The sequence below is a fragment of the Pinus tabuliformis genome, chromosome 8, assembly GCF_031772625.1.
Source record: "Pinus tabuliformis cultivar Carrire ecotype Pingquan chromosome 8, CPIR1, whole genome shotgun sequence".
Classification (NCBI taxonomy): Eukaryota; Viridiplantae; Streptophyta; class Pinopsida; order Pinales; family Pinaceae; genus Pinus; species Pinus tabuliformis.
In genome coordinates this window covers 43,033,843-43,105,931 of record NC_142294.1, presented here as the reverse complement: position 1 = coordinate 43,105,931, position 72,089 = coordinate 43,033,843, and the positions used below count along the sequence as shown (strand labels likewise).

General features: G+C 37.4%; 1 protein-coding gene across 4 annotated transcripts; it reads right to left on the bottom strand.

The window, feature by feature from the left end:
- Positions 1 to 28,307: 28,307 nt before the first annotated feature.
- Positions 28,308 to 62,389, bottom strand: LOC149234035 (receptor homology region, transmembrane domain- and RING domain-containing protein 2-like). Of its 4 annotated transcripts, none has more exons than XM_089371724.1 (6): positions 62,006 to 62,387; positions 61,833 to 61,889; positions 43,268 to 43,538; positions 32,587 to 32,817; positions 29,223 to 29,627; positions 28,308 to 29,051 (listed from the first exon to the last, which is right to left on the bottom strand). In XM_089371724.1, exons 3-6 carry the CDS (start codon positions 43,413 to 43,415, stop codon positions 28,477 to 28,479), a joined length of 1,359 nt encoding a protein of 452 aa, XP_089227850.1. In that variant the 5' UTR covers positions 43,416 to 43,538; positions 61,833 to 61,889; positions 62,006 to 62,387; the 3' UTR covers positions 28,308 to 28,476. The 4 variants fall into 4 exon arrangements, with proteins under 4 accessions (XP_089227850.1, XP_089227851.1, XP_089227853.1 ...); XM_089371725.1 differs by having other exon boundaries at positions 61,837 to 61,889; XM_089371727.1 differs by lacking the exon at positions 43,268 to 43,538 and having other exon boundaries at positions 62,006 to 62,389.
- Positions 62,390 to 72,089: the final 9,700 nt, after the last annotated feature.

The following is a 72,089-nucleotide window of genomic DNA, read 5'->3' as shown; positions in this document are numbered from 1 at the left end:
TCCAATTATCAATCTTCTCTGCATTCACTTCACCATTATACGTGGGCAGCGCAAATTTAAAATCAAGTTTTAAAAAAGGTGATTTAATAGTTCCTTTTGACGTATGATGATGAGTATGAGTAAGGGTTGTGTTAGTGGAAGAGGGTGAAGATGCTTCTGAAGAAGAAGATGAAGAATATGGTAGAGAGGGTGGAGGTTTGTCTCAATTTCCATTACCTCCTCCTGAAGAGCCTTCTCCTTTGGGAGGTTTGTAACTTTCCCCTTGCAACTTGGTATTCCTCTCTTCATATAGGACCTTCACCATCTTTGTCATATCAAAGAAAGCCTTTCTGAAGATCTTCTCATCTTTTTTCATGTTTGTAGGTTCTCCTTCATGAGACATGATCTCTGGAGTCTCAACTGCAACTCGAGGCTGGACTAGTGTTGGAGATTGTGGCAACCTTGCTCTCTTTCCCCTTGACCCAACTTCAGGTCTTCCAACCAGCTTCGCTTCTCCTCTTATGAGTTTTAACCTTGTAAGCATGACATAAACTTGCAAAAAGTTAAATCCTTCTTTCAAAAAGCAAACCTAGTGCTCTGATACCAAAATGATCTTATTTAGAATATTAGATTGTTGTGCTACGATCCTCCTCAGATTAGAAACAAAATGCTTTCATTGTGCTTAAGGATTCATGACTTTTTGCAAGTGAAATGATGAGTTTTTATGTTAATTTTATAAGAAATTTAACATAAATAAGAGACTAAACATCATCATAAACATGTACAGAACAACATCAAAAACACATTACAACAGGAACATGATAAAGGAGTTCACCCCTCATGGGCTACGTCTCTTTGGTCCAGCTTCCAATGGCTTGGGCCTCTCTATTATGCTTAAAAGTGTAAAAATATGTGTTTACAATGCTCAAATGCTTCTGCAACCTACTCCAATGAGTCCAGAATCCTCAAAAGTGTTACCCCGACCTCTTTTTCCTCCTCATTTGGTCGAAAACTGAAGAAGTTATGACCTCTCCTAGTTAGCCCACTATTCGCTCCACAAATTGCTCCAAATCCAGCATGATCCTACAATTTCACCGTGCGGTAGGTAAATTTGTAGGACAGTTAATTTAGCCCATAACCCCATCGGTGGTTATAAAAAATGTCAACCCCACTGGTCACATGACGCGGTTAGGGTCTGGCGGTTAAGGCTGATGGTGACCGTAACTATTTGCGATAATGGTTTGTGTGTTCACATGGGAGCGTCGTCAGCAGTTACGCTAGTAGTCTCCCCCAAACCTTGCAGTCAACAAATGTTAAATGTAACCCACAACCGTTACATGGTAAGAACCATTGTGCGGGTGCAACAGTAGGCCTCGGTGCTGTGATACAAAAGGTCACAAGATCGAGCCCGATCTCTGCCCTGCCTTGCCAACCATTATTTTAACTTGCCTTTCAGAGGACACATCGCAGCTTGTTGTAGCGACTACAACCACCCTCCAAAATTTTTCCTTAGCATGTTTTGGAGCCTCCCTACCAACCTTACATAGCACTTTGTCTTGCTTCGTCAAGTACTCAAGCTTCATGTGTTTTCCTCGCACAAAGGAAGCCTGTTGATCCATTCCCCTCATAGGCTTCTCACCCAGAATTGGTCCACTTGCAGGCTGAGCAGCTTCCCCTTGAAAATTGCTCATTTCTCGAGGGCAATTAGCCTTCCCTCTGGGAATTGAGAAATCCTCTCTAACAGCCTGTTGGGATCCAAGATTGCATAATCCTACCAACCAACCCTCCCAGCAAGATTTGCACAAATTTTCCCAGCATTAGGCTGTTCAGTCCAAGATTTGTGCAAATTTGGGTAGCAGTCAGCTGCTCTGCCTAGAAATTGTGCAAATATCTTGGGCAGTCAGCCCAGCACCCAGCCAGAAATGTGCATTTTTCTCCGGCAGTCGTGTTGGAAATACTGAGGGGGGGGTGAATCAGTATTTCTTTTCAATTATTATTTTTATCAGTTAAAAACATTTATATTTAGTACACAGAAATAGATAACAAGAATAGATGCTTTTATTAATGTGATCTTTGCAATAAATCAAGTACAATAGATATATATATATATGGTTTCAATCAGTTGCCAAGCACCAACTTGGACTCTTTGTGAGGCTCCAACCTCCAGAGCACCAACTCTGTCTTGTCAAGGCACCAACCTTGAATTTAGGAGCACCAACTCCCAAGACACCAATCCTTTCAGTTCTGAGGCACCAACCTCAAGGGCTCCAACCCTCTGTTGTAACTGTCTGGATCTATTTGGTTGTAATTCTCTGCTCCCAACCCTGCTGGACCTATGACTTACTTCTGTCCTCCTATTCCTTCCACTTCTTCCAAAACTTCGGCTTCCTTTGTTTCTTACAGTTCACCAGCAACATTAAACTTTCCTTGTTCTCTGTTTTATATGCCTGATACGCCTGACCTTTGGCTTCCTCCTTGCTCGCTTGAGCTTCGGCTTCCTCAACGCTCGCTTGATCTTTCAGCTTCCTCTACGCTCACTCTTCGGCTTCCTCTGTCTCTTCGAATTCATCAATACTCACAGGACACGTTAATTAGGAAGAGAGGCCATCTTTATTATTATTCAAACAATAGACTTATTCTTTACGGCAATCGCAACATTCATGAACAATCGGAGTTATTCCTTTAAACCCACAATCGCAATCGCAACATTCTGGAGGTCTTTATAAGTCGTGCCCATAGTACAATCGATGGTCGATAGCCGATTCCTCTGCTAGATGTGATATGATTATAAATTATTTTTAATGAATCCATCAAGTCCACAGTGATATCACAATCACAGTTTATAGTGGGCCATTCCTTTATAACTTGTGATACATATCTTTTGATGCGGCGGACGTGATATTACAATAGGGCGTATTACAATGGAGCAGCGGGTCCGCGGTATTATCGCAATCAGAGTTTTAACGTGACAAGGCCTTAAACACTGTGATCTATAACTCCCGATACGGCGGACGCGATATACCATTAGGGCGCGATATAATAGGAGTCCTCATTCCACACTGTCGATTTCTTATGTATTAGTTCCGACAATCAATACTCGGTCCAATCAACACAATCTACCAAAAGCTTGTTGCGCCACATATCTCTTCTCTCCAGATCTAACGGTGCTGACTTAACCCGATCAACCCAACACCATCCGTTGATCCTTCGTCGTTGATCAACCAACGCTAGATCCAATGGCCTACATGCATTTAGGGTGGACTTCTTGCACGAGAGTTACCCACCCGAAATGAGCGGTTTTTCTCTCTCCTCTAGTTGCTACATGTCAACCATTGAATGGAATCGGGCGCTCTCCTTTAATTACCACTTACCATTTTGCATCTGCCCGAAAACCACTGCCACTATTACAAACCCGCTTTTTGGAATATAAACATGTGCATTAATCAATCACTTAAATTAAGTGCTTAATCATTTAACCATGAGATTAACTGTTAACTTCTTCGTATCTTACTCTTGGCATATGCGATACTTCCGATAGTTTTTCCTTTGGCTTCTAATAGCTCTACTCCTCTGAATTCCTTTTCCACTAGAACGAAAACTCATCTCTGTCGTTCATCTCTTAATGCCATCCAATATGACTCCACGGCCCTCCTCCATACCTTGTCTCCAATATAACACTCCTAGTCTGACAACTTCCAATATTCTCTGCTCTGATATGTTCCTCTTTGCTTCTTTTGATGATTTCTTCCTCTCGGTTCTTCTTGGGCATACATTACACACGATACTCCCGATATGGCTACTCCGATGTGGCTCCTCCTCAATCTTCCGCTCTTATGCTTGCTTCTCTTCTCTGCTTTGATATCTCTGCTCTGATAGCTCCTCGACTTCATATTGCCATTAATGACAATCTAGATCAACAATCTCCCCCTTTGTCATTGATGGAAATATTCTTCTTCTCTCCCCCTTTGACATCAATGGCAAAGGAGTGCACAAGGACTCCCCCTGTCAAACTGCTCCCCCTGTCCTGCAACATCTTTATGAATCAACTTAAGTGATGCTAAAGAGATAACCCCCATCTTTTGACGAAGATGTTCAAATGCTTCTCGAGGAAGAGGTTTTGTGAAGATATCAGCTATCTACTCCTTAGTATCGATCTATTCCAAGATGATGTTTTATTCAGTTACTTGTTCACGAAGGAAATGATACTTGATTGGTATATGTTTGGTCTTTGAGTGCATCACTAGATTTTTGCTAAGGCTGATCGCACTTGTGTTATCACAATAGATGGTAATTGGTTGATTTGTACCTATGTTGACATCTTTTAGAGCTTCCTTCATCCATAATATTTGAGTACAACAATCTGCGGCAACTATATACTCGGCTTTATCTATAGGTAGTGATATGGATGTCTGTTTTTTGCTGAGCCAAGATACTAAACAGTCTCCCAGAAAGAATGCATTTCCACTAGTACTTTTTCGATCATCGACACTTCCGGCCCAATCAGCATCGATGTATGCAGTCATAGTAAGAGTTGAGCTCTTAGGGTACCAAAGGCCGAAATCAGGAGTTCCTTTCAAGTATCTGAGAATTCTTTTTACAGCCATCAAATGGGATTGTTTAGGGGCTGATTGAAATCTTCCCACCATTCCTACTACCTGCATAATGTCGGGTCTTGTAGCAGTTAAGTATAGAAGGGCTCCAATTGTTGATCTGTAATGAGTTGCATCTACCGGAGGGGAATCGTCATTTTTGCTCCATTTGCAACTTGTGGTCATAAGTGTACTCATGGGTGCACAGTCTTCCATTCCATATCTTTTAAGCATGTCTTTAAGATATTTGGCTTGAGATATAAACATGCCTGTCGTGGTTTGAGATACTTCTAGTCCAAGGAAGTGAGATAACTCTCCTATCATTGACATCTCGAACTCTTTTGACATATTTTTAGAAAACTCATGGCACATCTCATCATTATTACTAGCAAAAATCAGATCATCAACATAAACAAGTGTCACTAGTAACTGATCCTCATCCGTCTTTATGTAGAGATTACTTCCTGCCATCCCCTTCTTGAAGCCTTGTTGTTGTATACAGCGATCCAATCTTGAATACCAAACACTAGGAGCTTGTTTCAACCCATATAATGCCTTTTTCAACTTACAAACAAAGTCTTTTCCCTTTGTTAGAATAAACCCTTCTGGTTGCTCCATGTAGACTTCTTCCTTGATTTCCCCATTCAGAAATGCTGATTTTACGTCCATTTGATAGATTTTGAATCCTTTTGAGCAAGCAAACGCCAGGAACATTCTGATAGCTTCCACATGAGCTACTGGCGCAAATGTTTCTTCAAATTCAATTCCTTCAATTTGTGAATAGCCTTTACAAACAAGCCTTGCCTTGTTTCCGATGATTTATCCATCTTCATTCATTTTGTTTTTAAACACCCACTTGGTTCCTATTATGTTTTTGTCCTTTGGACGAGGTACCAGCTCCCATGTCTCATTCTTCTCGATTTGAGACATTTCTTCTTTCATGGCTGTAACCCAATGAGGATCCTTACTTGCTTAAGTAAATGTTTCTGGTTCTATCATGGATAGAAGAGCAATATCATTTTTCTTTGGTGCATTTGTCATCCTTCTTCGGTTTGCATCCCTTCATCTATATTTCCAGTAATCTGCTCTTCCGGGTGATATTTTTCGAGAAGTTTCATCTTTGGAGGAGTTTGAGATGGTTCTTTTTCCTTGGGTATTTCTTGATTTTTTTCTTCTTCTTCAGGTTCTTCTTCTTCAATGAGAGGATCAACTTCATGTTCTTCAATTTATTTCTCTCAAAGGTCTTCATCAATCTTCACATCAATGCTTTCCACTATTTTCCATAGTCTGTTATTGTAGCACTTGTAGGCTTTGCTCCATGTAGAATATCCAAGGAAGATCCCTTCGTCAACCCGAGATTCAAACTTTCCTGGCGAGCCATCATTGATTTTTATGAAGCACTTGCTTCCAAAAATCTTGAAGTATTTTACTAAAGTAGGTCTTCCTTTCCATAATTCATAAGGAGTGTTTTCATTATTTGGTCTTAATTGAGTTCGATTGAAGGTATAGACAGTTGTCCCGACTGCTTCTCTCCAGAATTTTAGCTGCAAGTCAGCTGCTATTAACATTGTTCTTGCCATTTCTTGAACTATTCAGTTTCTTCTTTCAACTACCCCATTTTGCTTGGGTGTTCTGGCAGCAGAGAGTTCTCTTTTAATTCCATGTATTTTATAGAATTCATTAAATTTTTTTGATGTGAATTCTCCCCCTCTATCTGTCCTGAGGCACTTAATCTTTGAGTCCTTTTCATTTTCTAAAAGAGCTTTAAGATTCTTAAAACACTCAAATGCTTTGGATTTATATTTTATAAAATATATCCACATCATTCTAGTATAGTCATCAACAAATAAAGAAAAGTACCTTTCTCCTTGGAGTGTCAGAGTTCTAGTTGGTCCACATAAATCAGCATGGATGATCTCCAAAGGCTTTGATGTAGAAAACTCCTTGGTCTTGTGGCTAGTTCTGGTTTGCTTTCCATGTTGACATGGACCACATATTCCTTGATTTGGTTTGAATAACTTTGGAATGTGTCTTACTGCTTTAATCTTGTTGATATTGATCAAGTTATTGAAGCTTGTATGTCCAAGTTGCTTGTGCCACAACCAACTTTCATCTGTTTGACTTAAGTAGCATTTATCTTCTTGAATCTTGTTCCGAATATAGATGTTGTCTGGTGTTCTAACCCCTTTCACCACAAGTTCCCCTGAGGAAGAGTTCCTTATTTCATAGTCTTTGGTGCTAAAGACAACATTATGTCCTCACAGATTTGGCTAACACTCAGGAGGTTGTGTTTGAGCCTGCTTACTAGCAAAGCATTTTGATCTTTTCCTTTTCCATTAATAAGAGTAACAGTTCCTTTTCCAGCAATTTTGGCAAATCCACTTCCAAAAGATACATTTCCTTCCTTTTTATTCAATGAGACAAACTTCCCTTTGTCCCCTGTCATGTGTCTGGAGCACCCACTATCCACAAACCAATGATTTTCATTATTTTGACCACATAGATCTAGGCCACATTTATCCGTGTTGGGATTCTCACTTCTTGATTTTCCTCTTTTGAGTGGGAAATTTTGTTCATTGTGTCCATTATTATTACATAATGAGAAAATCAGATCAAATTTGGCCAAGGGATCAAAAGAATTATAGGTCTTGATTTGTCCTTGCCCTTTGGGGCCATATGGTTTGTTTATTTGATCCTTCAGTTTTGGTGTGTCATTCTTACGAGCCATGTAATGTCTAGCTTGATGACCAAAATTTTTACAATGGAAACAATGCCCAAAAAAGATAGTTTTTTACCTATTGTAATAGCCATGATTTGAATCAACATTCTTCCTTGGAGTTACTCCCGCTTCATTCTTTGGATTTGAGATGGGCCTTTGATGAAACATTATTTTGTATCTGTTGTAGCATCCATGATTCGAATCAACATTCTTCCTTGGAGTTACTCTCTCTTCATTCTTTGGATTTGAGATGGGCCTTTGATGAAACATTATTTTTTATCTGTTGTAGCATCCATGATTCGAATCAACATTCTTCCTTGGAGTTACTCTCTCTTCATATAATATTTCTTCTTTTGGGTTGTTGGAAAGTACGTCGGCATAGCTTTTCACATTATTCTTATCACTTGATTATTCTCCTTTAAAACCTATTCCAGATTTGTCATGTTGAGATTTTTTATTATCTAGGATAGTGTCAAGTATTTTAGAGCTTTTCCAACCCTTTTTAACTTGCTCCAATTCCTTCCTCAGAGATACTATTTCGGCTTCACATTCTTCGCAAGATTCTTCTTTTTCTTTTAGCTTAGTTTTCAAGAGATCTTCCCTTCTTTTTGTTTCCTCGTTTTCTACCTTGAGAGAAATGATTTTATTCTGTAATTTCTCATTTTCTTCAATGGAACTTATTAACAAATCATCTACATTTACATCTAGCCCTAAGTCATCATCATTTGTGAATGCCATGAATAATACTTCTTGGCTTCTAGCATGGTCATTTTCTTCATCTGATTCTTCATTACCTCCTTTGCGGTGAGGGAACTGGTTAGTTGATTTCTTTCTGATGACTACAAATTCATCTTCATCAGACTCATCTTGCTTAGAAAGGAAAGTCTTCTTATTGAACCCTTTCTTTTTGTATACCATCCTTTTATAATTTTCTTCATCATCACTATCATGCTTATGAGAACCTTTTGCAGCATAATGACCTATTTTTCCACATTTGAAACAAATAAGAGGGTATTTACCTTTTAGCTTAGATCCTTTCTTCAACCTTCATACAAATTGCGCCAATTCGGATTCAACATCGGAGTCATCACTACTGACATTCCTTTCTTTCCCCTTTTTTTATTTTGAGGCCTTGAATGCTGCATCTTCGGAAGTTGGGCAACCTTTTCTCATCTCATAGGCAATGAGGATTCCATGGATTTCATCCATCATGAGAGTATCTAGATCCTTCATTTCTTCTATGGCACTTACTTTGGAGTCAAATCTATTTGGGAGAGATCTTAAGACCTTTTGAACAATGGTGCTTTCTTCAATGTTTTCTTCCAATCCTTTAAGAGAGTTGACCACTTCAGCTACTCGGAGAAAGTATGATGCAATATCTTCTTCATCATCCATTTTCATACTTTCAAATTTCCTTCTATGAGTTTGAAGCTTTGCCTTCTTGACTTTGGAGTCCCCGTTGTATAAGCCAATTAGCTTATCCCATACTTCTTTGGCAGAGTTACAATTCATGACTTTTTTAAATTCAGAATCAGTGATTCCACTAGTGATGGAGTTTAAGGCTTTTGCAGTTGCAACGTAGACTTTCCTCTCATCTTGATATGTTGGAAGAGTGGAAGGAGCTATGTACTCATTTAATATCGAATGCCAAACTTCAGGTCCAAGGACATTAAGTAGTAGGACATTCTCTTTTTCCAGAAACGAAAATTTTGCCATCGAATAGAGGAGATCTTCCTGACACTTCTTGATTTCTCATCATGACTAAGAATCCTTCTTCAAGCTGTTAGGCTGATATGAAGAAGCCCAATCTGATACCAATTGTTGGAAATACTGAGAAGGGGGTGAATCAGTGTTTCTTTTCAATTATTATTTTTATCAGTTAAAAACATTTATATTTGGAACACAAAAATAGATAACAAGAATAGATGCTTTCATTAATGTGATCTTTGCAATAAATCAAGTACAATATATATATATATATATATATATATATATATATATATATATATATATATATATATATATATATATATATATATATATATATATATATATATGGTTTCAATCAGTTGCCAAGCACCAACTTGGACTCTTTGTGAGGCTCCAACCTCCAGAGCACCAACTCTGTCTTACCAAGGCACCAACCTTGAATTTAGGAGCACCAACTCCCAGGACACCAATCCGTTCAGTTCTGAGGCACCAACCTCAAGGGCTCCAACCCTCTGCTGTAACTATCTAGATTTGTTTGGTTGTAATTCTCTGCTCCCAACCCTGTTGGACCTATGACTTACTTCTGCCCTCTTGTTCCTTCCACTTTTTCCAGAACTTCGGCTTCCTTTGTTTCTTATAGTTCGCCAGCAACATTAAACTTTCCTTGTCCTCTGTTTTATATCCCTGATACGCCTGACCTTTGGCTTCCTCGTTGCTCGCTTGAGCTTCGGCTTCCTCAACGCTCGCTTGATCTTTCAGCTTCCTCTGCGCTCACTCTTTGGCTTCCTCTGCGCTCACTCTTTGGCTTCCTCTGTCTCTTCGAATTCATCAATACTCACAGGACATGTTAATTAGGAAGAGAGGCCATCTTTATTATTATTCAAACAATAGAATTATTCTTTATGGCAATCGCAACATTCATGAAAAATCGGAGTTATTCCTTTAAACCCACAATCAAAATCACAACATTTTGGAGGTCTTTATAAGTCGTGCCCATAGTATCTTTATAAGTCGTGCCCATAGTACAGCCGATGGTCGATAGCCGATTCCCATGCTAGATGCGATATGATTATAAATTGTTTTTAATGAATCCATTGGGTCCACAGTAATATCACAATCGCAGTTTATAGTGTGCCATCACTTTATAACTTGTGATACATATCTTCTGACGTGGCAGACGCGATATTACAACAGGGCGTATTACAATGGAGCAGCGGGTCCACAATATTATCGCAATCAGAGTTTTAACGTGACAAGGCCTTAAACACTGTGATACATAACTCCCGATACGGCGGACGCGATATACCATTAGGGCGCAATATAATAGGAGTCCTCGTTTCACACTGTCAATTTCTTTTGTATTAGTTCTGACGATCAACACTCGATCCGATCAACACAATCCATCGGAAACTTGTTGCACCATAAATCTCTTCTCTCCAGATCTAACGGTCTCGACTTAACCTGATCAACCCAAAACCATCATTGATCCTTCGTCGTCGATCAACCCACGCTAGATCCAATAACCTACATGCATTTTGGGTGGACTACTTGCACGAGAGTTACCCGCCCGAAATAAGCGGTTTTTCTCTCTCTTCTAGTTGCTACGTGTCAACCATTGAATGGAATCAGGCGCTCTTCTCTAAATACCACATACCATTTTGCATCCATCCAAAACCACTGCCACTGTTACAAACCCGCTTTTTGGACTATAACCATGTGCATTAATCAATCACTTAAATAAAGTGCTTAATCGTTTAACCACGAGATTAACTGTTAACTCCTCCGTTATGGCTCTTACTCTTGGCATATGCGATACTTCCGATAGTTTTTCCTTTGGCTTCCAATAGCTCTACTCCTCTGGATTCCTTTTCTGCTAGAACGAAAACTCATCTCCGTTGTTCATCTCTTAACGCCATCCAATACGACTCCACGGCCCTCCTCCATACCTTGGCTCCAATATAACGCTCCTGGTCTGACAACTTCCAATATTCTCTGCTCTGATATATTCCTCTTTACTTCTTTTGATGAATTTTTCCTCTCAGTTCTTCTTGGGCATACATTACACGCGATACTCCCGATATGGCTCCTCTAATGTGGCTCCCCCTCAATCTTCTGCTCTTACACTTGCTTCTCTTCTCTGCTTTGATAGCTCTACTCTGATAGCTCCTCGACTTCATATTGCCATTAATGACAATCTAGATCAACAGTCGAGCAGTCTCTTACATGTGCAACTGAGTTGACTGGTTCCCTCCGGGACTAAGTAAAACAGACTTGCATGCATGGTTCGCTTCTCCCAAGGCAGCGTGCAAAGGCATCCCTTGTTTCAGGGATATATGTTTAGCAATTGGAGGTTACATGCAAGGAGAATTCTGAAACCTCCCACCAAGTGTCGCTTCCTTAGATTCGTGGCATGCGCGTCACAACCTTGATGTTATCAAAACTCATCAACCAGACATTGTGGATCTCATTCCTTACATCAACTTTGCAGCGCTGACATCCCACATCACATCTAGGAGCAGTCGCCACATTCAGCTCAGTTTTTTTGGGGTAATCCCACTTCCCATGCCTTGTCCTGCATTTCTATCACTTTTTGTGTTTTCTCTTGTGGGAGTATTGTTTGCTTGATTTCTTTGAACGCTTGTTTTCATTTAGATATATACTAGCTTGTCCTAGCTCTGTTTCAGTTTCATTTCTATCTCACTATTGTCGCATGCATGAAACTATTTTTCACGGACGTTCGCCCAACAAACAAACTGCCCAACCACATGCATGTTGATCTATTTGTTGAATCTTTCATTCATGGTTTGCATGCACTATTAATCACTTCTGCTATCACTTAGCGTCAACATGCATTCACTGACTTACTTGCTTTCAGTTGCGCATCGACGAGTCGAGCCAACCTTGGCCCGGGCTCTGCCTTCACCAAGGCTGCATTGCGCAATCTGGGAAAGGAAGGCTCACATTCCTCTCTAGATTTGTGCATTCCTTCCCAACACTGGCCTCTAGGACTGTTTTGTGCATTTCTGGAGGATAGTGGTTGCTTGGCCCAAGAAATTGCGCAAATTTGTCCCTGTGCTAGCAGTCCTTCCCAACTGGAATTGCACATTGCGCAATCCCAGCAGTCAGCAGCTAGACTGGACTATGCATTACACAGTTCCAGCAGTCAGTCAGTCTCTCAGCAGCTCAGACTATGCCTTGTGCAGTCTTAGCAGTCGGTCTCCCGACCTCCCGGCCGAAATTACGCAACCTTCATGATCATGCACCCAGGTATGTTGCAAGTCAGTTCTCATGTTCATTTTGGTTTTCAACTGACAGATTGCTTGCCATGAGTGTTGCCATGTCTCTAGGTATCCCAGGTGTTCATCTACCTCTCAACAATATAGGTACAATGGTTTCCAGGAAAGCAGAGATGAAAACACCGTTCAGAGCACACATGGGAATGCAGTCAATCAAGTGTCCATGGACTTGCCTACCCACGAAGATGTCAAGTTGTTCTTAGACAAGGACATCAAGATATGACAACAACAACATCACAATGAGAAACATCATGAATAGCAGTTGAAGACAGCATACCAAATGCAACGAATGCAAGAGGAGTGTTGTTGACAACACGGAGGCGGAACAAGTTTGCAAGCTCAAGCAGGTCCATTGATGATGAAAGAAACTTTGGAGACTCTGGCTATGAAGTGACAGCGTGACATGAAGATCACGCGAAGGCAGAAGATGGAAAAAAGGAGTTTCATGTGCTAAAGCAGCAACTCAGGAAGAACATGAAGCTGCACAGACAGACGAATGAGTTACAACAGGAATAGGAACATCAGCAGGCGCAACATGCACTCACGGATGAAACTGCGCCTGTACAAGTTAAAGATCCATCCCAGCAGCTAACATGGAGCGGACATGGTGAGCAGTGTTGTTGATCGCATGCAAGGGATTCAACAGCATCCATGTCATTGTGCGCACACATGCAACCCAACCCATTCAGCACACTCACCAAGGTGAAGACAAGAAGTAATTCCAACTGGAGCTAAACAAGTACTCCGACAATTTGATGCGCATGACCACCATCGCACCCTTGAAGATCAACATGGATTTGCAGTTTTAACGATACCTCTAAAGCTCGGGCTTGAACAGTCATCTCGAATCTATGATTAAATATTTTGTGGAAATCTCAGTACAAACACAGGTCTAGAACTCAGAGAAGATTGCACTTACATATTCATATATCTGTAATAACTTGAAGCTGCCTAAGCTCGGATTACATAGGCACGGAAAAGAACATGTGGACTTTTACCATAATTGAAGCTCAAAACAAGAGAACGGTCACCTGGGCTCAGATTTGTTGGTTACTAGCACCTCGCATAGTAAGAACAGTCACTGAATTGTAGACCAATGAAGGGTGATTAGACTACGCTTTTTTTTGTAGCTACAAAAGCTCGTTTGAAGGAGTGAAGTATTTGGACAATGAAGTGTTAGCGCAGTCTCATAACATCATTTAGAGCAGTCTTGAGGACAATTTGAAAGTGAAAGTGAAGATCTTTTGGAACTAAGTTGAATCTTAACTAAAGAATTGAAGTTATCTATCTGAAGTGGACCTGAAGTTTTTGTAGAGACATATTGTAAAAGACGTTGTAGATATATCTTGGATATATCTTGCAGAAGACCTATTGTGCAGTTGTTAGAGTATTCTTGAAGACTATTTTGGAAACCTTTGGAACCTTGGAGATATTGAAGAGCAGTTGGAGCTGATATTGAGCATACCTTGAAGAGTCATCTAGAAGCTCACTGAAGACATATTATAGAGAAGCTTTAGTTGATCCTGAAGATTCTTGGAGATAATGATGCATTACTAAAGTCATCATGAGGTAAATTTGAAGGTTGTGTTTGGGTATGAATGAAGTGCAGTAGCGATACCTTCTAATTGCCAAGTTTTTCATTGATCATGTTGCGTCGAGACTACAATGAAGTTGAAGATTGGCAGGGCTCGGTGAAGAAGACTTTGGGAGTCGGGGAGTACAACCAAACATATCTTGACAAAGTGAAGCTATAGGATTGGTGTCCTTGGATTTGGTGCTCCTAAACTCAAGGTTGGTGCCTTGGATAAGATAGGGTTGATGCCCTAGATGTCGGAGCCTCATTAAAGTCCAAATAGGTGCTTGGCACATTGGAGCCTGTTATCACCCCAAGAAACTCTCCTAGGTTGTATCTCAGATATGCTCGGGAACATTACAAACTCAACAAAAAAATGTTGGAAATGGGTGGATGAATGGAAGGAATGATGCATATTCAAGCCAGATAACCACTTCTACTATGCTTAACCCCAGACATGGGTGAACACCCCCAGACTACAAGGCTTTAGACCACTAGTTACTCAGTTTGAGGATTAGGTGAATCATGGAGAATACTGACCACACCAGCAAATGCACAGGACCCTGTGATGGCTGGCTGCAACCAGTAAAATGTCTGCAAATCTATTTCCTAATGCACAGATAGGATGACAACTCTCTGGCACTAAGTAAATAGAAACCTACATAACACATTCAATGATACATACTAGACTTCAACACAAAGGTGGGATGATAGCCCCTCTAATGCTAAATATCAAGAGCACATGAAATAATGCATAACATGCACGACCTAGAACAGAGTAGAAATGGAAAGTGAGAAATTAACAGCGAAAGAAGCTTGTATTAGCTGAAAATGAAGACCAGACGTTGCAGGTATCACAGTAGTTACAGTATCCAGAAGTTGAACCTTACATCAAAACTACAACCATCAACCTCATTACATCTGTGTTCTGGGTATATATAGAGTTTGTTTACAATGATATTTTGTTGTTCTATGCGTGGAGGGGTCATAATTGACCACCAACCACATTAACTATCTAAAATGGGCCTCTGTTATGATCTGCTGCTTCAATGAATGAATTTGACATTCTCTAGTACTTTGTTGTGCTCCTCGAGCAGGTGGAGTGTTGTATGAATAAATTTCCATAACTGATAAAGGCGTTTAACTGCTCGAGGATTGTCCTTTCTCTCTCGGCCATGCTGCTCTTGAATGCGGTTGCTAAGGATTAAAGGCGCAGGGTACTGGATTCTGGCCTCGTTCTTCCTTCGAGAACATGGTACGGGTCAGGGACACGAAGATTGCATGGCGGATGCATGGGCGGGACGGGAATAAACATCAGCCGTTAGATCAAACAAACGAACGGCGGAGATCTCCTGGCGGGGGTATCGGACGAGAACGGGAGGCGGACAGACCAGGGCCGTTGGATCGCGGGCAGGCAGATCCAACGATGATCGGGGGAGGAAGCTATGCGGGGTTTAATCGGCGAGGACAGGCAAGACAGCGGTAAATGGTATTCCTACACCACCTTTGGAGCTGTGGCGGTATTCGTACAGACCCGCGCGATCCCATTCATCGGTTGACGCGTGGCCGATGGGACAGGTGGAAAACCGCTTTCCCCGCGGGTTAACAAGTGGGCATCTTGCGCGATCGGGAGGTGCGAATGTCGTCCGATCACGGCGGGAGTGGATCGGACGGTGCGGAGTTAAATGCACGTGTTTACAGCTGATGTGACAGGGAAGGACTTCGCGGGTAGCGCTTTTTGCGAAGGCGCACGGTTATATGACAGCGGTTATATGACAATTTAAACTCGACACCCGGGAGTTAAACAAAAATGGGATTATGCCAAAATTTGGAGTAAAACAGGGATTGCGGGGGGTTATGGAGTTATAAGGAAAATGAAGGAGAAGAGGAAACAAGCTACTGCGAGCCCCTTGCAAGCATAACTAGCACTGCCCAACCTGTTTTTTATCCATCAAATGTTGAAGAATATAGCAGAGCTAACACTGGCTCCTTCTAGCGATGAGATCCTCCCTGTGAGGTCTCAAGAACCTGCAGATCAATGCATTTCTGATGAAAAACAAATTAACAAAATTCCTAGTGTTCCATTGGGTATGGAGTCTGACTGATCCTACACTAAAACTGATAAAACAAAATATTTACAACTTTTAGGCCCAAAAACCTTAAACAACATAAATTTTCAAAAAATGCCCATTAACTGGGCCATCAAAAACTGCCTCTCCTCCCATACTTTTCAGTATGAAGGTGTTGTTCCCTTGAATCTGTGAAATAATAAAAGGGCCTGTCCAGAAAGCGTCAAACTTCCCATGGTTGCCTTTCTTTTCCTTTAGTGCATCCCACTTCAGAACCAAGTCTCCAACCTGAAAATTATTTGTTTTTGCCTTCTTGTCAAAGGCTTCCTTGATCTTTTTCTGATGTGTTGCAGCCTTTTCAACCAGTTTTTCTCTGATTTGATGTACCTCTGCTAAATCAGTGACCCTTCTTGCCATGTCTTCTTCCTCATTATATTCATCTTGCAGGAACTTTGCCACAGGGAGAGCTAATTGAATTGAGAATACAGCTTCAGTACCATATACCAGCCTGAATGGAGAATCTCTTGTGGATTTCTTAATGGTCACTTTGTCAGCCCACAGTACATACTTGAGCTTAGAATCCCAATTCTTTTTATTGTCCTCCAGCAGCTTCTTAATTATCCTTATCAGGCTTTTATTAGAGGATTCTGCTAGACCATTTCCTTGAGGATAATATGAGGTGGAATGAACCAGTTTAATACCCATTGAATCACACATATCCACCAATTCTTTTGCCCTGAAGGTTGCTGCATTGTCTGTGACTAATTTATGTGGACAACCAAATCTGGTATAGATATTCTCAGTCAAAAATTTCATGACCACATTATGATCAGCCTTTCTGGTAGGGATTACTTCAATCCACTTAGTGAAATAATCAGTAGCTACTAATACCCATCTGTGCTGACCACTGGAATGTGGATTGATCTCTCCAATGAGATCCAAGCCCCACTGCTGAAAAGGTCCTTTTGCATGTATTGGTTTTAAGGGCAGGGACTTCAACTGCTGCTTTCGTTCAAATCTTTGGCACCTGTCACAAGATTTAACAAATGAAATTACATCAGAAAACAAGGAGAGCCAGTAATATCCAGCTCTAAGGATTTTATGGGCTGTAGTCTTCCAATAATGGTGCCCTCCACACATGCTGGAATGAAACTGCTGCATGACTTCTATTGACTGTTCTTTGTCTAGATACCTCAAAATCACTCCAGATGGATCCCTCCAGTAGAGAAGATTTTCATTAATGCAATATTTCGCTGCCCTAAGCTTTATTGTTCTAGCTTGACTTTGAGTAATGCCTGGAGGGATTTCTAACTTCAGCAAGAATTTAACTATTGCAGAATACCAATCACAAGAAGCTAGATTTTCGGTCACTGGCTACTTTCTCCCTGGTTCAGTTGCTTCCTCTTCTTCATCTGTCGGACCGATTTGTGCAATTGTGCATAGGAAATCTATATCCAATGATCTGCAATTTTCTTCAGCTAACATTCTGGCAAGACCCTGACCTCTGACAAGTTTGGTGGGCTTTAATTCTATATTAAATTCAATCAAATTTGCAATCCATTTAGCCCTTCTTCCATCAGCATCAGGTTGTGTTAATACATCCTTTATTGCAGCAGAGGGTACATATGCAATTATCTTGGAATGCAGAATGTAAACTTGGAAAGCTTTCAAAGACTTGATAAGAGCATATGCTTGTTTCTCAATCATGTCATATCTCAGTTCAACATCCCTTAATGTTTTGATGAAAAATGCCACTGGATGCTCTAAACCCTCCTCTCTGCTTGCAATAAAACTGTTGCAAGTGTATCTTCAGAGGCAAATGAAAATATATGGAACTCCTTGCTGTAATCCGGACTTATCAAAGTGGGAGCTTCCATAATGGATTTTTTAATAGACTCAAATGATTTTCTCGTTGCATCAGTCCATCTGACCTCTGACCCTTTCTTTAACATGGAGGTAATATGCTTCAACAGTTTTGAAAAATTTGGTATAAACCTCCTTACAAAATTAATTTTGCCCAGAAATGACTGGATATCCTTCTTTGATCTCGAGACAGACAAAGTCTGTATTGCTTTTACTCTTTCTGGGTCAATTCAGACACCTACAGCAGAAACAACATGTCCTAACAGCTTGCTTTCTTCTAAAGCAAATTGTGATTTTTTAGGATTAATTGAAATCCCAAACCTTCTGCAATTCAGAAACACTTTTTTCAAATGTTGCAAATGGTTTTGATGGCTGCTGGAGTATATTGTTATGTTATCAAGGTAGATAAGGACAAACTTATCCTTCTCTCCCACAAATGCTATATCCATAGCTCTCTGAGAGGTTTCTCCAGGATTCATCAACCCAAAAGGCATCTTGGCATACATAAAAGTGCCCCAAGGAGTGGTGAATGCAGTCTTCTCTTGGTCATCTGGATGCACAGCAATTTGATTATACCCTGAAAATCCATCCAAGAAAGACATTACCTTGGCTCCTGAGACTTTCTGCAGCAAATGCTCCATCTTGGGAAGAGGGTAATTGTCTTTTTTAAAGCACTTGTTCAAGTTTCTGAAATCAACACAGAGTCTGATTTCTCCACTCTTCTTCATCACCACCACCAGGTTGGCTACGCATTTTGAATATCTAAGAGGGACTATGATTTTGGCAACCAGCAACTTTTTAATTTCCTTTTCAATCAGAGGAAGAAGCATAGGATTTATTGGTCTCAGCTTCTGCTTGAAAGGTATGGTATCTTTCTCAAGAGGGATTTTACGTTGAATAATCTTTTTATCATAGGTTTTCAGGTCACTATACTCCCAGGCAAAGACATCAGCAAATTGCTTCATTAAATTGCGGTATTCAAAACTTTGGTCAGCAGACAGATGGGAAGACAGATTTATGTATCTAGGCTGACCTGGACTCCCTATATTACGCTTACAGACTACAGATTGGTCTTCTTTTTGGGCAGCCTTGTAAGGAACATCATTTTGGTCAAACAGTGTTTCTAGAGGAATTAAACCCTTAGGAATATGATTGTTGGGAAGCTGGACAATGCTATCTTTGCCAATTTTATTTCTAAGCTGGGATTTGGGGCTTTCTTCCAAGGCTTCATTTTCTTGGTCAATTTGCATTTCGGAAAATTCATCAATGACTTGCAAAAACCTATTTATCTCATCATCATCATAAAAAACTTTCCAATGCTGGACATTATCAGGCAAGGATGGCCTATACTTCATTTGGACTTCATACACTAGTCTGGGAGGCATGGGAGGAATAAACAGAGCAGACACAGCAAGGGAATCAGCAATTTGATTTTGGGCTCTAGGAATATATGAAATACAGAAATAATCAAAGGAATCTTTGAGTCTCCATACCTCATCTCTGTATGCTTTCAGCCTTGGGTGTTTTGCCTAAAATGTTCTGTTCACTTGCTGAATGATCAAGTCAGCATCTCCAAACACCTTTATGTTCCTAATTTCTCTGTCTTTTGCTGCATTAAAGCCCAATAGGAGAGCCTCATACTCTGCTATATTATTTGTGACTTGAAAAGCCAGCTTGAACGACAGATGGGTGCTTTCTTGTTTTGGAGATATCAGCACCACCCCTGCTCCTGCAGTCTCCTTGGAACATGCTCCATCAAAAAACATCTCCCAAACCTGACTTCCTTGTACTTTCTCGACCTGAACAATTGGTTTCCTGAGCTGCATTGAGGCCCTCTGAGACTCTTCCATTTGGAGGATAAATGCTCCAAAATCAGTGTCCACAGCATATATAGAATGATTGGATGGATTCTTTTCATCACTGATGATGTATGCCAACTGTGCTTCTCTGTACAATCTACTACTTTCTCCTCCAAAAACTGGGACAGTGGCATAAGATAGATTATTCTGTAATGTCCCACCTAGTCTCTTAATCCATCCCCTGGACAGCAACATGCCAAACTTAGGAGGGACATCTACTACCACAATATCCATCATCATACTCTTCATGGGCAGCTGAGTTAGGGTAATGGCTAGGTCTTTAATCAATCCTAGGCATTTCACTTTCCTTGAATCAAAAGAGAATAAATCATGATATTGGCTAGTGATATCAAAGCCTAACTCTTCCCTGACAGCTTTAGGCATTAGATTGTGGTTGGCCCTTGTATCTAGCAGGCAGTTGTGGAGGATTTTGTCATGAATGGTCAAGGAGACATAAAATGATAGACAATTATTATCAGTAGGTTCAATCATGGGGCTAAGCACAACTTCAGTTTATCATCTTGCAAATTGACAGAGTCGGTGGGGGTTTGTGGGGTTTCCAACTCAAGAGCTTCAAGGATAGGCTTTCTAAACATTTCACTCTTTACCAACTCTACCAGAGGCACAGATATTTTTAATTTATGGACTTCTGACTCAACGCTGAAAGAGGAAGGTAACTTATCAGAACCTCTTACCTCCTGAACTGGAGCTTTGAGGATCACTAGATCAGCTGCTGGTCTTCTCTGTCTAATATTTTGTGACTCTGTTTGGATAGCAGCTCTTTGGGCAGGATTCTCTTTGACACTTTTTGCATTTGACCTCAAACTGTATCTTTATTGTTCACCAGTCTACAGAACAGCCTCTCTGTCCCATTCTTGACTTATTTGGTCCTGCAGCAAAGATTCTTCATATGCGGCCAATGTTAAAAATGCAGCACTGCCTTTATCTTCCATACAATGGATTTCATCCTCATCTTCAATCTTCTCCTCCTCCATGACTACATTTTGAAAATAATCTTTAACTTTCTGTTCTTCATTTGGTTCTTTTCCCCTCTGAATTATTTGCAACTGTTCATTTGCTCTTCTAAATGGATTTGGATTTCTTGGAGCAAATGTGTTCGGTTGCCTTGTCTTTCCTGATTTCTGCTCAACCTTCAGCTTAAATATTTCAACAGCCAATGACTCTATCATCTTAGTCATTTTGTCTAATTTGGGTTCTGAAGATGAAGCGGAGGAAGAAGAAGCATCACCTCTTTGCCTCCTTCTTTCAGCATGACTCTTTAGCCTTTCTACAGCCATGATATTAGACTCTACTTCTAGGGCTGCATCCTGCATGTCTGCCAGAGTAGCACATCTTCTTTCTCTTAATAATAGGCAGAAATCAGAGTCAAAAGCATTGGCATAAGTGAGTTTAACTGAGGTAGGGTTTGGCTTTACCTCAGCTGGTATCTTACTATACATACGGTTAAATATTTTATTGAAATCAGGCAAAGATTCCCCATTTTCCCTCTTCAGGTTACCAAACTCAGTATGGTAATATAGCAAATCTTTTTTATCTCCCCAGTGCTTCAAAAATGCTTCATCTAATGCTTCAATATCAGCAATAGATCTAGGGGCTAGTTCTCTGAACCATTTTCTAGCCTCTCCATCAAGGCTCTGAACAAAACTCTCATCCACCCATCATTTTCACTTATATCTAAGTTATCGGCATAACTATAAAAAGCCTCAAGTTGCTCTTCAGCTGTTACTCCCTCTGTACCAGTGAACTTGGGCATATATTTCTGATATTCTCCAGCAGGCATGGCATTCAAAGGAACGGGCAAGACCAGAGGTCCATACCTGGCAGCTACAATTCTTTCTATCTTCGTAAGGGCTTGCTGTCCTGCCATGACTAGGATATGTGGAAGGATACTAGCAGATTGAGCAGTATGAAACAATGAAATGGACGACAGAGACACAGGGATATTATGGACTGTATGGGAAACTTTCTTTGGACTGAGATTCAAAGGGGAACTAGATGGATAAGGAGCTCTATTAATCTCTGAAAGAATTTCTTTACTAACAGTGTTGGGCTCTAAATCTTCAAATTGTATATTCTCAGCTATAACCCTATCTTTCAGAAATGCATGAGTTTTCTTAGGCTTACCTGATCCTGATGCCCCTTTCTGTGATGTTTTCTTCAACTTGACAATCTTCTCAAGGTCAGGCACTAGAACAGCAGGTGATTTCTGAGGATTTCTCCATGTATGCCTCACAAACTGAGCCAGAACTGCAATGTGGAGTCTCCACCACGTAGGTTCTCCAGTAGAGTCGTCAGATAGATGATTACAACCAGAAATGTGTCCAGACCTTGTTTATCATCAAAATCTGGAACTGTGTCATTCTCTCAGGGAAGTTGAGCTTCAATCTCTTCTCCCTGGCAACGGCGCCAATTAATGTTATCACCCCAAGAAACTCTCCTAGGTTGTATCTCAGAGATGCTCGGGAATATTACAAACTCAACAAAAAAATGTTGGAAATTGGTGGATGAATGGAAGGAATGATGCATATTCAAGCTAGATAACCACTTCTACTATGCTTAACCCCAGACATGGGTGAACACCCCCAGACTACAAGGCTTTAGACCACCAATTACTCAGTTTGAGGACTAGGTGAATCATGGAGAATACTGACCACACCAGCAGATGCACAGGACCCTGTGATGGCCGGCTACAACCAGTAAAAGGTCTGCAAATCTATTTCCTAATACACAGACAGGATGACAACTCTCTGTCACTAAGTAAACAGAAACCTGCATAACACATTCAATGATACATACTAGACTTCAACACAGAGGTGGGACGACATCCCCTCTAATGCTAAATATCAATAACACATGAAATAATGCATAACAGGCACAGCCTAGAACATAGTAGAAATGTGAAGTGAGCAATCAACAGCAAAAGAAGCTTGTATTAGCTTAAAATGAAGACCATACGCTGCAGGTATCACAGTAGTTACAGTCTCTAGAAGTTGAACCTTACATCAAAACTACAACCATCAACCTCATTACATCTGTGTTCTGGGTATATATAGAGTTTGTTTACAAATATATTCTGTTGTTCTATGCGTGGAGGGGTCATAATTGACCACCAACCAAATTAACTGTCTAAAATGGGCCTCTGCTATGATCTGCTGCTTCAATGAATGAATTTGACATTCTCTGGTACTTTATTGTACTCCTCGAGCAGGTGGAGTGTTGTATGAATAAATTTCCTTAACTGCTGAAGGCGTTTAACTACTTGAGGATTGTCCTTTCTCTCTTGGCCATGCTGCTCTTGAACGCGGTTGTTGGGGAGTAATGGCGTAGGTTACTGGATTATGGCCTCCTTCTTCCTTCGGGAACATGGTACAGGTCGGGGACACGAAGATTGCGTGGCGGATGCATGGGCGGGACGGGAATAAACATCAGCCGTTAGATCAAACAAACGAATGGCGGAGATCTCCCAGTGGGGGTATTGGACAAGAACGGGAGGCGGATAGACGAGGGTCGTTGGATCGTGGGCGGGCAGATCCAACGATGATCGGGGGAGGAAGCTGCGCGGGGTTTAATCGGCGGGGACAGGCGGGACAGCGGTAAATGGTATTCCCCGCACCGCCTTTGGAGCTGCAGCGGTATTCGTACAGACCTGCGCGATCCCATTCATGGTTGACGCGTGGCCGATGGGACAGGCGGAAAACCGCTTTCCCCGCGGGTTAACAAGTGGGCAACTTGCGCGATCGGGAGGTGCGAACACCGTCCGATCGCGATAGGAATTGATCAGACGGTGTGGAGTTAAATACACGTGTTTACAACTGATGTGACAGGGAAGGACTTCGCGGGTAGCGCTTTTTGCGAAGGCGCGCGGTTATATGACAGCGGTTATATGACAATTTAAACTCGGCGCCCGAGAGTTAAACAAAAATGGGATTATGCCAAAATTTGGAGTAAAACAGGGATTGCAGGGGGTTATGGAGTTATAAGGAAAATGAAGGAGAAGAGGAAACAAGCTGCTGCGAGCCCCTTGCAAGCATAACCAACATTGCCCGACCTGTTTTTTATCCATCAAATGTTGAAGAATATAGCAGAGCTAACAGAGCCCAATCTATATTATACTTGATTCATTGTAAAGATTATATTAATAAAAGAATTTATTCCTATTGTGATCTAACTGATAAAAGTAACAATTGAAAAGAAATATTGATTCACCCCCTCTTAGTATTCCCAACAAATTTATGATTTACCCCAAGTTAATGAACTTGTGGCTGTGACTTATTGTCTGATGAATCCTTATTCCTCCTTCGCTTGTTTGATCCATGGTCTAAAGACGTATTACTCTTTCTCCAAATTCAATGTTTTCAGTTTGAGTTGTCTCATGAAGAATGTTAGTGTATATGCTACTAATATTAGAATTATGTTATTATCATTAATACTCTTTATCATCACGGAGTTGATTCAACATTGCGTCAAAGTCTCACTCATGAGGAGGTCGAACAAGTCTTAAATGATTTCCATGTTGGAGAATGTGGCAATCATTTATTTGGGTTTGTCATTGCACAAAAAATTGCATGTCAGATATGTTTGGCTTTTGATCTTTAAAGATTTTATCATGGTAGCCCATCAGTGTCACCCTTGTCAAATCTTATTTTAATGTTCTAATATCTAACTCTATTAACTTCATTCTTATACACCTTATTTTAGGTCATAATTGTAGATTAGCCCAAACTGTCATCTAAAACATAAAGTTCTATAATAATATCATTATTTTTCTCATAATTAATATATACATGTTAGTTATATCAAAACTCTTTCTATTAAATATAAAATGCCAACATTATCTTTTATCTTTTACTTAATATCTTTTATAATCCATGAAATTATTTATATCCTTATAAATAAATAAATCAGTCTATTGCAAACCTTATATAATCTAAAGCAATCATCCAAAAATTTATAAACTTTATTTTATCAGTTATTAAAAAAAAAAAGGCAATTATGTGATGAAGGATATATTATAATAAATGGCCTTTTATAAACTTCCTGGTGGGCATGCTTTATATGAGAGTTCACTTTCAAAAAATAAAGAGATAGCATAATTTCACAAAAGTAATAATGAAAAAACATCCAAACCTATAAATCAAAGTTACATCCATAATTCGAAACCTCCACCACTTGCATATCAAAATTAAATTGTATCGTCTCCAATTTGTGTTTCAAGCAATATATTACAATGAAACTCTATCTCACGATTTATGAGATGTTAACATATGATTTGAACTAATTCATTCAGAGATATATCTTTAGGAAAAAATCTTCATAGTATTATATTAAGTCAATATAAAAAGTACATAAGATACAACAAGTATCAAAAACTAGCCACCTTACCAGCACATGAAATCAAAACCTTGCAGACATGATGTTTAGATCTCCTTTAAAGCCAAAAAATTATACACACGAATATCTCAAAATTTTGGTATGGTCATATAAGAAGATCAATAACTAGCTAATAAAATTAAGATAATTGGATGTGGCATTGTTGAAAGTTTTGGCTAAGGGTTCTTTTTGTTACTGGTTTGCACCAAAATTGGAAAAACATATTAAATCCAAAAGGAATATATTCTAATTGGTAGGGTTTTGTCATATAGGGATTAATTGGAAAAAAAAAATTAATGAATATTTACTACAAAATAATAATAATAATCTTACATGAGAGGCACCTAAAATATATTTTTATTTCTAATAATTTTATTTCAAGTCATTTCAGAAAAATAGTGTTATAACGAGGTTGGAAAATATATTTAGTTCATTTCATTTCCAAATCATTATGTAACTGCTAATAAACTAATTGTCATTTTTATGTGACGTAGGAAGGAGATGGGTTAAAATTTGAAGGCCAAAATATTTTAACTTATATGGAATAAATTATAATAGAATAATAATTTGTTTACTAAATTGCCACAAATTCAAAGTGATGCCAATTAATCTAAATTAGCATTGACCCTAAAGTTGATATTAAAGCAACAATTATAAAAATGAAAAAGTTAACCAACTTTCTGTGAAATAAAAAGGCTTAAAGCCATCAAAGCAAGAGAGTTTTTTTATGCAAGGGTAGGAGAGTACACTCAAAAAAGCCTAGTGGGGCAAATTTTTAGGCAATAAATTGAAGATCAACTCGTAGATCTGTCTCCTACGATGCAAATTCAGTCCATCTTTTCTTATTGTGAATGTAAAAATTTGCTTATGTAAATTCCAAACCATTTATTTCCATTCAATTATACAACTTTGTAAGATCGCAATTTAGTCACTGAAATCATTATTCATATACCGTGATCGTGTATTAATCACTGAAATCATTATTCATATACCGTGATCGTGTATTAATGTTTCCTTGACGCCTTAATCAATGATTAAATTATTACATAGAAATATACAATATTTCCTAGGTATTCTTAACATTTAAGTTTTGACTTATGTGCCTTCTTGCAACTTCTAAATTACTCTGATATACGCTATAACTAATCTGTCATGTTGGATATATTGTCAAAAATTAAATCTGGAAGAGTTTATAATTATTTTGTAAGTTATTAAATTTACATGAAGGATTAATTGTTTTCATGCATACAATGAATTGTTTGGTTTAAATGCAGTATACTTTCCACTATTAAATGTATGTGAGAATACTAATGTTATGACCAGTTATGTTTAATATGTCTTCTTATATGTCTGTGAATACCAACATTGTTGACTTGAGCATATCCTTCTTCTTAACCTACCGTCTATTAACTTTCAGAAATGTGTTATGGAAATGATGATGCTTATTGGGCATTGTTCGATCAGCATGTTTTAATTTAGAGCGTATTTTTTCCACTCTATTATTGACTCGTCACTTTTTTTTATCTTGCATGCCATCATTAAGCTGGCAATCTAACACTTTAAATATTGTTCTAAAGTAATTTCAGGCAATTATCATTTGTGATATGTCAAGGATTACCCCCTCTGGTCCAAGCAGCCAGCCTAGGACCTAAAGCGGGGAAGTTCTGTAAACTTCCATTGGATACCTTGGGCATCGACCCTTAACAAAATCAATCCGGGAAACAACCCCACCATTTGATTACCAATCCAACTTATCATATTAAAACAAAACATATTGATATTAAATACCATTTTGTAAAACATGTTATTGATGTTGTTGTAATAGCTCTTAAAAAAAGCCCATAATCAAGAAAATGTACAAACATGTCTACAAAATCATTATTGTCAGAGAAGTTGCGTGGTGTTTAACTTCTCTAACTTACGAAAGATATGATGAATGCGCATGGGCAAAGTATGAGGTAAGTTGTTATCAAAGTGGAGATTGTTGAAATCACGACGGTTAATAAAAAATCGTATTGTAGAAACTAAATTCACTTCAAGTAAATGTTGGTAGTTTGTATTAAAATACGAGAGTTCATATAACAGTGCCAAGTTAGACATATCTATGCAACCTAAAGGGTGGAATGTAATGTGGTTGTAAGCTTAATTGTGATCTTATTCTATGCAACCTAAGGGGTGGAATATAATGTGGTTGTAAGCTTAATTGTGATCTTATTTCTTGAAGAATAAGTGTTAAACATTTCCCTGCATATTTCCTTACATATTGTTAATGTTTTATCACGTAAATATTTTCCTTGTCCAAGTGTTTCTATGTTATCTTATTTCATTTTTCTCTGCAATTAATATCTAATTGAGACTCTAAAATACCAACAAACATTAATAATGTCAGACTTGAGAGTATTCGTACTGCAGCAGCGGCCACAGCAAGCATTTGGAGAGCAGATTTGGCACCAGAACAGTCATTTGGCAAGTTTGAAAGGTAACAACCTTAAAAATCTACTTTTCATGCATAAAAATGTCCTTGACATTTGGAGAGGGGGCTTGGCATTGGCAACACTCATTTGGCAAATTTGGAATCGAATGTCTTGAGAAATATTTTCTTTAACGCAAAACACTCTTTTTTTATGATTAAAAAAATTAAATCTAAAACTTTATTTACTCAAGAATCTAAGCTTTTATTAGAAATTCAACCATTTATTAGTCAATAATTATAACATTTAATTCTTGTTTTTATTTATGTATGTTGTTATGAATGATTAATCCAAATCTCAAATATGAATAATATGATATGAATAAAACAGTGTAAATCTTTAATTATGTTTCTTGAAAGAAATTCTTCATGTTTTTTGAACAAGTTAAACAAAGATTTATTTTAAAGAAATTCTCCTTGTTTCAAGATACAAGTTGGAGTGTCGACTTTCCAAGTCTTCTGTTGTGTCCAATTGAGCCACAATTCGTGTACCTTTGAAAATTAACGATCTGGAAATTATTTTTTAATTTTTTAATTACAAAGCGCTCTGGAGAATCTCTGTACTTTTCTAATTATCTGATATAAAAGATGCTCTAGCAGAATATCCAATCAACTGTTCTAACTTCACCGATAATGTACAATTCTCCTAGGAAGCAACCTATATTACAAGCCTTGCCCTATACATAACACTAATTTCACAATTTAACCAGCAGCATAGCCAACCTCACTTTTAAGCCATAAGTTACAAATAGTTTTTGCAAGGACCATGAACACAACGCAATTGAGATATAAATTTGAAAACAAAATTTTATATAGCTATATTACATGAGCGGCCTTCGAGAATAATAGGAAGTTCAGATGTCCTCTTAGTGTCCCACCAGGAAAAAGACTAGTTAGCACAGATCACTTTTCAGAGCTCAGTGCACAAACGAGATCACCTATGCTAATGCCCATATGGTTATACATAACACTCCTGATAACCTGGTAAGGAGTGTGTTGAATTGAAAGGAGACATTACTGCCAATGACCCGCCACAGGATTGAATGTATGGTGGAAGAGGGAATGAAGCATCGAATTGCGGAGATGCATTATAACAGTCTGGCCCAAGATCTACAAGTGATGTCATATGTGGAGACGAAGAGAGAGAATTTCGGGATGAAAACAGTGAAGACTGACTACCCATGGACAATAGAGAAGTATGTGCAATGTTAGCAGAGTTTCTACTCAGAAGCGACGAAACACTACAAGGATCTAATGTTCGCGGCATGTACAATGAGACATTCAAAGAATAATGAGAACATGCTGATTCGGCACGAGGCAGCAATGAACTTGGAGATGCATGCACAGATGGAGATCCTATAAAGGATGACTGTGCCGATGGAATAGGAGAAGACAATAAAGAAGTTGCAGACAAAAGTGGGGTGCTTTCTGTCGCTGGAGGCTCTCCATTTATAATCCTTGCATCACGTTTGCATACAGGGCAAAAAGTCCGCCACATTGTGAGCCAAGAATCTATACAAAAGACATGAAATCCTGCCAAGAAAAGAACCAACCAATATCATCATAATTATAGGAAAAATGGTTGCTGCACTTTAAGCGGAAGATCTTTGTTAAAAAGGGCATTTCCAGAAACAAACAAAATAACTAACTGCACAGCCATCACTATCAAAAAGGCGCCAAAGGGCTTGTGTAGAAACAACATACTATGGCAGCAAGGAAGGACACGTAATTTTTCTCCAGCTGTATAGTCTTCAAGACATATAGCACAGGTTTCTGATGTACAGTTGTTGCCAATAACAGAATTGAATATCAGGCTTGGTAATGCTTTCACTTGCCGAAAACTCATACCATTTAACTCGTCAAGACGCGGTAGTCCTTGTCTAACTCGTTGGAGCCGATACTTATGTACAAAGACGCACATTGCAAACACAGCAGCCATGGCAACCAGTGAGGCAAAAGAAATTACCATTGCTGACCATGATGTGTTCTTGAGGGAAGGAATAATCCAACATTCCATACTTGAATCTCCAGCATATTTTAAAAGGACATGACCTGCTGCCTTAGAGACAAACACTGCATATATTGCAATTCCATTGGAATCTCCAGTCACTGCATAACAATGCAATTATAAATGCATACAAGTTAAGCACATTAGACTGCCTCGACTCTTGAAAGCATCAATACCATAAAAATTTCTCAAACCTGTGCATGTTGCCTTTACAAATAAAGATGCAAAGCTATTATGTCTGCTTGTATGTTGCAGAAGAATAAATAAGTATAAGGAATCCAGAATGCATCTCTAAGCTACGATGTCTTGCAGAATATAGAGCATGAAAAGAAAATAAAAAAGCAAGTTTGATTGTGGAAATGATTCCTCCAATAATGTCCTTGAATAACCTTTCAAGAAATAGAAAAGTAAGTAGTAGACATCATGTATGGAAAACGAATATATTTAAACCTATAGCATTGAGAAGTCAATAACAAGAATAGTAAACGGCTTTAGTACGAAAAAAAAGCACTACAATTAACCATAGTAGTCAAATTAACTGGCTATTCCAGACCATTTTGGGCAAATTCTGGTCTAGCTCAGACCAAGAACCAATTTTGGACCAGTTAACCAAACTAGCTGATTCAGCACCCAAGCTGACCTATAGTGCTTCAAAAAAATAAATGAAAACCTGTAAAAGAGCAATCCCTACCCTCTCTTTGTCTCACACTCTCCTCATTGAACATTTGGGAGCATTTGAAGATTTCAGAACCATAGCAAAGACAGTTGACTCAGAGCAAGAATGGGCCTGTCTGTGGGCTGGTTTTGGTGAAATATGATCTACAAACTTGAACATCATTTGAGACCGGAATCTTGTGCCCATTTCAAGGTATGTAAACATAAATTCAAACCTTACTGTCTCTGTATAAATTTGTTGATTTATTTTTTAGCAAATAAAGGTAGTTTTCAATTTACATCACAGTATGTAGTTTTATACAGTAGATACCAAAAAAAACGTACATCATCAGCTAGGCTCAAATAGCATGTGCTCTGTTACCATTCAAATCCACACCAAAGGATCCAAAGTCCAAAGTCAAAAGAGAGTTGACTCGGAGCAAGAATGGGCCTGTCTGTGGGCTGGTTTCAGTGAAATATTATCTACAAACTTGAAGGTGATTTGAGACTGGAATCTTGTGTCAATTTGAAGGTATGTGAAAATTAATTCAAACCTTATTGTTTCCATAAATTTGTTGATTTATTTTTTAGCAAGTAAAGGTAGTTTTTAATTTACATCACAGTATATAGTTTTATACAGCAGATAACAAAAAAAAGTACACCGTCAACTAGGCTCAAACAGAATGTGCTCTGTTACCATTCAAATCCACACCAAAGGAGCCAAAGTCCAAAGTCACTAAGTGTGGACCTCAAGGCAATTTGGAGGGGTCACCTCAATGACCCACTCCCACACTTTGTTCAGCACATCATCAACAAAGGGGGCTTCCCTAAACTACTAAATCTTTGAAAAGGAAAGAGATTTGAAAAAATTGGAGTACTTAGCATTAATCTGGCTTCTTGTAAAGCAATGGTTACCAGATTTTATGTGAGCTGGTAGAACCTATGGGTATGTGATTGTTGAGTCTCTTAGTTCTAGGGGGTTCTGCACATAGGAGTGAAAGGCTGTTACGTATAACCAGATTTGACTACTCAATGAAAAGTCTGAAAATGTGCAAGATATTCAAGCAAGGGAACAGATTTATACTTCCAAAGAGTTAGCTATAATATGAAGATTTTTATATGCTCATATAAATAGAAAAGGCAAGGGTTTTTCATCATATATGTTCATCCACTCACCTGTATTCACTATTGTGATGAGGCATGGCCTTCATAAGAGTGTGCATTAGCCTCTCTCCCTCTCTCTCTCTCAAGTCTCTAGGGTTTCTTGGTCTGCTTGGGTATCTTGGAGGTCAAGGGTTAGGGCTTATCCCTTGGAAATTGGAGTTTATGGTTTTGTGATTAATCACTAGCGTGGAATTGCGAAGAAGAGGAGAAGATGTCTTGCCTTGGAGGATATGTTGGAATGATTCTTTCATATTGGATTTTCTTGGATTCCTAGCATTTAGTTGATTTGTCATAGCTAAGGCTTGGAGAGCTAGGGGGATTTGTGCTAGGCTCTAGCCTTGAAAGAAAGCTATGATATGCCCATGTACTTCATCTTGAGCATATGAATGAAGTTTCCAACTGTCCAAAACTTGTGCAATCTCCAGGCTTGATTTTGCATTGTTATTTACACCTATATATGTATTTCTGATTTGCCATAGCTAGAAGGACAAATGTTAAGTGATTTGATATCTAAGTGAAGAAAACAAAGGGCTCATTTTCCTGCTTGTCATAATGCTGATGTACTCTTATTATTGCCGTAAAACAGTATTTTTAGATCTGGTTATTGGCTGATAAGTTGCCCTAAAACGGATGAAACTTATACCTCTTTCCTTGGAAAACTAGGAAGTTTGGGCTGTTTGGAAGTGAAACACTGTACTCTTTCCACTGCTACTTTGTACCTTGTTTTACAGCAGACCTAACACCAAAACTTCACATGGCTAAAATCCAAGAAACCTTCTAAGATGCAGGCAAAATCTCTGTTTTCCCTTGAATCTGTATTCTGAGAAATTTCCACAGAAATGCATTTTTTTGGAGATTTTTTGTTGGAAAAGGAAGGAAAAAGAGGAGTTTACAATTTTTTTTTCTAAAGAAAGCAAGCTCCTACATTATAAGATGCATATATGTCCCATGCGCCACAGCAAATTCAACTTAGAGACCATTATTATTTTTTCATTCACCATCAGAAACTATTCATCCTATTCTTAGGAAAACAATTTATTCTTTGCAATTCCTAATATTTCCTTGAATGTAAGACACTTTGGGGATCAACATTTGCCATTGAAAAAATGCTAATGAAAAAACAACGTTTTCAAGCCTACAAATTGTATTAGATAGCTTGACAGATATTTGCCAGTAAAAGACTAAGGGCAAAATTAACTAATATCAATTGTGAAAAAAAATGGCTTCTGTCTGATAACTTACTTGTAACCAAGTCACGGCTATCTTCATTATTGTAGATAATAGCTGCCTTGAAGCCAGCATCTTGTGCAATTTGAACTTTTGTCTCAAAGCTGCAATTACCTCTTTGAATCAATACAAATGGCGAGTTTGCACCTTCTCCTGACACATCTTTGTTTGAAAGCTGTGAACATGCATCAGATGGTTCTGCTACTTGGAGTATCCCACAGATTCCTGATCCTTTCATTGCTAGAACTGATAAAAAATTATCAAAGTTATTAGAACTTGTGCAATAACACGCTGAAAAAATGCACCAGATAAATGAAGCTATAATTGCAACTAAAGAATGAAATTTCATTCCATCGGAAAGCAAATGTGAGCCATATAACTCAAAAGACTTTGATAGGGTGCATGTGTGCCCACTGCCAATGAAATAACATGGAGCATGTCATTAACAGATTCCGTCAAACCTTCAAAACATTCATAAACTTCCCTCAATTTTGATATGTAAATAACTGAAAACATCAGGAAAGTAAATAAATATATTTAAACAAATTTGAAAATTTATTCAGTTTAAAATTTCTCTCTAAAAAATGTAATAATATTTCCCTTTTTTGAAGTGTAACGATTGATTGAATAAAATAGAAAACTTGAAAGGGGACTTGCAGGGGAAAATGGGAGCAGTGAAATCATGAACATTGGCATTGGCAAGGAAAAGATATAATAATATATAACTAAAAAAACCAATTTATTCTCAACTGTTTGGCCTAAAAAACAATGCTACAGATCTGCCCACTAAAACAATATAATCGTGAATGAGGAATAGTGATACTGTGTTTCACTCTCTAATGACCACCCTAAGCAAAATTTACCTTGCCCATTCAAAGTTTTCCCTGCAACTTAACCAAATGGTGGATGTCCCACATCGAAAGGCGTTTTCCAACCAACACACGGGCTCTGCCCAGGTTCGAAACTTGGTTTACCTGTCTAGTGAGGCTTGTGGGCAGTTGCGCTAGGTTCAGGAGTATAATGGCAGTCCCACTGACTCAATCTCACGTCTCCTCGGTGACAGGCAGATATACCAATTCTCCTGATAAACTACAAGAATAGAAAAAAAATAAAAAGTTTTCCATGCAGCTTGAAATCTAAAAGTTGTTCTCAGTATAATGTAGATTTTGAACTGCTTTCAATTTCCTTTTCTTAAATGCCCCAACCATTTGATTCAAGACAGTATCATCACATAGCATGTACTTTTACAAAATACACCATATGGTATAATAGTAATAGTTTTTTTCAATGAAGTATAATAGTAATAGTTACAGAAGAAAAAGAAAAAGCATGAGGGCATATACAATCAGCATATTCTATTCCTCAGACCTACTAATGCCAAAATAAAATCAGAATAAGTTGTAGCATGTAATTCCTTGGCATTCAGCAGAGCATTTAGCCAACAATTGCATGCATACCCCTTCCCTCCTACTACAATAAAAAGACTTTAGTGAACCGATCTCATTGGCAGAAACAGGTTTGCACCTTATCTTCCAGAGGGTGAGCAGTGAAAAAACTTTCAAGCAGCTCTAAATCCCTGTAAAGGCTGAAACCACAATATACCTAGAGGTACCAAAGACTGCAGCTCTCCAATGTATTTTATCCAGAAAGTAAACTGAGTGCTGATCCTAAATGTGCTGCCAACAGCCCCTAGCAAATAGGCAGTCCCAAAAATGTGCTTCACTGTCTCCAGCTTAACACAATCTACACCAAGTCCATCAAGCAACTCAATCTTAGCCAGGTAAGCCTCAGATGGCAATCCTTGATAAAAAGCTAGCCACGAAAATGCCTGCAGCTTATAGGATCAGACACTATAAAGCCTATGAATCCAACTATCCTCAAGAACAGAAGAAGCCCATTGAGCATTAGCAACAGGTGCCTACACAGGCTCCTAGTGGAAAAAGGAGTATCCTTCCAGGAATCATACTACGAATCTGTTTGCCTAATACTCACCCCCAATCTCTTCAGCAAGGACACCACAAACCAATATTCAGCTTGAATAAGTCCTTGGGGGGAGCAGCCCAATAACATCGTCGATGACAATCCTGTCAGAAGAAAGGAAGGACTTCTAATAGGCTAAATCCCTCCAATCTTTCCAAGATCAAGCCTCCAAAGTACCAAAGATCTCCAAGATAAAAATGTTTTCTACTCAGCTTGTGTGCTTGGAATCTCAAGAGTTTAATAATGCTGGTTCTAATGATTCCAACTTCGAATTGGGTACCAGACAAGATCTCACCCTGACTGACTCCCCATGTAGTTCCCCTTAACCCTTCTTGAAACAAATTTTCAGGCCTTCGAAATGATTTTGCATATAATGAAGTATGAACCCCTAAATCCAAAACAAGTGAGGCATCAAGATTATATCACATAGTGCAAAAGAACCTCACACTTGAGCACATGCTGAGCTCAAGTAAGTTGTGTCATAAGAAGCCTCACCGAGGCCCAAACCCTTCGAGACATCTCTACACCTAGAAAGTAACTAGAATACACCCCTGTATAGCAACATCAATACAACCCAAAAATCCCTCCTCCTTGCTGGAGTTTTAGTATTTCAAAAAGTGCATGGCAAGTGCCATTAATGTCAGTGCCAAGCAGAGGAGACCTGGTTGCACACAGAGGAAGCTTGTGTGATAGATGTGCAAGTCTGCACTGCAGCAAGGCAACCCTCCTCTAGCAAAGTTTGGTACAGTAGAGCAGTTCCATACAACCACCACTAAGCAACTATCTATTGCAGTAACAAAGGCACAAGAGCATTTAGGGACAACAAAGAGATAGAGGGTGCATGCATGCCTTAAGCATGCATCCTCAATTTAGGTCCAGTTTAGATGACTTTTATTTTTAGAAATTCAGATCTATTTATGGTTTTTGTATAGTGAGAACTTGCATGCATTAAATTTCCAATTTAAGTTTGCCTGCATCAATTAGGTAAGACGCATGCAGCTTAGCTCAGTTTAGTGAAGTGCATGCAGCCCACTAGTTAAAGCACAAATCTCAAGGAGGATGCATGCTTGCATGCCCCATATCATCTCCAATTGAGGTATTTTTGTGCAAGTGTCCAGATTCATTGTACCTACTTTTCTTCTCAATCTATAAATGAAAAGGCAGAGAAACAAGTTTATTCATTCAGTTTTCAACTTTTCATTTCGGCAGTTGGCATTTTTCCTGTAACAAATTTTCATCTTCAGAGGAAATGAAAAGCAATAATAGGATTTGACTATCCACTTATTGTGTTTCAGTTACATATTTATTAAAATGTGCGTTTGTAGATTCTAGCATTAATCACAAAGTACAGTTTTTATTAGCTTTAATTTTCCCGTTGTTTAGTTTCCTATAGAAATTCTTTTAAATTGCAGAATCTTCTACCATGGTATGAGAAAATTTAACATGGTGTCTAAGCTCAGTTTTTGAAATCTTCCAGATTCTATGGATGGAAAGACAAGCTGTCTGGGTAGAGAGTTATCAGAGGGTTTCAGTGGGCAGCATGTCCAAGCTTCAATGAGTGGAGCAGTTTTGTGACAATGGTCAGCACGTAAACCTAAGTATGGTTGTAGGGTGCAAAACCCTAGGTGATCCACTAGGTGGATACTGAAGCTGGTTCAGTGGAGTTGCAATCTATGATGTGGGAGAGCACAAACACCCCACCCCCCACGTAAACCACTAAAGCACTTCACTCTTAGAGGGAGCATTCAAGAAGCATTCTTCGTGAATGCTCCCTTCAAGGAGTGTATCTTGGGAGCTCGCTCCCTCAATAAAAATCTTGCTCCTTGCCAATTTAGGGAGCGCTCAAGGAGGAGCATTTAAAATGCTCCTTGAGTGTTGAGAAATCTAGGGGGCAACAAGTGTAGGTGATTTCTCTTACTTTGATAATTGTTTGTGATGTATTTTTACTTTACTTGATTAACTTCTTCTTTCCTTTATTATTATTACTATTCTCTATCATCAAACAGCTACCAAATCATAAAGAACAATGAGATGATAGGACACAAGAAATAGGCAATCAGCCAGGGCCAAAACCTCTCCAACTGAGAGGAAAACCCACCAAAAACCTTCTCTTCTTATAGAACTTGACGAATTCCAAGACCTGTGACCCTTGACCAAGATCTCCAAGACCAAGTCATCCTTCCTTCTTGATGAGTTTTCCAAACTCCGACCTTCCAGCGACTTCAACCCCAGCAACAATTTTTGCAACTTCAACCTAACAGCTTCAGTAACTTCGACCTAGCAGCTTCACAGCTTCAACCTTGAAGCAGCTTCAGCAGCTTCGACCTAGCAGCTTCAGCAGCTTCGACCTAGCAGCTTCACAGCTTCGATCTTATAGCTTCACAACTTTGACCTTGCAACTTCACCCAAATGAAAGAGAGAGAGAGAGAGGCCCAAAAACTTTGATCTTGATCTTCTTCTTCTTCGTCGTCCTTTTTTAGCTTCTACCTTGAGGAGATCAAACTTGCTCAAGTGAGTGTGCAAATGAGGTTGAATTCCTTCTTATTTATAGACTTGAAAGGGGGGTACGAATTGCTATCTTGAAGCTGACTTGTCCCTTCATGTAGGTCGACTTGATCTTTGTGCCATGACGAGGTCTTGGAGGGTCTTTTAACTCTATTTTGACTCAATAAAATTTTCTTTACAATATGTAACATGTTAGAAAATGTAACTAGGTTCGGTCTTCATTAATGTATTTGAGTCATCATGTAATGTACTTGTCAAAAGAATAAAAAAAAGAATTTTTATTATTGTAACAATGACTTATTAAAGCATGGGTTTCATGCTTGGGTAATCATTATATTAGTCAAAGTCCCCATTATGGACTCCTAGGATTAATATTGAGTTTATAGTCATTGTACATTCCAAGAGGCCCTTCTTAGACTTTTGAATCATGTAAAAAGGTTTTGTATCGAGTCCAATATAATTTATGTATCCTCTACACCAAGTCGGCCTAGAAGAAGATCAAGTCGACCTAAGGACACTAACATTGTTGCCTTCGAGACAAAGTATTATAGGGACAAAGCACCAAGATCATTTTTGCGTGGAGACTGCTATACTCATCGAGGAATAACATTGTGACCTCATCCGAGACTCTGAGCTGCCTGCATCCTTCTGAGATTTTCACACAAACCCGAGTTCTGTATCACTCTCGATTGCGTATACCTGTTGTAGGAGACAGGTCGAAGACTTGCCTCCCTTTACCCGAGACCTAGTTTATCTGCCCTTTAACCCATACTTGCTTGATCTTTAGATCAATCAAATTTGACATAACTGATCTGAAGCTAGCCAATTTCTTCATGAGTGAGATGATCTTCTTTACACCCTTTGTTGAACTTGCTCCAATACCATGTTGAGAAATGGAGGGCAATTAAAGCTATTCGATTTCTCTTAACTGTGATAACTGCTTGTGATATTATTTCTTTAAATTTTGCTCTTTATGTTTACATGAATTATTATCATCAACCAGCTATCAAAACAAGAAGATCAAATTGCACAAGTACACAAGATATTGGCACCATGCCAAGGCAAAAACCTCTCTAAATCTTGAGAGGAAAAACCCTTGAACTCTTTCTTATAGAATCTTTATTGATGAATTCCAAGACCCTTAACAAAAGATACAATGTAGCCTTCAACATCAAGATGACAAACCTACCGAGATGTACCCAATCACTGAACCTTCTTCTGCAACTTCACACTAAATAGTAAGTTTGCACCAAGGTGATGACAGTAAGCAAAATAATGTCGAGAACAACTCCTTCTAGCTTCCTTGCACCTTCGCTTTCCAAGTATATTAGTCACACATGAGATAGCTCCTTGACTTGAGCTTGATCCACTATATTAGATGTCGAAATAGTGATTGTTCAAGAACAACGAGATCATGACTGTCTCCTTCTGATCATGGGCACTCGTGCGAGAAGAATTAAGGCTCTTCTAGCCCTTCCACCACTTCGATCTCCTTGATAATGGATCCTCCCTTCAGACTGTAGCTTGATCGAACTTGTAACCCAATCAATAGTCAATATGCATGGATGCCCTAGCTCGGATCTGATCTCCGCACGTGTGAACAGACTTGAAGATATTCTCGGTTGAGGGAACAGACTTCCTCATTGCTTGCGGCTGCCACTCCTTCGTCTCCTTCTCTTCGTCCTTGAAGCGTGAATGAGAGTGAGTGAATTGCTCTCTAAGGGAGTGCCATCGTTGCCTATTTATAGGCTTGCTCATCCATCCATAAGACAACTTGATCCTCTCTATTAGGCCGACGGCCTGACATCATGAAATGCTTACAAGCGGATTCCTTTCTTTAATTTCGGTGGGTACATTTCGGTGGTTTTCATTAATGATCTGGAAGGACTCTTTTGACCAACATTGAATTTAGGACTCTAAATAAACCTTCCTTGAGCATGAAACCCATTCTCAAGTAATTATACAAAAAAAGATCTTGATACAAAAAATACATTGTTACAATATTTTACATGATGAAGACCGAACCTAGTTACACTATTTTCAACAGAAACAAGAATTGGAAGAAAGTAAAGTCTAGAAGGAAGGTCAAGATAAGAAGAAGGTAAAGTCTAGGCCAAAGGTTTGAAGCTAAAAAAGGTCGAAGTGGAAGAGGAATCGAGAAAAGGAAAGGAACGAAAGGTTGATTGCCATTGTCAAAGGATCTCATCAAGAGAACTTGTGTCTTGGTCTTGGAGTGGCAAATAGGTCAACGGTCGTGGTCTTGGTATTCGTCAATTGGAATCTCTATAAGAAGAATTTGTGCGGGTTTTCCTCCCAAAGAGAGAGGTTTTGGCCCTCGCTGATAGCCTATATTTTGTGTCTCTTGTCTCTTTATGGTTTATGCATTGGTAGCTGTTCGATGAAGAATAACACTAATAACCAAAGTAAAAGAAGATCCTAATCTAAAGAAGTAAAAATCACTTACAAGCAATTACTAATAGAAGAGAAATCACTTGATCTCTATGCCCTAGATTTCTCAACAATAACATCATTCTTATTCATACATTTAACATATATTCATGTATCCTCAATGGAGATCTACATATTCCAAGTATTCTGGAGTGTTTGACTTAAAAATGAGCTTTGTTCGTTCCACTGCATATCAACGTAACTTGAAGAAGCATCATGGAAATAATAACATAATGAAGCAAGTAGAAATATAAGAGCAAGAATATCAAGAAGTTACCATACACAAGGAGAAGAACACCTCAAATGTAACCCCAAAGTCTTTTGTATTAATTTCCAAAGAGTGTACAATCCAGGAGAGTATCCTTGAGCACAATAGCTTGTATTCCAGATTACAATATGAGAGCCCAATGGGTCTCTTTATACAAATTTGGGAGGAAATCCCAATAAAAAATGGATCAACAAGTGGAAAAAATGATAATCCCAAAGCTGGTCAAACTCCTCCAAGTATAAACAAGACTGGCTATATAAACTGTCAAGTGGCAGCATAAATCTCTTAGACAGGGCAGCGTATCAGTTTGAATGGCACAAGTGTACAACTGTGTGGGAATGAAGGGAAACATATCCCACAATTTACTATTGAAAAGTGCCACCAAACAAATCTATTAACTGTTGAATGATCCCCTGTTTTAGGCCTGCATATATAGTGAAAAATCTGTCAGCGTTGATGCTTGAGGACTGATGTGTAACTGTGCGTATGGGCTGCCAGACATGCTATGCATATCTTCTTGTGATTGGTTGTTATTGGAATATGGGGAGACAAGCATAAGTTAGTGGGAGACAAGAACTGTCCCATGTGGCAGTGTTGTCCCCACTCATCCTTTAACAATTCCGTGGAACACTTTGAGACTGATTTCAACTGCTCCTTTGATCAACTTTGACCTAGCACAAAGGATTCTTGATGATTGCACCGCTGGACTCAACATGCCCCCAAGCTAGCCTTGACACTACATGATTCAGAGCCAGATGAGGATGGTCTTCCATGCGATGATTAGGGAGGGCTTGTTGCACCTGATGGAGCCATAATGCTGGAAGAGGAGGCCTTGTGTTGACCATTGGAGACCCATGGAGATGGCGTCGTGACATCCCAAATTGGATTTGGGACCCCTAAGGCTGCTTTGAGGTAGATTTAAGGGACACTCCTCAAATGAGGGATGATCTTGGCACCCAGACACATTTTCAGCCTTCGTCTCACCATGAAATGACATTTGGAGCCCAAAAAGGGCATGACATCAACATTTTGAGGCTTATGGCTAACATGTGTGGGTCATTTATGGCATAATTTTGCATTAAGCTAGTGGGTTTGCTTGTAACCCAAGGATTATTTGTCAAACTTGTTTTAGGGGCCTCTTAAGCTAATATTAGGTTAGGTAGACCTCATATAAATAGAGGTCACCTCACATCTCATTCTCATCATCACTTGTGGACTACTTCAACCTACTTAGAGGATTTCGCCCTAGTTATGGTAGCCTTTTATTCTTGTGGAGATGTGATCTTTATGGATAAGTTTTCTATTGGAGGCTAGCTCTTGTTGTGGGGATAATGAAGAGGATTTGTTCATGCATATCTTTATATTTATTGTTGACTATCTTTTATTGGTTATTGCATGCAATCATTTTTGCTAGGGTTTCTATGTTCTTGTTAAATCTTTCTATGGAATGTTGGTAAAATATTGTAACTAAAGAATGTTGGACATCCCTTGAGGACCTCCTAGTGAGCTTTCCTCTTGATTTTATCCCCTCATAAAGTGACAACTAGGGTTTTTTATCCCCTTATTCCCTTCTAGGGTTTGATATCTCCATACTAGGTTTCCCTTAGACTCCACCACCCATGAAACAGGCACTGGCTCCCACATAGGTGATCAAACCTTCTCAGATTCTCTCTCCTTCTTCTCACATTTTCAAACCTTCAAGGCAAGCTGCTAGGCTAGGGCATAGGGCTGAATTCAACTAAGGGGAGGGTGTTGGCTTGTTATGAGGATTTTCACATGGATTGAGTCTAGTTGCATCAAAATCTAGCCTTCTCCACTGTTAACTCTCCCTCTTTAGGGCAAACGTCACAAGCCCTAGGTAATTTTGCCCTAGGAAACCCTAAACTAGCACCAAAGCTTTAACTTAGGGCGTGTTGAAGGCTTGTGGCTCCTTTTGTTGATCATATCAATTTTTTCACAAGCCTTTTCTTGGTCTTATGTTCCTTTGTAAGTCATTACCATTGCTTATTCCTTAAAGAGCACAATATATCTCTTGAATAGCACGTTATTCCTTGCCTTATTGGATTGTACCTTGTTCTTAGTTTGAGTGCCCTTCTTGAGCTTATCCCATCTGTCACCTTTGAACCTCTGCCTTAAAATACCTATTAGGTGACCTATACTGGGAAGCCTCCCTTGTGGTGAAAATCCACTAAAGATCATGAGGTGGTGTGTTGTAGTGACAGTGGGCCTCCACCTCAGTGTTGTCCCTTGGTCTAGTTCTTGTCTTGTGAGGCCTCTCACAAGACCTACTAGGTTTTGAGACAACAGAGGCTATTTGCTGAATTTTGATGCTAATTTTATGATATCAAAGCTTGTTCATGAGGCCAAGGGGAGTGATTGATCAACCACATTGGAATTAAGTAGAAGTGAAAATCCATCTCTCTAGTTTCTTTAATATTTCATTAATGGAAATAACCTGATTTGCATTTAACATCTTAAATAGATGGTGTGTTAGTTTATTTGCTTAGCAAAATTCACACTTGAATCAAGCTTGAAGGTGGATCTCTTAGTGGCCCCTTCCTTCATAAATTTCTGTATTTAGTTTCCAGCCATTTAAGGACTGCTATTGCATGTATTTTGCAATTTGGTTTTCCCCTAAAATATTGTTTAAAGTTTAAATACCCCACTAAGTTTTCTCTATTGACCTCATTTCCCCAATCTGGAATCTGGGCACTTGTCCTCTCTTTCAAGCACCTCAAAATATAACAAATACATCATTTTATTTCTGTTTTGCAAATCCTGAAATTAAAGCTGAGATAAATAGAAATCGGATCTGTTAAAAGTCTTGAAACCCCTCATTTCATCACCTTTCAGACTTAATTTTCTATATTGTAAAATTGACAACCAGATTTACCCAAAGTCGCAGATCTCATTTCCATTCCCTATGTGCTTTGCTTGACTTAGTTTGCTCAGGGAAGCCCCCTCCTGCCGGAGGAGAGCCCACTTAAAGAGAAGGGAAGCACTACCAAGGTGACAGCGGGCAGTCTGAGTTGCCCTTAGTATCTCACTTGGTGATTGGTACTTTTACACCTCAAGTGACAACTTAGGAGGTAACAGGGAGCATTCATTTGGATGTTCCCATGAATATATGGAACAAATTCTGCCATTGTTATTATTTCAGTAAGTTTTTCATATCCAGCTTTTATTTGAATGTCATTTGAGAAATATGTAAATGCTGACAGATAGAAAACAGTATCTAGTTAGAATAACATTATCATGTTTAGATCTGAAATAAGGAATTCAGCAATTAAGCAAATAGCAGAAAAAAACTTAGCTATTCAATGCAAGAGAAAGCCAAAAAAACAAAGAAAGAAATGTAAATCCAGAAATAATTAAGCACTCTTTTATACCTAACTGCAACGCTGCAAATTTTAGAATTATCTAGACAAATTTGGAAGCAAAATCAACTTGGCATGAACCCAAACTATAAAAGAGCATCGATAAGTGGAATCTTACCAAAGCTTGCCTCTTTGTCATCAAACGAAAAGGACATGTTGTTCCCGATCAAGATAACATTTGCACATGACATCTTTGGAAGAATGACAAGAAGAGCGCACAAAAAGCCCAAACCAACTAGGGCCTTCCTAGTACTTCTTTGTGCCATATTAAGATGAATTGGCCCAGTTTATAATATGAATATTCTTATCTAACAACAATCATACATCCACCAAGCTGAATATTTGAATATGAAGTCCCAAGTGGGTTAAAACTCGATGACCATTATAGTCTGTCACACAGCAAACATAAGAAAGTTAGCAAGACTAGATTGTGGCCAGAAAATGACATGACAACCAGATTGAATATTCAAAAATTTAAGTGAAACAAGAAAGTTTTCCTAAAAGTATTGCCTAACTATATTAGATATTGTAATGATAATTTCATTAATGTATTGATTAATAATATAATAAAGTGGAAATAAATCATCTGTAATAAATAACATTTATGTTATATGTAATTAAGAAATTAAGTGAGCAGTTCCTAATGGGAATACTGGAACCTACTAGATATATATACAAACCACTTTATGTAATCATACACACATTTCATATAATACATGTCTTTCATTTACACTCTCGTTTGTCTCCCATATTCTCCATAGCATAGTTTAATTTAACATGGTATTAGAGCCTTGGTGATTGTGGCCCGGTGCATTTTCAAAGACAGTGTCAAGACGAAGTTTGGAACGGCCACAAGCTTTGGAGAGCACAATTGGAGAGAGACATATGTATGGCTCAGTAATTTAGAATGGTACATCGGTTTGTTCAAGATTTGTAATAAATCATCTGTAATACATGGCATATGATATGTGATAAATCATATGTAATAAATGGCATTTATGTTATATGTAATTAAGAAATTAAGTGAGCAGTTCCTAATGGGAATAATGGAACCTACTAGATATATATACAAACCACTTTATGTAATCATACACACATTTCGTATAATACATGTCTTTCATTCACACTCTTGTTTGTCTCCCGTATTCTCCATAGCATAGTTTAATTTAACATGGTATTAGAGCCTTGGTGATTGTGTCCAGCTGCATTTCAAAGACAGTGTCAAGACGAAGTTTGGAACAGGCACAAGCTTTGGAGAGAGCAATTGGAGAGAGACATATGTATGGCTCAGTAATATCCCATATTCTCCACAGCATAGTTTAATTTAACAAGGTATTAAAGCCTTGGTGATTGTGGCCCGGTGCATTTTCAAAGACAGTGTCAAGACGAAATTTGGAACAGGCACAAGCTTTGGAGAGAGACATATGTATATGGCTCAGGAATTAAGAATGGTACATTGGTTTGTTCAAAAATTGTACAGGTTATTCAGCAATATGAAGTCCATTAAACAGCAAATTTTAAAATCGTGTAGACTACCTATAAAGGTAAGAAGGAAGAAGAAATCAGATTAAGTGTGATCCATTCAGAAATTTGTACAGTGAGTTGCAATCAATAAGTACAAGCAACAGTTTTCCCAATTAAAGTGCATGGATGACAATTTGAATATGTACTGACGACAGTGTAATTAATATCCAGAAAATTCAGGATTTGTACAATTGTTGACAAGTGATTTCTTCTGTACGAAGAGACGCTTTTCAAATCAAAAAGTACAATGACTGAATGAAATCAACGGTGGCTCAATTTCAAATCATACAGCTGAAGAATTAAAGCCGTAGAATTGATCAAATTTGGCAACTCATTAAAAGCAATCAATTAACAGTGTGCAGCTCATAAACTAATCTTGTATGACAGCAATTGTGACACTAAATTCATACAGCTGTTCAAATTATTGTACACCTGTGTATGGACGAAACAGAAATTGGAAACAATAAATTGTATAGCAACATACAATGAACTTGAAGATGATGCATGTACAAACAAAAGGTACAGCAATCTTTTAAAGATATTTGAGATAAAATATGAAGAAAAAAAAAAAAAATTATTTATATATATATATATATATATTTTATTGCCATATAAATTTGATATTTTAAAGAGTGATAAGTTATAAGCCGTTTTTTTAAAGTTATAAAGTAATGGCCAATATTAATAACTTCATTATGTCTGAGTCTCATAAATTAGATGATAAAAAATTTCCTACTTGGAAACACAAAAAATGGAGCAAATTTTGTCCCTACCTTGATCTTTGAAAAATTGTTACATTAACAATACCAATACCAAATCCCATTACTAACAACTATAAAAAGAATAGAAAAAATGTATCTTACCTTTGCTTTGGAAGATGATATTCTTCCTCATCCATGGTTACCATTGCAATTGAGATTTAAAGAATTTGTATGAAACTATGAATTTTATTGTTGAGAAACAAATCAACTAATTTGAATATGGTAGCATCAAATTCTATTACAAATCATGTTCAGAAGTTACGGGAACTAGAAAACAAATTATCAGCGATTGGCTCAAACAATAAAGAAAAAGAATTCATCACCATTTTGTTTAATAGCCTATGTAATGAGTATCAACATTTTGTAACATCATTTTATATCTATTCTCAAAATGAAACTCCCTTATTTGAAGAAGTTGTAGACTTAGAGTACTATGGAGAGCAAACATACAGGAAGAGTAATCTTGCACCAAGTCAGTGAACTGCGCAGTCGGGTCAACCAACCAAAGTAGTAAAACAGTTGTAACTGCTTTGTGACTAAATCATGAGTATAAATATGCGCATCCATGCAACAAAAACCAGTTGGCTTTTAGCTGTTGTTGTGGTATAATAATAAAGTGTGTATCGTTGGTCTCCCCATTACTTTGTGTTCTCTTCCTTCTCCTCTCTATGTGTGTGCTTGTATATTAATATATTATTGTATACTGCTATGTGTAAAAGACTGTTGATAACACCTCACGATTCCCTCAATTACAACATCGATTCCATTGCCAGGACCTGAACCTGAGTCTCTGGGTTGAAAGCTGAGTACCCTAACCAACATTTTTGTAATAAGATTTTTTATAATTTTTAATTATAAGTCCACATTTCCCTCCTTCTCAAGACGAGCAAGGATTTGAGGTGGGGGAAGATGTTGGAAGGGCTAGTTTACTCTGTCGACTAGACCCAATAGTCAACTAGAATGAAAGAACAGTCAATTTTCCAGCCAAATATGTAAGTCGATCAACAAGGTAGTCAGGTCAACCAACCAAAGTATTTATACAATTGTAACTACTTGCTAATTGGATCATAAGTATGAATATGTGCATCCATGTAATAGAGAACAGTTGGCTTATTAATTGTTGCTGTGGTACAATAACAAAGTGCTTATCGTCAGTCTCTCTATTAATGTGTGCTCTCTTCCTTCTCCTCTCTATCTGTTGTTGATTTGGAGTAGCATCGGATGTGCTCTAGCCACGAAATTTTGTGGAGAGGTTGGGGCACATGAGATCTCCAATACCCAACAAGGGTTTGGGCAGATTCTAAACAGATCAGGGGATATTAAAATAATTAATATTTTTAATGGAGTCCCTAAGTCTAAACTTAGGGAAAATAAAATATTAATGTGTATTAATATGAATCTGTGTTATAATGGTCCAAAAGACATGGATCAAGCCAGATCTAATCTTAACCGTTGATTAGGGACTTAATCTCGGCCGTTGAGATGTCAACAGAAAAAGTATAAGAGGAGGCTTGAAGGTCACTTGGAGAAGAACACCAGATGATCAATCATTCTATTCTCTAGAGCGGGGTTCGCTAAGAGAGATAGAATCAGTGATCGGGAGAGCAGCTGAGGGGCATTGAGTATAGAGAAACAGAGAAGGCAAAGATTATGCCGGGAGAGCAGCACAACAACCAAGGAGGGTGACACAAAGCCAATGAAGGCCACGCAGAGGTAGCCAAGTGCTACGCAGAGCACCAAAGGGGCCAGCGCAACTGACACAAAGGCTCCCAGAGCTGACACAGGGGCCTCCTAGGGCTGACACAGGCCAAGAAAGGCTGACGCAGGGCCAACGTGAGACAGGGAGGCGCTGAAGCAGTCCAGATTGGGCAAACGCTGGGGTTGCAGAGCAATTTTGTGCTGAGGAGTTGCCGGAAGGATTTTCCGAGGTTTCAACCAAGAGATTTCTCTCACACTGTGAGGTATAGCTGCTAAGGAAATTCTTTGTTGGGTAGGCCAGTTTCGACATCCAGATTGTACTCTGATATTGCTTAATAAGAAAACCCTCAAATAGCTACACTTGTTTTCGCGCATTGGGTTTTTCCGGGAACATTGGTCCAAAAATAATGGTGTCATGCGGTGTGTTTGTTCTTGTTTCTTTTAGTTGTTGATCTGTAATATGTTGAGCATGCACTGGTGTTTAATTCAGTATTTACTTTGTAAAGAACTTGTTAAAGAAAAATAACAAGTAGGTAGGAATAAATCAAAAAAAATGCATGAAGGGCTTCTAAACCAAGTAAACTTAGAAACTTCAACATCTGTGAGATTGAATATTAGTATGTTGTTGTGAATTTCTCTTTGTAAATGACTGATAGTAAAGCCTCACAATTCCCTAGATTACAACACCTCTACTTCTTAATGGGTTTGGTACATCAATTCGAGAGCCACCACGCATATGACCAATAAACAAGAAGTTTTTTCAAAACTTGCTCATTGTGATAACAAGATTATTATTCTTGGTGGTGACAATACTCATGAGGAAGATGTGATTTACCCATGCAAGTTTTAAGAGATTACATCAAAACTATACAAAATTTCTTGTATGTTCGGATTTTAAAAACAAACTTGCTTCAATTAGTAAAATTATGGATGAAAATTCTACTATTGTGTTGGATAAGAAACAATATTTGATTAAAGACTGCAACAACAATATTATTGCTAGAGAACTGTGGTGTTACGATATGTACAGGTTTGATGGTATTCCAAAGTAACTGCAATTCTTTTGACATGTTCCACTTCAGAATTGCATTGGCATGAAAGATATGATCATCTTAGTTATTTTTATTTGAAGTTACTTCATAAACGTAATTTAGTGAATAAAATACCTAACATTGAAAAAGCTAAAGATGTATGTGAATCATGTCTAGCAAGAAAGCAATGTCAATTCAAATTCGATAATGACAAAACCAAGGCAACTCAAGCACTTCAATTAATCCGTGGTAATGTTTATGATCCAATTGAAACCCAATCTCTTAGAGATGCTAAGTATTTGTTACATTCAATGATGATTTTCCAAGAAAAATACGGGTGTATTTGTTGAAAAAAAATATCTAATGCCTTGGACATTTTTAAGCAAATCAAGGCTATGGTTGAAAATGAAAGTGGTCAATGCATTAAGGTATGCAGGGGTGATAAAGAAGGTTAAGTATGAATCACATGCATTTCGTGATTTTTTCCATCACCGTGGTATTCAAATAAAATCTGTTGCCAAAAACCCTAAATGGAGTAGCAGAGGGGAAAATAGATCCATTATGGAGATGGCTAGATGCATGCTTAAAAAGGCATAATCTTAGTGATCAATTTTGGGTTGAAGCAATGCAGACAACAATTTTTTGTTAAATCATAGTCCGAAAAAGGTGGTTCATAAAAGGACCCCTTATGAAGCTTGGTCAGGAAGAAAACTAGAGGTAACCACTTTCAAAGATTTTGGTTGTTTAGCATATGCATATGTTCACAATTCAGATAGACATAAATTGGAGGCTAAGGGAAGAAAATGCATATTTATTAGGTACAGTACTTAAATCAAATGCATATAAGTTATATGATCCAGTAAAAACAGAAGGGTTGCTATAAGTAGAGATGTAATTTTTTATGAAAGACTCTTACATCTGAATGAAAAGGTGATGCCTTGCAGAGTGATAATAACAAGCATGAGTTTCAAACTCTTGTCACATATAAGAGGCACAGTAGAGAAATGGATAAAGAAGGGGAGGAATAAAAAGTAGCGTTGGGGTTGGAAGAACAAGATGGCAATCAATCTCTAAACAATGAAATTAGTCTCATAAAAGACCAAAATGATTCTATTGAACTCTTCAAAGATGCTAGGCCAAATGAAATACAAGAAAAGAGAAAAACGAAGTCAAAATCACCACAACAAGGAAATATTATTTTAAAAAGTGAAGTTGTGAATTCTTATAATTTAGTTTCTTTTAATGAAACAAATCATAAACAAGAATGGAGAAATGCAATGCATAATGAATATGATGCTTTGTTGAAAAACAACACTTGGAAGTTAGTTGAATTACCCCCAACTAAGAAACCAATAGGTTGCACAAAGTTCAAATCAGATAGTTCCATTAACAAATATAAAGCCACACTGGTTACAAAAGCATATGCACAAAGATAAAGTATTGATTATGAAGAAACATTTGCTCCAATTGCAAAATCAATCACAATTAGAATGTTGTTAGCCCTTGCAACACAGTTTGGATGGCAAGTACACCAAATGGAAATTAAAAGTGCATTCTTGAATGGGAATTTGCAACGGGAAGTGTATATGGGGCAGTGTTACCCCTCTTTCAGCAACAACACTCCTAAAATTTTCACCATGCCATTTGTAAACCAAAAAATGTGCTATTTATAGCAATGTAAGGCCATGTGGGATGAAGTGCAAAAGTGTATCCTAGATCCCCAATGGTGGACAATCTGTTAGATTTTGGTAGCATCGGCCAGGTGTTCTAGTCTTGATTTGCGTCTAAGAAACTAAAGAACACGAGATCCTCCAAAACCCATAAAAGGTTTTGTGAGATAAGCTTGTGAAACGCCTTAATTAAATTAATTGATCAATAATTAAAAAATGCCTAAGTCTAACTTAAGAAATTTGATTAACTAAAGTGAATGATTAACTAAAGTGAATTAATTAAGGAGATCGACTTATGGTCTAGAGACTTCCAGAAAATGACTTGGATCAAGTCTGAGATGATCTTAGTCGTTGATAAGGATCTAATCGTGGTTGTTGAAGCTCCAACGAGAGATTATAAGAGTAAGTCAATGGGATGGAGATAGACACAATTGTGAGAGCAAGAGCAAGGCAAATCGAGCTACCCAATGGGATGGAGATATACACAAATGTGAGAGCAAGAGCAAGGAAGATCAAGCTACCCAATGAGCAGAGATTCAACGAGGGAAGAGTTCGAGCTAGAGGGAGAGCATCAGAGAGAAGGAGCAGCAAAAAGAATTTCGGAGGAGTTTCCCAGTAGTTTTCCAGTGCCGGAGAAGCAGGGAAAGGGAGGCCAAAATCTTTTGCAAAGAAAGTCATCCAAGCAGTGCGAGTTAACTAGTCTAGCTGAGCCAGTTGCTCGGAATAATTTGTTTCAATTGTCAAAGACTAGAAAGGTCATCAGGAAGGCAGAGAGAATTTTCCCAGAGGTAAGAGGAGGCAAGACGACCCAACTGGAGGTTGATTCAGGAGTCATATGACTTGCATCAGGCCAACAGCCAAGAGGCAGTGCAAGCAGGCAAGAGTGAGGTCGACTTATTCTGCAGAGGGAGAATTTTTCTCCTAATTATTTTGCCAAGATTATTTGTTGGAGGATTGCCAGTTGGGCATCCAGATATTGTACTCAAATTTTTGCTATTGCATAATAATAAAATAAACCCTCATATGCTACACCAGTTTTCCCTTTTGGGTTTTCCGGGGACTATTGTCCAAAAATTAGTGTCTATTTTTATGTGTTTGCATCTATTTCTCAGTTCCTGGTTTTTTTATTTCCGCAGCATTTTATGGTGAAGATTGCAATTGTGAATTATTCGTTAATTGTCGTAAATAATTAAACTGCTAACAATTAGGAGAATAATATTCAGTAATTGCAATCAAAGAATTTTCACATGGTATCAGAGCATTGTAGATCACATAAGAGGCTCAAAAGTGAGAGGAGAAGAATTGTGCGGTTTTAGAGGGAGATATGAGCACAATTTCTCCGGATCTGCACAAGCTAACCAAGTAGTGCGAATTGTTGGGCATAAATCAATTTCTAGAGGCAAAGTGCAAGAAAAGTTCGATTTGCCCAAAGCAGAATTCCAGCAGGTAGTGAAATTGTCGGATAAAGGGTTTTGGAGAGTAGATTAGTTGATTCATTAAGAAGATCTGGGCACAGAATTTTTGCAGTGAGGGTTTCAACTACAAATTTGTGCAAAGACAGGAAGAGAAAAGCACACTAAAGAAGGAATTTCCAATTTTCTCAAAAGGTTCCTAGTTTCAGGAGGATTTCCAGCTGCAGTAGGTCGTAGCGGTTTTGTTAGCTAGTCAATGCAAGCTTCAGGAGCAATAGTATGTGTGCTAGTTTCCATAGGACTTCTGGAAGGTAGAGCGAGCTGCCTAGTTGAGGTAGCAAGCGGCACGAGTGCCAGAAAAGGACATCTAGAGGCAAGCAATAGCAGATCTGCGCATGTATTGAGGTAGCAGAAGCAGGGCAGCAGGAAGAGAGGTGATTTTTGTTTATTTCCCAGTTTTTGAGTTTTCGCAGAGATGACCATAGCAGGTCTCAGAGATCAGGATAGACTTGACGGAGCCTCAAACTTTGGCATCTGGAAAAGCTAGAATGTTGTTCCTATTAGATGAGCATGGCTTGAAGGAGTTCGTGACAAATGTCATGGAGGAGCCAGCAAATCCACAACAATTGCCTACCTTCAAGAAAGAGATGGTCAAGGCGAAGAGGATGGTCTTGGATGGAGTTCGAGATCATATTGTTCCACATATCGCAGAAAAGGCTACAGCAAAGGACATGTGGGATGTCGTTGTGAAGCTATACCAGGATCCATAAAAGAATCATAAAATGATTCCCAAGGAGAAGCTTAGGACCACAAAGATGTTGAAGGGTGAAGGTATGACTCTTTATCTCACCGAAATCCAGAATGTCAGTGATGAGCTAGCAGTTTGAGGTGAGAAGCCTGATGACAAAGAACTTGTGCGGGTCACTATAAATGGTTTTTCTTTGTTCAAGGGATCAGTAGATGAGATTAGCTACCATATTGGGAACACATATGGAGTGACTTCACGCAAGAGGAGTTAAGGCTCAGTCTAGTCGAGGGTATTATTAGTAGCAGCAATAGAGGACCGAAAGCTGAGAAGGAGGATGAGGAGAACGTAGCCCTTGCAAGCAAAGGGAAAGCGAAGAAGGGCCCCACTCAAGGACAAAGCTCAAAGGGAGGCGAGAAGAAGAAGAATGACCTACTCAAGGTCAAATGCTTCGAATGTGGTGAGGTTGGTCACTACGTCACCCAATGTCCAAAAAGGAAGAAGGACAAGAAAGGGAAGCAACAAATAGCAGCTTTTACAACCAAGTTGGAGGAGTTTACATTGATAGCAGTTATACCTCGAGATGGAGGAGGAGCATGATGCTTCAAAGTTGCAGGATTGGACAAGGTCCGAGGGGGCACAACAATGGACAGGTGTTTCCTCATGGATCATTACCTTTACTACAGGGGCCCACAATATTCAGTAACAAGAAATCAAGATGTCAACAGGCACAGCCAGATCTTGAGAGACAGTGCAGAGCTAGTTGCAGTCAGATACTAGAGAGGTGTAGAGACAATTGGGCGCAGTCAGATACTCAGTAGACAAAGCAGAGCTAGTTGTCGTTAGAGACTCGAGGGACAGTTGCAAAGCCAATTGCATGGACAATAGATTAGTTCTCAGTTGCAATAGTTGTAGTAGAATGCGATCAGATGCAGCGCAAGCAGTGTTGAAAGCAGTGCAGGGTGGCACAGTACAATGTTAGCAGCAACACAGATGCAGAGTGGTTCAACAACAAGGTTAGCAGATGAATCAGAGTATGTGCAATAGCTTGGTGGATAGTGACAAGCTATTGCAGATGTGAGACACCAACAATGTCATCCAACTACAAATGGGAGATGTTTATGAGAGAACACCTTCCTTGCTACCAGCTACAAAGGGGAGATTTTTATGAGAGAACACCTTCCTTGCTAAGAGGGAGTGTTAGATTTTGGTAACATCAAACAATTGTTCTAGTCTCGATTTGTGTCTAAGAGGCTAAGGAACACGAGATCGCCAAAACCCAGAAAAGGTTTCGCAAGATAAGCTTTTGAAACGCCTTAATTAAATTAATTGATCACTAATTAAAAAATGCCTAAGTCTAACTTATGAAAATTAATAAATTAAAGTGAATTAATTAAGGAGATCAACTTATGCTCTAGAGACTTCCAAAAATGACTTGGATCAAATCTGAGATGATCTTAGCCGTCGATAAGGATCTAATCGTGGTCGTTAAAGCTCCAGCGTGAGATTATAAGAGCAAGTCCATGGGATGGAGATAGACACAATTGTGAGAGCAAGAGCAAGACAAATCAAGCTACTCGGTGCGCAAAGATTCAGAGAGGGAAGAGTTTGAGCTAGAGGGAGAGCATTAGAGAGAGGGAGCAACAGACAGAATTCCGTAGGAGTTTCCTAGCAATTTTCCAGTGACGGACAAGCAGGAAAAGGGAGATTGAAATCTTCCACAAAGAAAGCCATCCAAGTAGTGCGAGTTAGCTAGTCCAGCTGAGCGAGTTGTCGAGAAGAATTTGTTTTAATGGTCAGAGACCGGAAAAATCATCCAGAAGGCAAAGCTAATTTTTCCAGAGGCATGAGGAGGCTAGATGACCCACTTTGAGGTTGATTCAGGGGCAGTATGACTTGCATCAAGCCAGTAGTGCGAGCATCCAGGAGGCAATGCAAGCAAGCCAGAGGGAGGCCAAGTTATTTGCCAGAGGATTGTCAGTTGGGAATCCATACATTGTACTCGCTTTTTGTTGTTGCATTATAATAAAATAAACCCTCATCTACTGCACCGGTTTTCCCTACAAGGTTTTTCCAGGGACTATTAGTCCAAAAATTATTGTGTTGATTTTTATGTGTGTGCATCTATTTCTCAGTTACTAGTTTTTATTTTCCGCAACATTTTTATGGTGAAATTTGCATTTGTGAATTATTCGTTAATTTTCGTAAACAATTAAACTGCTAACAGTTAGGAGAATAATACCGTAATTGCAATCAAGAAATTTTCACACAATCACGTTCACTCTCTTAGCTTTGTCTTCATGGTGTCTGGTTTTGTGGTTGTGTTAACTACCCCCTTGTGGGCGATAACCCCCTACCTTGAAGGGCATTCTTATGTCCTGGGTTGGTATCCAAGCATCATTGAGGTGGACCTATTAGTACAAATGACTTAAAGGAACACCTAATGTCTAAAACCATATAAAAGTGATCGTTCTATGTAAGTTCCCAGTTTTACCATTATCTCAACGCACTTAATTGTTCCCCACATGGACCATCTTATTATATATGCACACCTCTTTGGCCATGGCCATCATTCTTCATGGCAATCTCATAATTCAAGATGCAATTGCACTTCCCAAGGAAACATCCCACATCCTCCAATGCAGAGAGGAGCTCCATTGCAACCTCCAAGTCAAGCCAAGTTATTTCCAAGTCAAAGCACTCAAAACATCTTTCTAACAGTGCCCTTTTAAGCATGTGGTCATCTTCATAAGGGGCTAACTTCGCTTGAGGCAACCTTGAGGGATTAAAGGAGTAACGTGGTAGAAATTATGAGCAAGAAAATGATCAAGGAAAGCAAAGGATACTCACATGGACCAAAGCCAACTCACAAACAAGCAATATCGAGCCTTAAACCACACTTCAAGTAAGAAATTGGACCAAGTCAAGGATGGCATCCACCTTCTACAAGTCGTTGGATGGATCAAAGGTCTGAGAAGAGGAACATTGTACAAGTTAAGCAAGTCATTTGGCCTCCCAAGCATTCCCAAAAACATTTCAATTTAATTCAAGCCAAAATCTAAGGGAATGTTGTACTCTTTGGCCCAATCAACCCCCTCCTTCAAGAAAAGCGAGCCTATTCTAGTGGGAAATCAACTCTAATTGAGGGTTTTAAGCGATGTAAAATCCATTTTTTGTAATTGATTTAGCCTCCAAGCATGTGTGGATGACAAATCACCTTTTTCAAAGAAGTGAAAAGGGGAGAGCCTCACCTATAAATAGAGAGCTCCTCCTCCTTCCAAATCGTTATGAATTGTTGAAATCATTATGCCATAATGTGACTATTTGCATGAAAGCTTTGGTATTAATATCGGAGTCTCTTTTTCTTGGTTGTTCTAAATCATTTTCAAAGGAAAATTTGTGATTAATTCAAGACTACTACAAAGGCTAGCAAGATCAATCCATTGAAGGGCAACTTTGTCACTTGGAGGGACATATAGGGTTTCTTCTCTCACTTCTCTCTTGTTGGTGTGAGGTAAGTATTGAATCTTCTTGTTGGGCTATACCTAAGGTTCCTCAACAAGGGTTTCATTTTATTTCATGTCATAATTGATCTTATGGTTGAAGGCTTTCCCATTGAAAGGAATCCCTTCTAGTAAGTCTTGGTTTCATATTTTGTCTTGATTAGACAAAGCAGTAATTTAACTTCTAAAGGTTCTACCTCTTTTTCCCTAGTCCACAAGCATTGACCAACCAACTTAAGGAGGGCATCCATCCTAACCCCAATAGCCCTAGTGTAGATAAGATACCTGAGTTCTAATCCAAAAACCACCTAATTGTTCAAAATTCTTGCATTGTCTTTTTATTTATTTACATTGTTCAAAAAAGCCTAAAAATAGAGCAATACAAAAAATTGAAAATTTTTAAAAATATAACCATCCAAAATAAAAAGTCATCCATGGAATATCTTTCGCTATTGGTTTATTAAAAACCCGACAAAATGCATTCTTGAATTTGAGCATTTTCTTGCACATCATGCCATATTAAAGATTTAAAGGCCCAAGTAAAATAGCCCTCTTGTTTATTGTTTTAAAGATTCATCTAACACCAATTTAAGGGTTTTGAAGGCGACTTCACAAGTCTGAATTTTATTTACAACAATATCTTCAAAGATTGGTGAGGCTCCTTGCTTAGGGTTTCATGAAAAGTTGTCTCTAACCTCTTAAAAGCCCTAGCTATATTTCTGAAGTGTTTTCATTGCATATCTTTAACATTTGGAAGTATTTAAAGTTGTCCTAGGTGCTGCAAAACGTTTTATTTTGATTAGGGCACTTTTCATTTTTAACCCCTTCGGGCTTGGACCCTTAATCCATGCAAGTTTGGATAAGATTGCTATAACTTATTGTTTCTTTGCATATTATTCATTGGTGGGTTGTATTTTCACTCCTTTTTCAGTCCCCTAGCTTAAGCGCCAAAGAATCCATCATTTTGAGTGTGTTTTGGTTTGATTCAGGGACACTCCAAATGTGTTTTTCTGCATTATTTTGTAGATATGGAAGTGTAGAACAGCAGCAAGTTTGTCCCCAGTTAGGTCACAAATCAAATGGTAATTAAGGATAAATCGCCTCACTTGAATCATGTGCCTTTCTCTCACTCTCAAGCTACCAAGGTAACCTTTTATTGAGCATTTTTTATTAGTGTTGAAAAAATAAGCATTGACAAAAAATTGGCAAGGGTCTGGACAACATCTTCTCGGAAACATCTGCGAAAAAAATCTGCAAACCGCGGCACATATCAAAAAATACAAAATATACTCATTTTTTCAAAATTAGAACAAAATCAGAAAAATTAAGAAAGAAAGAAGTGATTTTGATCCTAACTTGTATGTCAAAGAAAAAGGTAAATAAATTATTATTATGATTCTATATGTTGGCGACTTAATAACTATAGACAACAATGATGACTTGATATAGGAAGAAAAATATAGTATTTACAAATATTTGATACGACTGACTTGGTATGGTTACATTATTGTTTGGGCATTGAAGTTTTGCAATAACCACATGGGATTCTCATCCCAAATATAAAGTATGCTTAAAGATTGTTTCAAAATGGAAGATTGAAAAACACCAATGGAGGTAAACTTAAAGCCTTTGAAAGATGATAAATTTCTTGGTATGGTTACATTATTGTTTGGGCATTGAAGTTTTGCAATAACCACATGGGATTCTCATCCCAAATATAAAGTATGCTTAAAGATTGTTTCGAAATGGAAGATTGAAAAACACCAATGGAGGTAAACTTAAAGCTTTTGAAAGATGATAAATTTGTGGTAGTGAATGAATTGTTTTATCGTTAACTTGTCAAAGGATTGATTTATCCTACCACAACTAGACCAGATGTAGCATTTGCAATTGGAATGTTATCAAGGATTTTAAATTGTCCCAAGTAAACACATTGAAATGCAATAAAGAGAATACTTACATATATCAAAGGTACCTCACAGTTGGTATTGTACTAGAGCAAAATGATAGCTTCATGTTCAAATGTATTTTAGATGTAGACTAGGCAGGTGATACAATTGAAAGGAAATCTACAACAAGTTATGCTGTTTCCATTGGTAGCCTCATGATTTCATGGGCAAGAAAAAAGCCACCTTCAATAGCACTTAAAACAACATAAACATAATACAAAGTGATTGTTGGAGCAACTTGTAAAGTAGTGTGGTTATGTGGAATTTTAAGCGATTTGAAGCTTCCATAAACGCAACCTACAACTTACATAGTGACAACCGAAGTGCCATCAAGATGACAAAGAATCTGATTTATCATTTGAAAACAGAAACATGTAGAAATTCAACATCACTATATCAAAGCACAAGTGCAAAACAAAAAGATAGAATTGATTTATTGTAAGTCCTAAGATCAAATGGCTGACATCTTCACCAAAGCACCAATGGGGTAAAGTTCAAAAATTTTCAAGAAATGTTAGGAGTTGTGTACAATGTTATTAAAACAGAACCAGTCATCAACCCAGTAGACCTCCCGGACTAGGAACCAATCCGAAACTGGTAAAAACACTGAACCAAAAACCGATCAACCAAAAAACCATAAAATATTCAAATTTTAAAGAAAAACAAATATATTCATGTGCATCCATATGAATCCAAACCATTTATACACATAAGTAAAAGTTTTCATTTATATAGTATGTAAGAGTGCACATAACCAAAATAGCACCGAGTGCAATCCATCTCTAAACCAAAAATACAACAAAAAAGCTCCACATGGTCTCTAGCATCCAAAAACAATCATGCTACAACAAATACCTACATATCATCAAAATCATTACCTATATTGGGATCTTCGTCATCAATATCACCCTCTAAGCATTAAAATAAGATAAAAAAAGCATAGTTTGTCAAGTCAAGATTTTGTTTGAGTGATGGGTACTTTTTTTAGTAGACTTGTGATAGAGGAAGTCGAAAACCAATGCCACTAACGTCAAGGTAGATAGAGGGCTTGGTGCTCTTGATTAAATATTAGTTCCATACCCTCGTACATGACGAAATCCAATGGAGTGTTTGCAATCCCACCAATCCTGAAATACTAGAAAACTGTTAAGCCCACTGGATCTTGAGTGAGATCTAAAATTCTACTTTCTCCATATGAAATCCAATGAGGTCAGAACCACCATCAAACATCCCAAGTCATTTCATGGTAATGTTAAAAATTTAAGTAGAAGGATGAAAATGAAAGATAAAGGAGAATGTCACTTTCACATTAAGAATTTAAAGTTACCACGAATTGCATAGCATTAGTAGGGCAATATGAGGATATGAGGGTCCTTGGCAGCAAAGTAAAAAATTGGCTAGTTCAATGAAAAAAGGTCAGTTTGGTACTGAATCAGTCGGTTTCATAAAAGAACCGGTTGGTTTGGTACTACCAGCCAAAAGCAGTTTGAATCACCGGTCCGAACCGGTTTTGGCCTCAAACCAGTCGGACCGACTGGTTCAGACCAGTTCAGTCCGATCCTAACAACACTGGTTGTGGAAAATGAAATCACCATTAAGAGGGGGTTTTAGATATTGTAATGATGATTTCATTAATGTATTAATTAATGATATATTTTAAGTAGTAATAAGTCGTGTAATAAATGACATTTATGTTATATGTAATTAAGAAATTAGGTGAGCAATTCCTAGCAGAAATAACAAAAACCTACTACATATATATACAACACCACCATATGTAATCATACACACATTTGATATGCTACATTTCTTTCATTTAGAATCTCTCAATTCTCCATAGCATAGTTTATTTTAACAAACAAAAGGTTTTCCCTTGTGAATCTTAAGGGAAACTATGCTTACAAAAAAAGATTAACTCCATGCATATTCCCACACACAAATTACTCAAAGTGCTAACTGATAGAAAAGGAAACCAAAGTGCACTCCATATCACTCTAAGTTGCAATTATCTCTCTTAGAAAGGTAGATAGGTAGATTATAAGATAATTTTTATTAATATCCACCAATGACCAACTTGGAAACAAGGCACATTCTCCCATCCATAAATGGCATGTGTCCACATATTGGACACATGATATGCAGCATTGTGATGCCATGTGCCACACACACACTAGACAAATGTCCTCTGCCAAGACACATGCCTCACAAAATGGCATCACAAGTCCCAACATGTCGAACACTTAAGACACCAAGGAAAATTCAAACTGTCATGACATGTAAAAAAATGTGCAATTGATGTATTTCAATCTTCTAAATGTTCAAAAATGTTACATCTTTATTTCTATATCATCTCTACAATTTTAATAATTTTTATACTCTCTCTCTCTCATATATGTGTGTGTGTGTGTGTGTCAAACACTTGAATACCCCATGTTTGCATGTCCTCATCTCACAATGTCATGTAACATAGATGACCAACATAAATTGGTCAATGGGACTAAAAAGTACAATCCAATAATGACAAAGCATGGGAGTGCAAAAGCAACTCCTAGTAGCTAAAGGCTACGATAAAAGTATAATACTAAAATATGTTAAACTATTGAATGAGAAAAGTGGCAAAAAAACATGAACAGAACATGATATATGACAAAATGGCTAGAAATAATCATAAGTAGGTGCACAATGAGAAGCCGAAAAGGAAGCCCCTGTAACCACATCACTAAGATATGTCATGAAGTGGGGCCTAGCAAGCTATAGTGTGGACATTGATGTCCCCCAAAACTTAAGAATATCTGCATATAAATCCTAGCAAGAATCCCTATTTGAATCTCTATGTCGAGCAAAATTTGAAGATGTAGTAGCATACCACAGTGAAGGTGTCTCAACTCTCAAGGAAGGGGTGGCACCCCTAAATTCAAATCCACAAGAATCTAACATAATCATATAACGCCATCATGGAAACTCTACTACAAACGGAGTCCCTAATCTAGAATGCCCTTGACGCAATGTTAAGGTTGTGTGACCCTAATAAATTTAGAAAGTTGTTTGAGTTATGCTTGACCCGATCCACATTTAGGAAGGGAAATGGAAGAGTCCTTGAAAGCCTTGATAGGGCAACCTAAGAGGGAGTTTGGTGAGTTTGACTTCCCAAACTAGCACCTTTAGATTAAAATTCAAAATATTGGAAATAGTCTATGGGCAACCTAATAGGGAGTTTGGTGAGTTTGACTTCTAATTCCTGTAGCTTTCATTCTATACAAACACTTGATATTTTCTCAAGGTCCCCTCAACCACAATCACTACCCCAAGGATATCCTCTACCATTGCATCGGCTCTTTCACAATGATTAATTTTGTTAATGATCCTACATCTCGATCCCCCCTTTCACCCTTGACCATCAAACCAAGTAGCCCTCGACATCTTCTTTCTTTTTTGCTATCACTTGGATCTCCAATCTCTAACACTCCCATTATATCATTGTACATATGCTATCCTATAGCTTTTAGGTAGATTGTTAGTTTATAGCTCTTACTTAAGCATTTAGTTCTTTGTCATTTTGTCTTTTTGCTTTTAATATTGATTAAGGAGTTGCTCTTGAGAAAGATTTACAGGATCCAAGACCACATGGGCATAAGGAATTTCTCTTGGACAAAATGTTTCCAGCAAGCTTGCCGTTGCCCTTTCCTTTTTGGGAGTGTTACAATGCAATGTGGTAGGCTTACAACACTCTCCAAAGATATCTTCATCTCAAAAGCAGCAAGGAAATATATCTATTCCATCAAATTCATGCTGGAACACTCTCCAAAGCCCCTTCAGATCGGAAGCCGCAAATGAGGATAATATATCCACGAAAATCAACCTGGACTTGTTCATAAGGAGAAACAGTTGTCTATAAGGAATTTGGACCTTGATGGGGTATAAAACACCCCCGGCCTTACCAGCTACCCAAGACTCGTTGACATGAAAAATTCCTTTGAAGATAAGAAACAACCCATTTTAGATTTAACAGCACCAGAATCTATATGCATATATCAAGTTTTACGACCACAGAAATTGCAAGTCATTCAAGACTCTGCACAGATTTAGGCATGTTAGGCATGGGGATAATACCAGGTCATGGACACTACTAAAATATTTCAAGGATAAAAATACTTGCGGTTCCAAAGTAACCTTGTGCACAACAAGCTTATATAGACAATAGTCTAATGCATTCTATTGAGAACTTTGCCATATATCACAAAATAATTGGACGGTAGATAGATGAATCGAAACAAGGTTATAAAACATATACATATAACAACCAGACACACAGAAAAACCATATATATATATATATATATGAAACAACTGGACACACAGGCAAATCTAATATGTGCAGTAATAATACTCACATACTGGTTTTGAAATTGAAGCGGACGCCGCCATGGCCAATCAGACCTCCGAAGCACCTGCAAAATTCGAAAAGATAAAAAGATCAGGAAAAAAAAGGCAAATTATATATATTCGCTGATAACATCAAAATGTAAGTCGAATATTGTAAGATTGGGAAAGAAGTAGAAGATACATGGCTCTGTTAGAGGCGACGAAACGGATCCAGGACGTCTCGAAACAAATGGCAGAAAACATTTTCAGCAGGGCAAGCGGGTTGCCTGCTCAGCCCAATTCATGGATTTGGGTCTCTTCTCTCCTTCCGCCTACTTGGAATCCTTATCCTCTGTTTTCAATCGCATCCCCGTAAACACTCGCTTTGTTAGGCGAACTGGGTTGCATTTTAAGCGTTCGCCAGCGGAATTTTTGAAGGTAGGCAGGCCAAGTTTGTTTTCCTCTTTTCTTTCAAGATCGGACAGGTCACTGGTGGTGTCAGTGTCTGTGCTGGAGTCTTTGGATCGTTTTACACTAGAAATTGGTTAAAATCAAGCTGGCAGTTTTGGGTAAACAGCTTCTGTAGTTTACATGTTCAACGGTAGCGTATGGTGATATTCCATCCAAGGATACGATTCCATCAGTGTGATAAGAACAAAAAAATAATATTTTATAATAATAATATTTCCAATACTAATTGATAAGTATTTTCTAAACATGGGATGCGATTTGGATTTATATATAATTATAATAAATCAAATTTTAATTAAAAATAAATTGCCATGGGAATGTTTTTAATATTTAAATAATTATAAATTGATATAATAATATTTAGTATTAATATTTAAATAATTATAAATTGATATAATAATATTTAGTATTAAAAATGGAATTGGGTAATTATAATAAAATGAAAAATTTTGTATTACCACTATATCAATAAATGTGATTGATATATTATATTTTCATTCTATATAAATTTAATTATAAAAATATTATACAATTATTTATAAACTTTATAATAATTTGGTTGTGACTTTCTTAGCAATATTTAAAATATTACTAGTGTATATAGTTCATATTTAAAATATGGTTGCTAGTTTATATTAAAATTATGACTTGTTGTCTTAAAACCTAGTAACATATATAGTTCACATAGAGTTTATACAATTTAGTTCATTTGCTAGTTTATATTTAAATTATGACTTGTTGTCTTAAAACCTAGTAACATATATAGTTCACATAGAGTTTATACAATTTATGCAATTTGCATAAGTATTTAATTAGCAATGTATATAATTCATATTTAACATTTACAATTTGTTGCCCCCACATCTAAATCAAAACTTGAAATGAGAGGGCCTCATGAAGTGGAATGGAGGAATGGAGGGATCACAAACTACCTTGATTCCACTTCTCATTAATCCTAGTATGTAGTTAATCCTAGTATGTAGTTATCATTGAGGTGTGCAATAACTTTATAATCATATTAGATAAATGTGAAAACATAAACAATGATTTAGAGATGTAAGGAACTTATTACATAAAACTCCATTTGTTAATGTAGAGGAGACAATAAGAACATATTGGCATCATTGATTCTTGACAATAATATTAGGATTTGTAATTAGAAGAGGCATTAAAAGGTTTAATAATGGGGATACCTATCAACTTAAATATAAAGATAAAAATTGTAGTGATTTTGAAGTAAATATTTTCATTTTCTTTGAGAATTTTAGAACAATTTTGCTCTATAATTGTATTTACAAAATTATCTTCAAAATAATAGTGAGGAGAATGAAAAGAATTCTCTCTCCTCAAGTATCTCACAAGTATTTTAGACTTATGGAAGGGAGATAAATTCAAGAGGTAATGGGAGTAGCACGGGAGAGTCTTCACACAACAAATCCAATAACCTAACGGTCCTGTCACTAAAGAAAACCTTTTCAAAGCATTTGGTAGATTGGGTCGACTTTTCATTTGCCTCATTAATCTCAATTTTTTGTTGTGGCTTTATTACTTTTGCATTAGCTTAATTTCTTTTGCACTTCTAATTTATGGTGTTGCCTCTCCATTTTTTAAGTTTGAAAGAGAGATCAGACAAGGTTGTCATTCTCCCCCTATTGTTCCTTGTTGTAGAAAATCTTAGTAGACCTATTAAGGAGGGCACCAAAACTTGAAATATCAAAGATATAAATGTTGTTACTTCTTGCTATGACACCCATTTACTCTTAATTAGTAACCTTTTAATTTCTTGTGAAGGAACCAGAAGGATGGTAGAGAATCATAGAGAGATCATCAATCTCTTCCATGAAGTAAAATATATTAATTTTAACATTGAGTCAACAATCTCCTACTAGGGACTCTTGAAGAATGAAAGAACTTTGTATTCCCGAGTCTTTCTGTTTTAGGTTTTAATAACATATGAGAGATTGAAATGCAGGGCTTTCATTTGAAAGCAACTTGGTATCAAAAAGGAAATTATTAATGACTAATAAGCAAGGTAGAGAAAACATCAAACACATGGTGCAACCAATGGCTCTCCAGAGGAGGTTGATTAGTTCTTGTTAAATCAGTCTTGCAAGTCGTCACATCTATTGGATGTTCTTAGCAGGAATTTTGAAAGGAGTCCTAGGAAAAAATTAGACAGTTAAGCTACAAGTTCATGTAGCTTGTGGAGGTGGGAAAGAAAGGGATGGTTCTAGCCTCCTGGAAAAAAACTTGTGATACCAAAATCTCAAGGTGGATGGGACCTTGAGAACATATTCCTTTTCTCAACGGCCCTTGCAACCAAAAATGTATGGAGACCGATACAAGGCTCTAAACTCTAGGCACTAGTAATTAAAGATAAGTATATTTTTCTTGAATTTGGAAAAGAATAGGTCAAAAATCTAATTTAACACTCTCATGACACATCAATAGTATCGAAAGTGATGGTTGTGGCCTTTCTCGTGATAAGCAATTGGTTGGTTTGGAAAATTGATGAAGGAAACAAAGTACAAATTGGCTTAGACCCCTAAATTGGCAACAATGATGTATATGAGTTCCCACACCATCTAGTTATGGATCTAAAAAGTTGGGGCTACCATACTTTGAGACAGGTAACTTTGAGAGTCAAAACTTTGAATAAGTTGCAACAATGGCCTTCCCAAGAAGAGTTTGGGGTGCAATATGAGAGTGCACATATATGAGAATGTTATACAAAAGCTAGGAAGTTGATTCATATTTTTAAATGATCAAGAAGATCAAGTCATTTGGTCATTGAATACTACAAGTAATGTGAGCATGCACTAGGATACAAGGCCCTAGCTCTTGAGGATTAAAACAATCCCAAGTCACGATGATCGAAGCTTATGTGCAAATTCAAGTGTGCGTCCAAATTGAAACTATTTATGTGATTATTCTTAAACAATATAGCCTAATATGGGACATCCTTTGAAAAAGAAGCTATGAGGGACTAAATTGATGTTCTTTACAAAAAAATGACTCCTCGTAATGAGCTAAGCCTATATTCTTGAAACCTATGAAAAATAAATTATTTGATTGACTTGAACAATCGTTGGAAGGGGAACTCCATCGAAGAAGCCTTTAGGAATTAGTGTATGAAGAAAGTTGCAAAGAGGTATAAATCTCTCCCTATCAAGCATGGGTAATTTGACTCGCTTGCAATTCTAATCCCTTTGAGGATACGGACACCATGCCTTTAAAATGTGCTATCAAAAGTTTAAAAGTAATCTCTGCATTTCCTCAAGTTAACTAAGCATGTGTCTCAAAACACTCCCCTTGATAAGTCATAAATAGAGACTTTCCTTGGGACTTTTTCAATGGAGCCTCCTAAGGATCCCCCTACCAAAGGTGAGATGGGTAGAATTATACATCTATCCTCCACTTATAGCATAACATATTTTCTATAGTTGGACTAGATAGTGACACAATAACTTTTTGTAATCTCATAGCTTTAAAACTAATCTTAATGTTACTTTGGTATTATCCCTCATGTTGACATTTGTGGTGATGGTCATGTGTGAAATGGTGGCATGACTTTAGCCTTCAGAAGGTTGGAATGTTAGTGGAGGTTGCTTCAACAATACATATATGTCTCCATTATGGTGGTCACATGGTCATGTTCAAGTCACTTTCACTTTGTGTTACATAGTTGATTCATGTCCTCTAGCACGATGATGCACTTGCCTAGTTTGCCTAATTTCATCCATTTTTCATCACATCTCATTATTTCACCTTAGGTAATTTGTTTATCACAACTTATTATCACTTTTTGCCTAGGTGAAACTCACTTCGCCATTATATTTCATCACATTCCATTACTTTGTCAAAGAAATTTGTGTCTTAAAGTCTATGTGATGCACATAACACTAGGTGATCCCCCATTAGGGAGATACACTTAAAAAAGCTAATTTACCCTAGCCTCAAAATACCCTTGTTCACACATGATGACCTTTCCATCTCATTGTTTGTCCTTTTTACCTTAGTTTTAAGGAATTATTTGGTCTTCACGATGGACTAGGAGCTTCATATCCATGAACCCCAAGGATTTAGCCTTCCTCGTCATTATTTTCATCTCATCACACACATGAGGCCTAACCTACTAGATGGTGTGCCCCACTATCAAGACTTATTGAAGTTATTCACACCTTTACACGCATGTGAATTGACTCATAGATTAGACAAATGCATCAATATCAAGAGTGCACATGTTAAAGGAAATATTTTGTTGGCTTCTTGGTCCAAAAAGCTTATAAATGAATTCATTGATGAAGATACTTGGCATTTTTATTCATATCTATAAGAACACCCTCATCCTTGAAGCTCTACACATGGAAAACCACTCAAACTTACCCTACCCATTTTACCAAGTAATATTATTGATGGAAGTGGTTATTTGTTGGACAATGTCATCATAAAGAGGTTTGAACACTTGGTATCCATGCACACATTTGGGAAAGCAGTCAACCTAGTTGAGTTGGTAATTATATTATTTTATTGAGGTTGTTATCTCTCTAAGAGCACCTTAAACATGGAGAGGACAAATGGCATCCAAAATTTTCCTTAGCATGAAGATAAGAATGGAAGATAGAGACATGTGGCACTAAAATCATCTAAAGCATTCTATCCAAGCATTTTTCCATGAGCTCTTAATCAAATTCACCCCCTTAACCTATTATATTTTCTTAAGAATTTTTATTTTATTGGAGAGAAGAGTTGATGTAAGATTTGTATGAAGGTTTGTTCTCTCCATTTTGTACTTAAGAGTTATTGAATGGAAGAAATGTGTGAGCAAATTGCTCCAAATATTGGAGTAAGGTAGAATTGTGGATCTAAAGTTTGTATTGGTCAGGACCCCTAAATAAAGCTTGGAAATGACTTTTTGATGTATGGTGAGTTAGTTAATTCTCTCCACTCGTAGGGCATTCTCTCCTTAGTTGATGTAAAATAACAATCCCTAAATGCTAGGTAGGAAGGTTGGGAAAGTGAGAAAAACTAGATTTAGTTGGGGTGAAGATGGAAGAATGACACAATTTTGTTAGCTTGTTATGCATGGGCTTCCTTTATTTAAGAGAGGACAAAAATGATCGACTTTATTGGTCTCGAAATCCAAATTCATGGGAGTTCAATGCTAGGATTGGGTATAGTAGTTAGATGGACTCTTTGAATGGAGGGTTGGTTAAGTGGTGATGGGATGAGATTTTGAAAGTTGGTGGCCCAATCAAATGTAAAATCACGCTATGGCTAGCCATTTTAAATAAGTTTCTTACTTGGGATAACGACATCAAACAAGGCTAGAGTGGTCCCAATCATTATCCATTATGTAAATATGATGTTGAATCAATTTCTCTTCTCGTTATTCTTTGTCCTTATGAAGCTCAAGTGTGGTCTAGATTGTCATTTGCTTTCTTTCCAAAATCCTCATGGAACAATCCATCATTGGAAGAGTGTGTTTGAAACTAGATGCAAGATAGAGTGATCAAGGAATATGTATCATTTTCAAGGATCGTTATTCATTATATGTGGTGTGCTCATAATTCAAGAATTTTTCAAGACAGGTTCATTCCAGTCAACATTGTGGTTGGGGTAATAGAAAAATTGACATGGGAATACATAATGGATCCTAAAGTTCCCAATATCGAGGTGTCATCTATCCCTAAAATATACAATGAAATTTTGTGGGCATTTTTCAATAGAGGTAGTTAAGGAAAACCTCCTTATTATGGGGTTGGGGTGGTTCTTTTCACCACACTCAGCCACTTCTTTTCACCACACTCAACCACTTCTTTCACCATTAAACTCTAAAGTTGAGTTTTCGAGCTTTGGGAATTGTTGCATTTTGCTCTATCTAGGGACATTCGAAAATTTCAAGTAATAAGAGACTCAAAGGTATTCATTGACTAAGCATTCAAGAAAGTTGTTGTAGAAAATGTTGGTTTAAGAGGGTTGCTTCAAGACATTATCTCTCTTGTTCAATCTTTATTGTGGATATCATTCACATTATTAGAGAATGCAATAAAAAAGAAGATGAGCTTTCATAGGAAGCTCTCCTTCTCCTAGTTGGTCCTTTTAGAGTTCATGAGTTCATAGATGGGTAGAAGGTGAGGCCATGGAATTTTTAGATGTAATTTTTTGGGGCTCTTTTAGTTTTGGTTGTTTAATGACTTTTTGATGGGTTAGATTGTAAAAAAGATAATTAGTGATTTTGTGAAATGATATATGTCTAAATTTTATAAAGGGAAGTCATTTTTTTGGAGGAAAGGACGAACAAGAGAGGCAAGGTGCCTTATGAGGATTAGTATTTTGGGGCAAGGTGCACTCATATTTTTGGTATGTAGAGTTTTTTGAAAAGTTGTTCAAGCTAGTCTAACCCGTGTATAACTTGTCTTTAATCAAAAGTTATGAAGATTGTTTCTTTGGAAAAACAATCCTTATTTATGATGTTTTACTAGTATAGTTTATAATAGGGTTATTTGAAAGAAATTTTTGGAACTACATGTGACAATCTTTTGAATATAGTTATAAACTTGCAAAGGCAACGTTTGAATACTCTTTCAACATCTAACACTATAATTTTGTATTTATAAATAAAATTATTAAATTTTCTTTTTATGAAAATACAAATAAATAAAATATCTACAATATAATAAAATTGGTGATGATAATGAGATTTTAAAATCATATTTATTGGACAACTAAAATTATTATAATTAATATTAACAAAACTATCAAGATCAATTAAATTTTTTTATTGAAATTATTCTTATAATTTATGAAATTTAAATTAATCAAACTTTATTGAGTGTATGGATTATTATTATAAAGAAATGAGGTTTGTTCTTAATCCTTTTATAAATTAAAAAATAAATGAACTTAAAATATGTTTAATTAAAAATTCTACTTTATGTATATCGTATATGTGTATGTGTGTAAAGACATAAAGTTCGGGGTTAAGTGACTCATAAAAGAGAAAACTAAAAACATCAAAAGCTACTAAGTAAAAACCTGAAAATTCAAGAGTCTATCATCATTCCTTGTATTTACAAGCTCTTCAATTGAGGTGTCGACTATGGTTTTCCTAACCCCTAGACTCAAAGCTTCGTTGTTCCTATTTTTGAAAGTGGGGATAAAAATAATCCTTCTAATTATTGGACCAATATGATTAGCCCTCTTTTGGCGAATTTATATGGAATTATTTTGGAAAAAATGATCAATGCATGGTTAGAAAGCTATTTTAAAAGAGCTAAAGGCCAAGTGTGATTTATGTATTCTCATTTAATTGTGGACCACCATGTGACACTCATCATCAATTACGAAGGAGTGTCGTAATAATGAAACCAAACTCATATGTTTCCTTGCTGACTTTAAAAAGGAAATTTTTGACGTAATACATAGAACCAACCTTTGGAATAGATTAGAAGAGTTAAAAATCCTTTAGGATTGAGAGTTGAAGCATTAAGGTTATATGAGAGTGGTACTGCCAAGTTTAGGAACAATAAGAGCTAGTTATAAGAAATTATTTGCATTATAGGTGTTAAGAAAAGTTGTCCCACGCTCCCTACCCATTTTAGCATATATATCAAGAAGCTAGAGAGTTGCTTGGAATACGATGGATGTATTAGGACATCTCCAGCTAGAATAGTAATCATCCTTCTTTATGCCAACAATATTCTTCTTATGGTGACGATTCCCTGTGATCTCGACAAGAACCCAAAGATTCACATAGATTTTTGCTCTAATATAAGTATGACTATTAACACTAACAAAACAAAGATCAATTATTCTTGTTTCATGTATGACAATAAGAACTTGGAGGAATTGACTTCGTGTAAATATCTCATATTGATCTCCATCACAAGTTCCATTGGAACTATAACATTGAGAAATGATGAATGCAGTGTAGAAAACTTATTGTGGACTTGAAAATAGTCATAAATATGTGAACCTTTAGTTTTGGGATTAAAAAAAACTCCTACGTGAGATGCTCATAACCCCTATTATTATCCCTGCCTCAAGCAGTAGGATATTGCATTGGGTTTTTAGTCAATCCCATATTACTTTGGGGTTGACTGAAATGTTTTCTAAAGTTTCCATAGTTTAACTTTATACATTGAAATTTAGTCTTTTTAGACAATATTTTAATTTATTTTTCTGTAATCTCATTGGCTATTAAATTGGACATCTTATTACTCATTGTATAGATTAACGAGCCAAAATTACATGACTAGTACATGAGTCACATCAGAGTGGTGATCTAATTTTCATAGTAAGTTCATTTGCAATAAAAAAACCTTACATTGGTTCTCATAAAATCTTACAAATAAGGTTTGCAAGACAAAAAATCTTACGACATGTACATTGCATCTTATTAAATAGGCAGCGACCTGAATCTTATTAAATAGGAGGTGACCCTTTACCTCGCATGACAGCTTGTCACACTGTCCAAATTAATTGATGCAAATTGTATAAGGAGCTTATTATTCGATTCAAGACATGACATTGACATAAAAGAACATGAACGTGAGAGAACATTATATGTGCTCTTCAAAACGAGAAATCCTAGTTATTAATTTAAGACCGTAAACATGAAAAATTACATACATAGAATTATGCAAAGATGTGATACTATATATAATACGTAGTGGTGTAGGCTTTTCATTTAATTAATTAAATTATTTTATTTTTTAATATTTATTATAATTAAAAATTTTAAAATATTATATATATATATAATGGAAATATTAAAATTTTATAGTTTTTATAAATTAAAAAATAACATTTTATAATATTAAAAATATAATATATGGAAAGGATCTGCCATATTTGTGAGAATAGGAGCATCGAGGATGAAAACCACTTCCTCTTAGAGTGCCCTGCATACAACCACATTAGATCTCAATTTCACAACCTTTGTTACAATACTGACCTTCCTAGCCTTTTACAATGCCAAAATTATAGTGAGCTTGGGAGGCTTCTCTCCAAGCTTTTTGAGCATAGGAATAAAATCTTAAATCAAAATAAATAATTTGTCTTTTTAGGTCCGATAGATCATTATTTGATCTCAGCGGACGTTAACGATCATCATCATCATCATAATTAAGGTATTCTTAATTTTCTTTATTATAAATTTGTTTTTGTTTTTTTTTAAATTGATTTTGAATTTATTTAAAAAACATTGATTTTATTATTAACATCATGAATGTTGATACTAATTTTAATAATAATTTTTTTAGACTTATATTATTAAAAACTAGTTTTGATTAAATATGGTTATTTTTTTTTTATAGTATTTCAATATCATTAATGATTTCATTATTTTAAATTTTGCTTAAAACTTTATAAAATGCAAAGATTTAATATTATTTAATGTTATGGATTTAATTGTGTTCAACTTTTCCTTATTCAACTTGAATTATTATCCCTGTCATCGTAGGGGATAACGCAATCTGTAGATGGGTTAACCTTTAATTTGTTTCCATTTGACAAAAACTAAATTGTGATTTGTGATGTTAACATTTGAAACATAAATTAATTTATTTGGCTGATTTTTTTAAAACATTTTTTTGTGGCTTTTGATTGGTTAGCTAGGCTCTCCTATTATTGAGTATTCATGAGCTCGTACTTCAAATACCTACTCCACTTTACTTGATTTACGACTTATTTACAGCAGCATAGTTATATGAATTTAATGAGTGATAAATGTTAATCGCTATCAAATTTATAATAATATTTTAATTTATTAGTCCATGGGATAAAATGGAAGTGAGAAATAATGGTTTAAA

Excerpts from the sequence above, each read along its gene's own strand:
- LOC149234035 (XM_089371724.1), bottom strand. The coding sequence starts at position 43,415 with ATGGCACAAAGAAGTACTAGGAAGGCCCTAGTTGGTTTGGGCTTTTTG. Across the intron at positions 32,818-43,267 it reads TGACAAAGAGGCAAGCTTTG|TTCTAGCAATGAAAGGATCA; the intron begins GTAAGATTCCAC and ends ATTTTTTATCAG. Across the intron at positions 29,628-32,586 it reads TAGCCGTGACTTGGTTACAA|TGACTGGAGATTCCAATGGA; the intron begins GTAAGTTATCAG and ends ATTGTTATGCAG.